Here is a 72,089-nt window from a genome sequence, read left to right as displayed (position 1 = left end):
TTGCAGTGGAAACTTGACTGTGTGATTCTTATTGCACAAGAAAAAAAGAGACAGCAAAAAAACTGTGTATGTTGTTTGTGAGGGAGGTACGAGCATACATGCTGCAGGTTGTCTTTGAGTGAAGGGTGTAGAGGGTGTTTTTGTTCCAATCAACTCTAATGGAATGTCTTTTTGTGGAGTGAGGATCAAAAGGTTCAGGGTTATAATGCATGAACCAACACATGTGTCACTGATGCTCAGTGACAGCTATCCCTGCAGAATTGGAAATTGCTGCATTTCTTGTGACATTTTCTTCATAATTCTGTGAAAATAATCACTGAGAGATATCAGCTGGTTGTTATCCCTGCACCTCACATTCCCAGGTTTATTTGGAATGATGCCACATGTTCCATAGAGCCAAACCCAGAGCTCCAGAGAACAGTGTTTGAGGGAAAAGTGAAATGCAGGGACAGGTATTTGTGAAAAATGAAGAAATAATACCTGGTGAGAGATCAGAAGCCCCCTACTTTGCTTTGGAAGAATGATGGTAGTCATAAAAAAGACAAAGAAATTCATGGAAAAAATGTGTTTTAAGTTGACACAATGTGCATGGTGATTTGTACAATTTGACAGAGTCACTACAACAATCAGGGAGCTTTGAAGTACAGGTGCAGCATCTATAACTACGAGAATCATCCCTTATATAGAGGGAAAAACATGGCAGAAACATGTAGCTCCTCCTGCATTCAGCTACACACGTGGTATCACTCTAGTCAATGTACTTGAATATCTTTATATGTAGGTGCATTAGAGAACCCTAAAAACTTCAGAATTGGCTTTACACCTAACAATATGCACAAAAATGCAGTTTGTACATTCTTTAAATGAGGTTGTTTATATAGTTGTAAGTTTTTGAACCATGCCAAAAATATCTTACCTACTGCAGCTTTGGCAGCAGTTTTAACATGATCACTGCTCACGATTCCCAGCTTGGCATTTTGTCTTCTTTTAATCAAGCTATTTCCATGGACCGGCTTATAGTGAAAGGCTCGCTGATGCAGTGTTTGTTTCTTATGGCTCTGGTGCTAGCTCTGCTGTCTGCCTGCTGCTGAAGGAGCTAGTCATTAGCAAGGGAGCTAATATTTCAGCCCATTTACCACTGTGTACCTTGGTGGTCCCCCTTTGGCTCCGGATCTAGGCCTCTTTGGAATCACAGCTTTTGACCCACTCCCTATGGTGAGTTTATTTTGGGGATGTGGGTCACTGCATCTCTCAATCTAACATATGGATCCAAAATTTCCAAAGGTGAGGTGGAGAATTTCTCTTCCCATCAAGAAACTTTTTGACACAGGATACTCACTGTGTCTCCAAGTAAAGAGTGCTGCATCCACTCCCATATAACTCTTGTTTTTATTTGACTTCAATGGTCTGACATTTAGTAGTACTCATAAATTTTTGCAGAGGAACCCTGCCTTTTGGGGTGGAGACTTATTTGTAAACCTTCACAGTATTTCACTTTATATTCAGATTGATAGACCTCCTGTGGCTTATCCTGTGGGTCTCTGTTTTTCCTCATTGGTACTTTGAGTAATACCTTGGCAAAGAGTCATCTTTTTACATGTGTATGGAGCCTGTGTTTGGACTGCACTGGGTCCAGTGCAGTGTGAACCGAACTAGTAGATCCAGTATACCAGTTTATGTTTTTCTTGTCCTGTTAAATAAACTACACCTATCCAGAAAAGTGCCACTATAGTGCAAACAAATATTTATATGTATATATTTTTTCTGATTTTCTTTCTCATTGTTACTGTTTTGAGAATGAATACCTGAGGAATATGAGTGCAATATCAGTGCTTTTGTAGTAACTGCAGACCTTTTTAAAGCTATTATTGATAGTAAATGAAACGCTGTTATATACTTGCTTAAGGATCACTTTAAAAAATGTTCTTAACACCTGAGAATTCTGCTCATTCTGTAGTCAAGAAGAAATACAGGGAGAGAGTAAAACATTAAAAAAAAGCCAACTTGACTTTCCTTGCCTGGGGAATGAAATGCTATAGCTGATTACTACAGCTAACTATGACGGGAGGACCACCAAGGTAGCGACAACTGATGTAGCTGCCTGCAGGGTTAGACAAAGGTTTACATATTACACAAGCAATTTAGATGTTTTCTAAACATGTTGCCAAGACAGTGGGAGTTGGCAGCTCTTTCCTTGTTTAGGTTGTCTTTTTTTCCTTTTTTACTCTACTCTAGCCCTACCGCCCCCCCCCCCCCCCCCCCCCCCCCCCACCACCACCACCACCACCACCACCTTCCAAGCCTCGTATTTTGCATGGATTTTGTGTAAATCAGTGAAGAGTGAGGGGATGGGGAGCGAAAAGCAGGGACTGAAGCACTCTGCACTTTTGTGCTCTCTATGAACTGTGAGTGAGCTAATAAATTCTTTCAGCCACTCAGCATAGCATTCACAGATATCCCCCAAAGATTACACACACAAATCACCGCACAATAGAGGCCACCGGGAGGGTCTGGGCGTCACTGGGGCCCCCGACCCTGGGGACAGGCGCACATAAACAGGCTGCAGAAGACCTGGCAAAGTCTATGATTTGCAGAGGAGATGCTGCTAAACCCTGAGTCAAATGCTTCCTAATGATTGGTAAAAGTATATGTTTTAAAGGTGTGTAGTGAAATAGAAGCAAGAGTGAGAGAAAAGCAAAGAAGTGAAAGGGAAGATGAACGTCAAATTTAAAAAAAAAAAAAAGGGGGGGGGGACAGTGGGAGAACTAAAACAGGCAGGGGGTTATGGATGTATAGAGGCTGTGTGTTGGGGATGATGAAGATGACCAAGGGGGGTGATTCCAACCCCACACAGCCAAGCACAAGCCAAGCAGGGACATAATTAACTCCTGGATCTTTTGTGTTTATCATCTGACTGCAGGGCGGAGATGAAAGGGGCCTGCTAAGCTTGGCATTCCACCCCAATTATAAGAAGAATGGCAAGCTCTACGTCTCCTACACCACCAACCAAGAGCGCTGGGCCATCGGACCACACGACCACATTCTCCGTGTAGTTGAATACACCGTTTCGAGGTAATGGGAGAAGTAGTGCACCAAACCACTGCCTGAAATGACACCATAAGGGTACATAAAAGGTCGAGGTTAATAGAGACTGGATATGCAAACTTATTTTAAGACATCTTTAGCACATGAATGCAAAACAGTTTTCATTTTAGACAACTGTGATTTGTAGTACTGTACCTATGAAATGTGGTGAACATTCCCATTTCCCATTGTTTTTAATTTTATTTAAATTCTAAACACTATCCGGTTGTTCAGTGATGACACGACGAATCCTACTTCCGGGCCTAAAGTAGTCTGCGTTTAATATGGCTTTTGTGTTGTTAACATGTTTAATGTTATGTATTTTCTTCTATTTGATCTCAAAAAGCTCCTAAAACAGTCAGTGATCACCGTTGACCTCCCTCGGCTTTTATTACCGCTAATCATTTATTTAAACTCAGTTTTTAAAACCTTAGAATGTAACTACAGCCCAGCCCATGCAGCAGTATATGAATGACTAACCTCGTATTATGGATGGATTATCTCAGTTGTTCTCCTGGCTGAAGTTTGGTCCTTTTACAGCATCCTGCCATGCGATTACATTTGTTCCTGACCACCGAGAACACTCACGTTAACTTTTATCGAGTGGAAAAAAAGTTAGCTTGTTTATATTATGCTAACATAGCTGTGTCGCTAGCGGTCACGTAGCACATCATTATATACCAGCTAGCCCAACTTCAGTAACCCTACAAACGTCACTGCTTTTTAGTTTTCTGTCTTCATTTATGCTGGAAGTGATAACAGAGCTGCACGTTTTAATTTGTTTCCAAAACCCCGCAGTCAGGACATGCTATATTGTATTTAGATAGCAGGGAGTTAGCTCGTTAGCTCGCTAGCTTCTAACTTCTAACTCCGTTAAATGTCATAAATTCCGTTTTCATGGATGCCTGGATGTTAAACTCAATAGTTACACCTGGTAGAGCAGAACGCTGATCATTTTTATTAAAGATGAAAGACTTTAGACAGTTTTTCAACTCTCAGTAATGCCATAGTGATCGTTTGATATATGGACCTGCAGCGGAGTTTAGGTCCAGACACGGCTAGTGACGTCAGACTGAACAACCGGATAAAAAGGACAAACTTTTCTCATATGGAAGTTTCTGATTACTGAATTGTGGATCTTTTGATTATACCACTAATAAATCCAACCTGCTAACCTCAATTTCTGCAAGAAACCATGGTAACAAAACCTTCAAAGGCACACTGAGGATTCTTCTAGACATGCAAAGAAATCAAAACAGATAATTTTTGTCTTTTGAGGATTTAGAAAGTAGGTCAAATTGCCAAGAAAAGTGTTTTGATAAGATGTGCAACGCTCTCATTATCATAACAGTGTTTTGCCTTTTCCTGTGTCTGTACCTTACACTCCCTTCACAATGACCTGTGATTAAGAAAACAATCTTTTCTCACGAACATGTTTAAGTGTTACATTTTCATTTTCATAATCACAGTTGTATGTTTGACTTAATGATCTAATCTTAATTATAATCTTGGCATGCAGTCTTGGTAACTGCAGCACATAGTCCTTAATTTGAGGGTCCAATAGAGAAATGGTAGTTAAAGTACTTAATGGTAGCTTAAAATACTTTTTTTTTTTTTTTTAACTTTAGGCTTTTTAAAAATTGCACGACTACCCAAAACAACGCAACTTGCCATATTAGTTGCTGATACTGTGAAACTAAATTCTCATTTTGCACTTCACTTGAAATTGTGCAACATTTTGCACCCTGTCTTTACATCTCCACCCACTGTCTTTGGCGATACATTAGATTAAGACTAAATGTCTGCAGAAAACAAAGTATTTAAAGTAATTTAATGTTGGATTTTGTTCCGCGTGTCATGTCAGCATATCTTATCCATGCCTTGGTGTCATTGTACCCATTAACAGAGTCATTATTTGAAGCAAACAGACAATCCATGGTGATAGTGCATGTATAACATGCACTATCACCATGAGCTTTTCACATGTGAAAACATGAACGCTGAATTGAATGGCCTTTAACCTGCCAGCTCCCCATTAACAGTCTGTGTGATATAAAGTTGCACCAAATTAGTGAAGAAAAAAGCAGATAACAGTTCAGAAAATTCATTTACAAAAAGCATTATCTTTTATTGTATATTTTAAAACACTATATGACCATATGTCTGTGGCTTTTACATCAGTCAGAATGACCTTTTTGGCCATTTGTCCACTTTCAGATATCATACATTTGAACCCAGACCCCTTTAAAAATAAGGGAGCAGACAAAAGTCCCCTTATTTATTTATAAGACAGCGTAAAAGCATCAAGGTATAGAAATGTTGTGGGTACTCCTTATAAATGCCGTTTAGCAAACATATTTTTTGCATTTGCAATTTTTTATGATTTTCTCAGGAAAAACCCAAACCAGGTAGACACAAGGACAGTCCGAGTACTAATGGAAGTGGCGGAGCTGCATAGGAAGCACCTTGGGGGCCAACTTCTTTTTAGTCCTGATGGTCTGTTGCACATCATCCTGGGAGATGGCATGATCACTTTGGATGATATGGAAGAAATGGATGGACTGAGGTAAGATCAAAAGTCCAAGGGTCATTTTATTGATGTTTATATACTGCTTTGTGCTCCATGTTTCAATCGTGACCTACCGTGTACAATTTTGAATGCGTGTTCTTGTTTTTGCTTGCAGTGATTTCACGGGGTCTGTGCTAAGGGTCGACATAGACACAGATAGTTGTGCTTCTCCATATTCCATACCACGGAGCAATCCTTACTTCAACAGCACCAACCAGCCACCTGAAATCTTTGCACATGGATTACATGATCCAGGCAGGTAAGTGAAACACTGCACTCTTTAAAGATTCTTGCTATGACTGATTTGCAATTTTCAAATGTAGAAATTCTGCTCATACTATAGGGTATTTTCATTACTGCTCTTGTAGAAAATATGAACTTAGCACAAACAGTAAGGCATTTTGTGTTGGGTCGATTGTTTCTCTGTTGTTAACAATGCTTCCCGGCAATAAATCTTATGCAGTTGGAAAGCCTGTTTATTTCCTCTTATATGGTGACACAAGTAAAATCCATTTACAGGTTGAACAACAGAGTTTGATATATGATCTGCACCCATGAAAACTTCTTCCTTTTTAAAACAGTGTTTTTCCTTCCCACTGTTCCCAAGAGCTTGATCAAAAGGTCTCATTTGATTGGTGGGATTTTCTCTGTATTATTGTAGGGTCTCTACCTTAGTATATAGTATGTCAGTATAAAGTATGTTGAGGTGACTGCTGTTGTCATTTGATGCTATATAGAACTATACACAGCCACAACAGCTGGTCACCAGCTTGGTCACACTCCTGTGTGATGGCATCAACCTGGACTTACTGCTAAATGTCACGTTCCTCCACATGTTCAGGTTCCTGTGCACATGTTGCTGATGCCAGCAGTGGAAGGCAGTCATGGCAGCCCTGTGAGACTGGAGACTAGCTGTATGCAGACTGTTCAGGGTTGTCTTGGTAGAAAGCTGTTGGCCGTGTCATCTTGCAAACCTTGACTGTAGTTTTGTAGAAGACTGCCTATGATTCACCAGTGCTGAGAGTGAGGAAACAACCTGACGGAGACGCCTACCTTGTAGCCTGTCTCTGGCATTGCCCAATTTATGGAACTTCACTTTGGAGGTGGCAGTAGGCCTCCCTCCAAATAATGCAGCAGCTTGGTTTTTGCTTAACATCAGCTGGAAGTAGCCCTATGGGACAGCCCTATAAAGATCAGTCAAACATGGCCTGGGGCATACACCAACTGACCGGTGTACCACGGTCCGTGCTCATCTCAAGATGCTGCTAAACACTAGCCAGTCAGGCACCTGATTGTCAGCAACTAGGCTACTAGAAGTTCGAAACAAAACTCAATAGCAGAACAAGCTGTTCAGCACATGCTCAACTCTGGTGCTCAAATGTAGCACTAGCTTTAATGGGAAATAAACACGCTTTCCAACGGTATAAAAGTTCTTACCAAGATGCATCGTTACAATAAAGAAATAGTCAACTGCATGCAAATTACCTTTTTGTGCTTGTGTTGTATTGCCACCTTTTATTTGTTTGGTGTTTGGATATTACTTCTAGTTATGTTATATTCATTCCTGGCACGCTGTGCTCTGTAGGTGTGCAGTAGATCGACTTCAGTCAGACAATGGGAGTCTTGTAATCCTCTGTACAGATGCCAGTGGCAGAAACACAACAGCAGGAAGAATACTGGAAATTACTAAGGGGGGCGATTATGGTGAGTTACAATTTCCATGAGAATTTCCAAAAATGTTCACAATATTTACCTTTTTCGCATGTTTGGAAGGAGTTTTAATATACCCAGTTGTGCACAGTCTTTGCTGGAGTTTTGTTTGATTGCATTACATCCTGAGAAAGAAGTGAAAATACATTAACATCCTGGATAACCTTTCACATTTATTTCCCTGAAAGTGACATGTGTTTTTATGAATGTCTTTCATTTTGTAAGAACAGTGTTTTGGCAACAGATTCAGAAACACACCAGGTTGAGTGCAGAAACAGTGAAGGTTAAATGTAAAAATGATGTGATCCAGAAATATTCCCCATTTGTGGTGTGTAGATTTGCCAGTGGAATGTAAGATGGTGTCCACAAGTAAGATTTAAAGCTGTCAACAATAATAACTGTCTAGATGATGGTTTGGCGCTGTTGAAAACACAGCTGAGAGGAATCTAGCTCTTCTCACATTTAGAAAATAATCAATAACAGCAGCACTTTACACTGCTTATCCTTCCTTTTTCCACAAAAAGAAAATTACAGCTCTTTGTTCCAAAATATATGAGGCAGGTTATCCTTGCGCTAAGTTAATCCTTAACTTTGATCTCTCACTCCATTTGAAAATGTCACTTCTTGCCACAGACCACCTCTCTCTTGGCCTGATGCCCGATTTAGCCAGTTACCCAAACTCCAAAGTGATTACGGTTGGGAAATGAGCACACCCCGTCTTGGATCATAAATTTTTAAGGGCGGCAAACCTCCATTCATATTTTTCCTTGCCAAGAAATCGTAATCCAGTAAATGTGCCACATTGCCTCACCATCACGCTTTTGAATAAAAGATCAATACATTCTTTTCCAGTTTTGATAAAACACGTCCGATTTAAATCTAGAATTCCCTCTTTCCTCCTTTTTTGTGTCTCATATAAACAACACAGCAATTATGTCTGATGAACGTGGTCTATGTTTTTGATTCCAAAACAAACAAAACAACACCAGTGCATGAATCAAGAAAAGCAGTTAAGTAGATTACAATCCCTGCAACATCAGTGAGACAGAAGAGATTGTCTCTGGGATAAAACATGCATGCAGACAGTTTGTGATGGTGTTACAGATGAATGGCAGTAGGTCTATGAGTCTATTGGAAGTGCCTAAATAAGACCTATGTCTCCTTGTCCCAATAGAAAATGAGCCCTCTGCCTATGACCTGCATTCCAGTGGTGGAGCACCACCTGTGGGGGGTTTCATCTACAGGGGCTGTCAGTCTAGGAGACTTTATGGCAGTTATGTCTTTGGAGATAAAAATGGGTAAGTACAATAAAGAAATGACTGATTAATATATTTAAACAGACTATTTAAGTAGCTGTATGTTTTTAAGAATTAACTGTGTTTACATGATGACAAAAATCTATATTTCAAAGTCATTCTAACATCTTTATCCTCCCAGAGTTGATTTATGACTTAGTAAGATCAACATGCCTTTTCTTCTAATATTAAAAACTATTTCCTTTGCATTAGCATGTGCCAGTGTAAACACCAAGTTCATCCACATGGGAGGAAAACATAGACTCCCATGTCACCATGACAGCGCGGACCATTGAGTGTCAGTGGAGATTACACATTGTTCTCTGTGCTGTTCACACTTTTCTCTGGTTTCTCTGGTTTTCTCTGTTTTGCTGATGTCAAACACTGACAGTTGAGTAAACAAAGGGGGTAAAGTGTGTCCCCTCCCCAATCCGTCCAATTATCGCAAGCTGGCACCGTGTTTAAAACAATGTGTGATCAGTTAATTCTGTGCCTTATTACAATTTGGGAGCATTTTGTTGTGGCAAAGTGAAGGCTCCGGCATGATGTTTGTTTTGAAACTAAAGGCTGACTTCCTAACTAACACCATGTGGGACATGGTGTAGAAAAAGAATATGGGTCATGAACCATGCTGTACCATGCTACTACAGTTGATTTCTTTTGCTTTCTCCCCTGTGCACAAATGTAGTACTAAACCTTTTACAGTATCATCCAGTCTGCAGTCACTTACCATGAGTATTTTTACTTTTCACTTTAGTAACCTTCGCATCCTTCAGAAGTCTACATCTTCCACATCAGCGAGTGGTGAAGAGTGGCAGGAAAAAGCTCTGTGCCTGGGCTCAGCTGACTCCTGTGGCACTATGCTTGTTGGACACATCTTGGGTTTTGGAGAGGATGAACTGGGTTAGTATGGCAATTAATAAAAAAGCTAAAAATGTAATTGCTTCTGAGATCTTTTATCTTTGTTTCTTTTCTCTCTTGCACTGATCTTTCTTTAGATTTACACCTGACCTATGTTATGACATATTTTCTGAAGCAAGGGTTTTAATCCATGACTCCTTGAAGGCTTGTTGACTCTGTGTGTGTATGTCTGTGTGTACAGCACATACATACATAACACACATAACCACAGCATAAAACACCACTGAAAATCTGAAAACAGGCAGCATGGTGGCGTGATGGTTAGCACTGTTGCCTCACAACACCACTGTCTGGCCAAGGCCTTTCTGTGTGGAGTGTGCATGTGTTAGCCCTGCATCAGACTGGTGACCTGTCAAGGGTGTACCCTGCCTCTCGCCCTATGTTAGCTGAGATAGGCCCCCCACAACCCTGATAAAGATGCGACTGGATGGATGGATGATAAAGCCAACACGCCTCTCATTAAGTAGTCCAAACATCTTAGTTAGTTGTCATTTTTGTAGGATAGTCATAATCTTCCAAACCTCCTTAATTCACTGTGCCACCATGACATGTGTTAAGTGTTTCTCTGGGCAAGTTAAAGATTAAGTTAATATATGCAGAGTAACCTGAAATGAACTGACACAAGACAGTTTTATAAGTTGGATCCCCACCACACACTCGAAGAATTGTAAACCGTGAGCTCTGATGTTTCTGATTAAAATGAACACATGATGTAAATTGTTCGCCCAGCCATCAGAAATCTTTGATCACAGTTGTTGCCAGGTCTTGGAGTTATTGTTTGACGAGATATTTAAAGATTTCTGTATTCGATCAGGATTTGCAAGTGGTGCAAGAATTGCAGCGGGGGCCAGGCCTATGTCCCAAAAAAGAGGCCCCACAGACAGATGTTTACAATTTGTCCCCCTATGGAATTTTCTTGCAGGCTTGTTCCTCATTAAATCATCTGCCTGGTTCCCAGTCATGAGTATCCAATTGTCTCATTAAACTCTTTTTTTAAAATCCATTGGCAAGTGCAGAAATGCAGAAGCCTGTGATACACTCATTTTCCTAAACCCCTCATGTCCTCCCCTTTCATTTTCTTGTGTTTCCTTGTCTTGTCTTGTCTCTTCTTTAGTTAGGCACTGGGATCTGCTGAATAGTTGTTCGGACATTGGAAGTATTTCATGCAGATGATGCTGATGGGATTCCCACTTAACTGTTCTTCTTTTGCAGGTGAAGTCTACATACTTGCAAGTAGTAAAAGCATGGTGCAGTCACACAGTGGGAAACTCTACAAGCTGGTGGACCCGAAAAGGTAAAAGCAGGAAGTCCCTTGGTAATTTGTGCTGGTATGTAGTTAGTTGTTCGGTGATTAAGTGATTCCTTCTTAGTGGGGAGGACATTCAGCTATTCATTAAAAAATCCTGCATTACGTCCACAAGAGGGCAAACCAAGACAATGAGAGACAAAACTACTGGTAAATCGCTCTCTCTTGAGGTGAGTTTAGTTATAAACTCATTCCCCAAAGGTTGTAATTGAGTTATTCGTTCGAGTTAGTCTGAACAACATTTTCAGTAGCTTTAAGTGTTGATTGTGATTCCTGTCAACAACAACACAGATTATTTTCAGTATATTCAAGCAGGACAGCCGTTCCCAAGTATTGGAGAATTTGGGATTTTTTTTAGACAGCAATTATAATTGTTACCTTAGCATGTTATTAGCCTATTAGCCAATTCTTACCGTTAACTGTTTTAGGCATATTAACGCAGCTTTAAAAAGTTAAGGAGGTTAAAAAAATTAAAAAATACAAGCAAATAATTCAACAGTGTGAAGTTGTTTAACCGATATCATGAATTCATAATCACAGCTAAAGTTTGGAAAAATAATTCAGGAGGATGATATCTGAAAGGTGAAGCAGCAAACGCTGTACGTACTAAGGTTGTCACGATACTTGATTTTCCTTATACCCAGGAAAATATTCTAAATACTAGATACAATTTTTGAATTTTTGATTTTGATAAAAATTACACTTCCTCTTAGAACAATAAAACGAATAACATCAATGATGACAGCATTTTTAGGTTGCCAGACATAAAGAAAATACAGTAAGGTAAACATGTAAGGTTGGCTGAGGTCGCACTGCACTTTTCGTGACTTGGCACCATATTTTTTATTTTTGATCAAAAACAAAAGAAACACAATACTTTCTAGATACAAATATTTGTGATATCATGGTAAATGAACTCATTGTATTAGGATTACAGACAGGCAGGAGGTTTTCTCAAGCATTAAGGTTATCATTTTTTTTATATTAGCCATAGCTGCTAGCCTCTTTCTTAATGATAATAGACAGCTAGTGTGGCTATAAGGTAACTGTTAATACTTACCGGTAGATGGATAATGCTTGTAGACAACAGCTAGGTTCTGTGCAGTTATCTATGGTGTGTGTGTGTGTGTGTGTGTGTGTGTGTGTGTGTGTGTGTGTGTGTGTGTGGGTGCGTGTGTGTGTGTGTGTGTGTGTGTGTGTGTGCTGATATCAATACTATTGCTAAAGATGATCTAATCAGTATTAATTTTGTATTGTCAGTTAGTTTCTTAGTATTGAGATATATGTATATGTATGTATGTATGTATGTATGTGTATATATACACATATATATATATATATATATATACACATATTTTTTACAATATGTGTTAATGTGTGAATAAGTGTTAATGCAGGTGAATACTTCACTGTTAGCAAAGTCATATCCGTTAACACCCCTAATCAGGACTGCCTATTACAGATGGAAGAACTACAGTAAACCACCAGCTTTATTTTCATGCTGTGATTGTTTTGTTGTGAAATTTAGATGAGCCTAACAGCATATTATGAGATCTTAGTTACTCACAGATCATCACATTGAAGAACAGTGTCATCCTCACTGCTTACACACATTCCTGCAAGTAGAATTGTTTATGCACATTACAGCTTCCCAGAATGGATGCTGAGTGGTTACTGGAGAAAAAAAAATAGCCTTTCAAATTGTTTGCTTAGAAAAACACTGCTAGCAGCACTGATTCTATTGCTTTATTCAACTTTTGTCTACTGGTTAGATGCTAAATATGCAACAGTGATATTTTGGTAAGTGTGAGGGAAAAGACAAAGACACCTGTTGTCAAGTAGCGACATTTCAACATATTAACCACTAACAGGGTGATATGGACAAACTCTGTATAGCCAAAATATCCATGTAGATACACTATCCATTCATTTTCTTCCACTTATTGAATTCAGGGTCACAGAGGGATTAGAGTCTATCTTGGCTGTCATAGGGGAAGAGGTGGGGTACACTTTGGACAGGTCGCCAGTCTATTGTAGGACTAACACAGAGAGACAGACAGCCATTCACACCTACATCCAGTCTAGAAGCACTAATTAACCTAACATGCGTATCTTTGGACTGTGGGAGGAAGCTCAAACACGCAGGCAGAGAAGGCCACAGCTGGGTGGTGGATTCGAACCCTCCAGCACACGTCTACTTCCCTTTGGGAGGTGAAATCCATTTCTTTTCCAGTTTAATGCTTAATTAGCTTTGGAGGGAACATGTGCACAAGTGCAGCTTCATCATTTATATGTCAGTACATGTCACCATATCATAATCCTTACCATATGCATCGCAGTATTAGAAATCATTCTGATAGTGATAGATCTATAAACTCTGCTTGGAGAGCCAAGTACATGTGAAAAACATTTGTCACTCAAGATGAGGAAATATGAAAACGGAATGAATTCGACCCACAAAAATACAAGAGGGATGTATAAAAAGTTTGATCCGTAATATTTGCAGTACAGAAATCACTTCAAACATAAGAAGACTTTGTAATTCAAACCAACTGCATATACAGTCTCAAGCCAAACCCACTCAGTGATTGTGCTTTATCTTTTTAATCAGTGCTTTTGCAGGGAGATGAGAGCATAAGATCCTGTAGGCCTACCGGTTCAAGTGAATGAGTGGCTTGTGATTAAGAGAAGTAAATAAAGTAGCATAAGCATACTGAGGAGAAAGAACACAATAGAAACATATTCACATCTTATTATTCCTGGGTGACGGCAGTGCCACCCAGGCATTAGCACAGTTAATTACAGCACAGATGTTTCAAAGGGGGCCCTGATGGCTTGCTTCGTATTTATGTTTTCTGGCATGGCTGCTGGACGCATTTCTCCCAGAGAACAGTTCTTTCCACCATCAACTGGACTTGTTTAGTTTGTGTGGACCCTGTGGTGTTAGAGTCCTGACTCCTAATACACTCTGGCTTCGTTATTAGGATTTTGTTACAGGGAGGATGGAGAGAGGGGGCAAAGGGGGGGAAATGAATAGGGTAGCTAACGTGTCTGACGCCAGCACGTTATCAAGTCTGGTGGTCCTCCCTTCTTTTCTCTTCCCTACTGCAGGGACATCTGGACTCTGAAGCCCATTCAGACAGAGGTTTGTTTTAGAGTGTGGTGGTTTTTGTGGCCCGGTATAGCATCTCACGCTGTGTTTTAATCAACTCTGTGTTTGGGAACATAGAGTGGGAAAAAGAGGAACCGTTAGGGGAGCGGTAAAGGCTTACAAGGAAACATCAACCATAAAATCCCTCAGCAGTGTTTGTGTAAACACGTCCTGGCCAAATGACTTCATTTTTAGGTATTTGTTTGTCAGTTGGAGTACCCCTCCAATAATAAATAGGCCACCATGCATTTTGAAACATGCCGAATGGGTGTGGTGTGACTGAGGTTGTACGCGAGAGAAAGCAAGAATGTAGAAAGGCGCGGCTTGTTTTTGGTGTTGCAGTGGGATAGAAATATGCATTAATATTTATCATTAATATCTTTACTGACCGTATCTCAGTGTGGTGACTGTAAGATGTGGTTGTGGTTTAACGATCAATGAGAGGACCTTAGAGTTTAGAAGATAAGAATAGGTATCTGTGGAAGCATGTTTAATGTTTCACCTTTCCACAGCAAAGTGATTAAATGTAATTTCTACCCTTTGTTGCTTGTCTTTAACATACATCAGTAACCCTGGTTCTGCACTCCTGAGTGTGCCTCGAACATACTGCAGGTATTCAGGGCCTGGGTTTTGCTTCTTTTCTGTCCCACTGAGTCTGCATTTAATAACAATTATTTGTACAGTGAAAGCATTATATTTGTGCCAGGAACAAACCTGTTTTATGTCCTTTTACCTGTTCTGAGGGTCATACAGTAAAGTTACGTGTTTATCACATCATAATTCAGAATCCCCACGTTGCACCCCCACCTTGCTCCTATGGTCAGTCCTTGGCAGGAGCTTAATTAACATATAGAGCCAGATCTCCTGCTGCTTTCTGGTACAAAATGCAATTTGCCATTCTTCATGTTGCAGCTCGTCACAGGGAAAGCAGTATTGAGAAGGACTTTTCACACGTTCGGGTTTTGTCAGCTGCAAGCTAGACTGATTGAATTACAGTGAGCAGAGCCCTTAAAAAGACACAGTGAACTTCAAATAGGGCCCTGGGACCTCCTTTATGAACTGCATTAGACATGGAAGTCACAAATCACTAGATGTGCTGAGGAAGGAGACCACGGGTGCTCCTTCGTGGATATATTTATCTATATGTGTGCTTTTCTGTGTGTTGTGTGCATAGATGTAAACCATGTGGGTGGTGGGTACACACACACATGCGAGCTTGTGTGCGTGTGTGGTACGCCAGCTCCCAGCACGCTACAGGAAAAAAAAAGTCTTTTCTTTATTTTCCTATCCCTCCTAAATCTTCCTACATCTCCGCTGTGGTCCTCCCCTTGACAAAGCTGCTTGCTAGTCCCACTGAATAGCCCTGGCTCCTACAATACACAGTAAATTTCTTACACAATTAAAACAAGGAAAGAAGCTACAAAAGGAGCCCCCAAACAATGGAGTTGGATGACAAAACAGCAAAAGAGACCACACTGGGCCGTTTGATTAGGCCATTGTTAGAGTGCACAGTGTACACCACTCCATAGCCCTTTTCTCACATACACCTCGTGTCAATCAAACAGACCCTGCGAGCTAACAAGCTAAACACAGATACACACTGATAACAAGTTTGAGGCAGAGCATTCGCACTCCTTCGACATGGAAGATTTGAAGGATGGTCACTGTTAATGTTTAACTGACGTAAGGGAAGAAGAGAGGACACAAAGAAAGAACCTGATCCTGCATTCATCTGCCCTGTTCTGTATGTTATCTTTGCAGCTGTGCTTGCGTGCTTTGTCACTTTTTGCTCTGTTTTATGTTCAGTTATGGCATGATCAGTGTCTCATACCACTCTCTGACTTTAGTTGTTCTCTTTCTGTCTCTCCACTTGTAACTCTTGTGGAAGCACTATCGCCTTCTCCCACTCCCTTACTCTCACACATACGCCACCCCTCCCAAAGTTGATAAATTCCCACAGTGGCTGTTGACCCAGCTGCCTTTGTCAAGTGGTGCTACCAGCAGGTGCTGTTTTCACAGCCACCCTGGCAGTCGTACAGGCTGTTTAGTAGCACTGCTGACCCCTGCCTGCTATTAACAGTGTTAGCTACAGACCAGCCCCCCCAATTCTCTAGGGACTCTTACTCTTTCTCCCTCTCCTTCTCTTTCTGTTTTCTCCCCTCTTTTGCTCTTTTTTTTTTTTTAACTACATGCAGCCTGCAGCAACAAAAGCCAGCAGAGATGGAGTATGGAGTTGGGTGCTGATGGGAGCATGGGAATCAACCCCCACCGACACTCCATCCTCAAAATTTAAAGCAACTTTAACACATACACACAGGCAGTGTGTCTGTCAGAACACCTGCAGCACACTTTTCAAATCAGGAAATCAGCATTTAAGATTTTCTTTATTTAACATATATTTGTGAAATTCTTCAAATATATAATTAGTATGCACAAAATCAAGTGTATTTATCCCCCAGTTGTTAGTATTTTTTGTAATAAAACTGCATCTTTCATTTAAATCTGTACAGCAAGTAAAATGAAAATAATTTATACCGAAGTACCGACTGCTGGAACAGGTGATCAGCACCTCACCAAAGCAGAATAGAATGAGTATCTAGTGGTGCTTCCACAACAAACACAAAGTAAACACTTTGAGGAGCTTCATTACTCACAGAACCTGCTCAGTGGGGCTACTACATGCAAATCCAGGTTGGCATTTACACCGCATTACCAAAACCTGTCAGAGCAACTCTTATGACACCTCCGACACTCAGAAATGGAGGAAAAGCTTATTGATGCCATTTGCGGGCAGCCTTCGCTCTTAGAGACAGGTAAAACAGGAAAGAACACAATCGTAAGACTCTGATAAGTTCTGAGATGTTATTGTAACGTAAAACGTGACTACCATAGGAACAGCTACCCAGATGGAAGTAATATGTATTCTAAAAATAGCTGATTTGAGCTTTAATATACAAATTGCTGGTTGTATGTCTTCAATCTAGTTTTGGCTTCTCCTGCTGATTGACTATTTGCTCCCCTGCCATGATTGATGAGGCCCGTCCTATCGTGGAGTGAGAATTACATACATACACATTCAGTGACCTCACTGCTCACGCCTCTCATACCAGCACCGGTCCACAAGAGTCCAGTTACCCTGCCTGTGTGTCAGACATATGCGCACACGCCTTAATGTCCAACAATGTTTTGTAGCAGAATGTTTACACATCTATTTTTCTTCCTCTCTCTCCTTTTCACAAATGTACACACTAGCAAGTGTGTGTGTGTGTGTGTGTGTGTGTGTGTGTGTGTGTGTGGGCACCAACAGACGCTTCACATTCGAACTTGATTACGCACTCACTGTATTATTTCCAGATTTGTGGAGCGTGATATGAAATAATTGTGTTTCAGCCCATTTGCTGATGTGCGTGTCTGGATGTTTGTCTTAATATGGAATAATATGCTTCTCTGGTGTTCAAACTTGGCACATATGGTGTGGAGATGTTTCTGTTTGTGTCTGTGTGCATTTTCCAAACCGTGTTCATATCTGTGGGAGCCATGCTTTAACCCCGTATGTCGTTTCGTTCTTCGAATAAGAATTCAAAATAAAAACAACCACACATGAAGCGGCTCATGTCCCAACTACACGCTTAAATATTAACTTGCTATTAATTGGTAATACGTAGAAAAAGAGCCGCCGTCACTTTAACAGCATGTCACTGGAAAAAGAAACACACGCCTCCTTCAGGAGCAAATACATAAATTTTTAACTTGGCAAGTTAAAAGTTTACATCTTAAAGTCCCTCACTTCAAAAGTGCTTTCCCACTTAAGTTACATATCAACAAAACCTGATAGGCTCGAAAATCTGAGATCACGGACGCAGCGTGCGATGGCAGATTTGTCTTGTTGTACCATTCAAAAATAGCTTTGCGGTAAATAAATAGCTACCACAATACATCACAGTCAAGTGTTAGATGCTTAAATAGAACACATTTCCTACAGTCCCATCCTAAATCATGGTATAGTGTTACTGTGTAGCTCAGCCAGTGTGAGTTGGATGAGTGTTTTGTTTTTGTTTAGTCTCAGCTTTTTGTTTAACAGGACTTTTTTTTTTAAAGGTTGCGTGAAACTTTGTAGAAACTGTTGTGATCTGGCAACTAAATGTGTTTGTGGGCGAGGCTCAAACCTCTAAACAGACTTGTGTAAGCCCAATTAAACGACCCGTGGACGCTGAATGACTGATTTCTGTTTTGGACACAACAGCAGTTCATTCATTTGAGGCAGATGCTGATTAATAGGTAGAATTTAAACAACATATAGCACATCTCTTGACATGCAGTCATCCAAACAGTGAATTATACCAAAGCTACATGCCTTTAAACCACATTTTCCCTTCATAAATCAACACAATTCTGATTCTGTGTTATTATTATTATTAAGAGTTGAAATATGTTCTCCGGTTATTAACTTGAAATGTCTTGTATTATTTATTTGGTTATAATAAATTGTCGCTGTGTCGCTGTGGCTTAATCACCATATTGAGAGGCTTCTGTCTGCTGAATACTTACTTTGTCTTCTTCTGTTTTTTTAACAATTGCTGCAGGCCTTACACCCCTAAGGAGTGCCAGCATCAGGTGGAGCCACCGGAGCTGCTGATGACAGCTTGTTCCAGACACTGTAAGAACGGCCGCTGTACTCCCACCGGCAAATGCTGCTGCAACCCCAGCTGGGAAGGACAATTTTGCCGAGTCGGTAAGAGTGCATCTGTCGCCCTCAGCGTATAACATGGACCAACATCGACGTGTTCTTTCACTTCAGATGTGGAAAAGATGTTCAGTAATATCTGCCATAGTTTCCCTAATCAGAAATCAGAGTACGTCTGAATAAAACAAAGTTTAAAGTGTTTTCACTCTCTCATACCCTGTGACTGTAGCCAAATGTGAACCAGCCTGCCGCAATGGAGGAGTCTGCGTGGAGCCCAACAAGTGCCTGTGTAAGAGTGGCTACTCCGGAAACCAGTGTGAGAAGAGCGAGCGGGGTATGCCCAACGACCAGGAGAATGGCGGGATAGTGGACCACATCATCGACATGACCTCGTACCTCTTAGACCTGACCAAGTACGTCGTATAGTGGTGTGCGGAGGGGGCCACTCCCCATCATCCATCCTCAAGTCTACACACATCTACCTTTCGCCCTCAAAAGACTCTTAAAGAGGTTTGCTAAATGTGGCCCCTTAATTTCCCCTCACATTCTCACGGGCAAGCACACACACACACACACACACACACACACACACAGGACCCCATCAGACTGCTTTTAAACCACATCACCATACCAAGCTTTTCCTCTCCTTACCTATAAGCTACTTGTTCCTGAACACCAGGCCTGGCATCCAAGCCGTGTTCACATTTCAGAGAGCCCTGCAGACAGCTGATTGATGAGTTCCACTAAGACATTTCCTCTGCTGCTCTAAAAACGCCTTCACTGGCTCCACAGGAACAGGAACTCTGCCGGAGCGGACTGTTAAAACCCCGAGACTTTTATGCTGCCTTACGAAAAATGGAGTTTGAGGCATTTCAGTGGAGACAGTTGATTATTCAGGAGTTCATTAAGGATTCAGAATTGGGTGGCTCAAGATGCAGTTTGTGTTCACGGTCCGTTGAAAACCTAGCAAAGAAATAAATGTCTACGCACTCAGACTGTGAGCACGAGGCATGCGTCTCATAGAGCCTGCAGTGCTTTTTGCTTTACTATTCCAAAAGCACTAACAAGAGGAAGGCTGTGTTGACTCATTTATGTTGTGTTCAGTTTGTGGGTACATAGTCATAAACAGCAATTTACAGTATAAAGAACGTATCACTCATTTGCTATCAGTGTACAGAGAGGATCTACACACAGACGTAGGAATGAGCGAGTTGAGAACATTGTACTTTGTCAGCGCCAGTTTCATGCAATTTGAACGGAGTGTTCGAATCCCATGCACTGTATCGTTTTCCTTTCATTCACTTTTTTATTCAAAATTAATTTCAACATTTATTAAAAGCGCAATGAGAGTAGTTTCAGCTCCACACGTTCACACAGCACACTGTCACAGGTATGGTTTAACAAACTCTTTTCATTGCGTCACACACTGAAGCAGAAAGCTGAAGTCAAAACTATAAAGGGAAGGGATGAAACGCGCTGATGTATATTTCCAATAGAGCTTACCTACTTAGTAATACAAGAAAAAATCTACAAAAAAATCTATAGCATTACTATTGTTATCATAGAGGAGGGTTTATTTTTTTAAGCGTAATAATATATGGGAGAATATGGTGTTTATAGAAAGCAATTTTACACTAAGCTCGTCAGTTCATGTCATTTCATGTTGTACTTATACATATGCAGCTTTTATAAAAGACACGCGAGGATGTTTTCTTTTTTTGCCCAGAGTACAAGTAACGCATGTCTGTGCCTGCAAATAGTCATTCGGAGGAGTTGGTGAAGCTCATCTAAAACCCACCCACCCCCACCCCCACAGCAAGACCGTCAGAATTGTGCTTCTGTAGTAAGATGATCAAAGATCTCGACAGGCCACCAAGTCAGTGTGGAAGGAGCTCAGAGACAGGGCTGGCATTAACCTGAGGAAGAAAGTGCAAATTCTCTTGTGAGCATTTCCAGAGTAAGGCAAGAAATTTTAAGAATGTGTTTGTTATTATAGATGCATATAGATGCATTCTTTCAAACCGGAGACTCATCCTAATAAGAACATTTAATTTTTTTACTTTTCTTCTTCACTACCCGTAAAGCCAGTCTTCCCAGAACTGACAGCTGTTGTTTTAAGTTTTTAAGGAAAATATTTATCCTTGTACTTTATCCACAGCTTTTATTTTGAAAATCTAGTTTCAATAACTTGATTTTCAATTAAAGTTTAGTCAATTGAAGTTTAGTGGCCATAAATGATGTGCTTATTGTTCATCTCCTGCTTTCCTTGTGTTTGCTGAAATAAAACAACTGTACCTGGTCTTAAAACATCAAAAAGGAATTCATGCTGTAAAATGGAAAATTATAATTTTTTAGCACTTAATGTGAAAGTTGCATTGTAGCTGCTGAGACGGCGTGGTGTGAATAGAATAACCATTTTCATTATTTAAGTAGTTACACAAATAAAATAATTATTTAAATTCTCTATGTTGTTTTTACCATTGTACTGTATGTGACAATTTTGTATTCCTGTATTGTAAATAAAAGTAGGGATAACTTGGTTTCTCTTCAGAAATATCAATATGTCTATTAAAATGTATAGCATGTCTGAAATATTTGTCTCTCTTGTTTAAGATGTTTTTAAAAAAGTATCTATTTTTAAAATGATTTTCTTATATAAATTTTCTAATCAGTTCATAGTGTGTACTATAACATAAAAAAATTTTAACAGTTAAAATTGACCAACTTGGAGCAACATAACTATAAATGTAACTATTAGGAGTGAAAACATTTCATGAATGACTTATGAAGGAGTGGTACAGCCATTAAAGGGTTCCCTATTCAATCAGAGCTTGGTGAAAAAGGAGCAACCTTCACAGATGACTAGGGATGGGTACCGGTATCGGTTCTGATATAAAATGGTAGTAACCAGACCGAAAAGCAGCGCACATTTTGGTGCTTTATTTCTGTGCTTTTTTTTCCTGAGATGTCATACACTTTAGATTCTAGCCAATCATTTTACGTTTCCAAGGATAGTAGGCGGGCCCAGGTACGTACGTTCTTTTAGAGCAGAGCTACAGATTAAAAACGCCCAAGGCGAGGCGGTCAAACTCTGGCTGTACTTCACAGCAAAAGATGCAAACTCAGCAGCCTGCAACAAGTGCTATAAGGTGATACTGTGCAAAGAAGGTAACTCGACGAACCTGGCGACGTATAGCATTTTGTTAAAAGCCGAGAAATGTGCCGTATTTGATAGCTTGCTGCGAGACCTCACACCGGGCACATCTACTGCGGGTGTGGTGCCCGTTATCGGACCTGGAGTTAGCAACATCCCCCAAAAACCCGAAGAGTAGAGTCCTGGCCCCTAGCCCTGCCAGTGTAGCAGAAATGATTGTTGTATTGCTGATAATGTTTGCACTCCGTGCTTACTGTCCCTTGTGGTCCACCGTAGTGGCAACGGGGAGTGTTTGCTGTCACGAAAGTGGGTGTGTTTGATGTTGAAATGGACGAGCGGCAATAAAGATAATGGTGGCTCACGAAGCAGATTATGAACACGTTATTCATAAGTTTGAGACAGAATATTACATGGTGTCAGAGTAAATCGAACTAAACGCCCACCGACAGAGCGAAATGGATTCGTCGGGAGTTCCTGCACCACGGATGGACTGGGATTCAGCCAATCTTCCCGATGCCTGGCGGAGGTTCGTGCAACATGTGAAGCTAATGTTTAGCGGCCCGCTAAGCGGCAAGCCCGAGGAGACCCAGTGCAGCTATCTTCTTCTGTGGGTAGGAGAAAGAGGCAGGGACATTTATAACACATGGCAGCTGTCTGATGAAGAAGCTAAAAAGCTGACCACATATCTCGACAGGTTTGAACAGTACCTCATGCCGAAAACGAACACCATTTTCGCCAGATACAAGTTTAATGAAAGACTCCAAGGTGAAGGGGAGTCATTTGAACACTTTGTGACCGAGTTAAAGTTACTCGTCAAGCAGTGTGGCTACGTTAACAGTGATGAAATGGTCCGAGACAGGATTGTCTTTGCAACCAGTTTACCACAAGTCAGAGAAAAGCTGCTGAGCCAAGGGTCAGATTTGACTCTAGAAAAAGCCATAGACATTGCACGCTCCTATGAGATCGCACGAGAGCAATTGAAAGCCATGGTTGACCCACACACGAGCCTGCAGGGAGCAGCGCCTGCGCATGCAGTATCCGCTAAGCGCCAGAGTACGCAGCAAAAAGATAGGAGGGCACCTCATTATAATAAGATGGGAAAAGTATGTGGAAGATGTGCACGAGCACACAGCCAGAAGCAGGAGTGTCCTGCAAAAGGGAAGAGGTGCAAAAAGTGCAATAAAATGAACCACTTTGCCAAAGCATGCCGTTCACAAGCACCACACCAACCCAACCCAGTGTACTCTATTAACCCTGACACTCCAAGCGATGAAGCGGAGCTATTCATAGATTCCATAACAAAGTGCAACGAAGGGGAGGCCGATGAACAGGCTTACGCCGACGTAGAAGTAGGCTCACTGCATCACACCGTGAGTTTTAAGCTTGACACAGGAGCCACTGCTAACGTCATCCCTGCCCGATTGTTTAAGAAGTGTTTTAAGCAGGTTAGCTTGGCACCGCCCACACGCACACTATCTGGCTATGGAGGAGAAAAACTCAACATCAAGGGCACATGCCAGTTGAAGTGCAGGTGGAAAGGCATTCACAAGATGCTGACATTTGACATAGTAGACACTGCAGCACCCCCCATCCTAGGGTTGAGAGCATGCCTGGATCTAAACCTAGTCAAGCTGGTCATGTCAGTACAGATCACAAATGTCATGGAGGAGTTTGCCGATGTGTTCGAGGGCATAGGGAAATTCCCAGGAGAATGCGACTTACACATTGACCCAGACGCCATGCCCGTTGTGTGCCCCCCCCGGAGGATCCCTTTCACACTGCGGGAACGACTGAAACGGGAGTTGGATGACATGGAGAAAAACGGCATAATCATCAAAGTAAAAGAACCCACAGAATGGGTAAACGGACTGGTGGTCGCAGAGAAGCGTACTGGGAAGCTCAGAGTATGCCTCGATCCTCGCGAATTAAACAAAGCCATCAAAAGACCTCATTACCCGCTTCCAACATTGGATGACATCACACCAAAGCTGGCAGGAGCACAGTACTTCAGTGTCATGGATGCTCGCTCAGGCTATTGGGCCATCCAACTAACCACCAAGTCATCGCTCCTCACCACCTTCAACACGACCTTTGGCAGGTACCGTTTTCTGCGCCTTCCTTTTGGGATAATATCAGCACAGGACATTTTCCAAAGGAAAATCGATGAGACGTATGAAGGGCTCAATGGAGTGGCAGCCATCGTGGATGACATCCTCGTGTTTGGCAGGACAAAGGAGGAACACGACGAGAACCTCCGTGCCATGCTTGAGCGCACACGGGAGCGAGGAGTACGTCTCAATCCAGAGAAATGTGTCATAGGCGCCACAGAAGTGAGCTACTTTGGACACAAACTCACCCGGGAGGGCATCCAGCCAGACCCAAAGAAACTGCAGGCCATAAAGGACATGCCACCTCCTGAGAATAAGAATGAGCTTGAGACAATCCTTGGAATGGCGAACTACCTGTCCAGATTCGCACCACGACTATCAGAGGTGAACGCACCGCTGCGTCAGCTGCTCAAACAAGACTCAGAGTTCATCTGGGATCAGACCCACGACAGAGTCTTCCAGCAAATGAAAGATCTCATAACCAGAGAACCAGGCCCCATACTGGCATACTACGACACGACCAAGGAGCTACGGCTACAGGTAGATGCATCAAAGTATGGTTTGGGAGCTGTGTTAATGCAGGACGGACATCCAATAGCATATGCTTCAAAGACACTGACCCTAACAGAAGTCAACTATGCACAGATCGAAAAGAGCTCTTTGCAGTGCTGTTTGGATGCAAGCGTTTCCACACGTACATATACGGCAGGAGAGTCATCGTAGAGTCGGACCACAAGCCGTTGGAGCACATACTGAAGAAACCAATCTCTGTAGCCCCTGCTCGTCTGCAGCGCATGCTGTTACAGCTGCAGAGATACGACATAGAGATCGTGCACCGGCCCGGAAAAGACATACCTGTGGCCGACACACTGTCCAGGAAACCATTGCCCGACCAAGACAGCACGCTGAGTGAAGGCATGGAGGACCAGATCCACTCGGTGATAAACAGCCTCCCAGTAAGTGACAAAAAACTCTCAGAGATACAGGCTGCAACAGGATGCGACCCGCAGCTCACCCTGCTGAAGCAAACTGTGCAGGATGGCTGGCCTGAGGACAGAAAAAAATGCCCCAAAACCCTTTTGGACTTCTGGACTTTCAGAGATGAAATTTCACACTCCCATGGCATCATCTTCAAAGGTGACAAAATTATAGTGCCAACAGCCCTAAGAAACAACATGCTGGAGAGAATCCACACTGGGCACATGGGGATTGAGAGGAGTAAGCAGAGAGCAAGGGACGCCCTCTTCTGGCCAGGCATGGGCAAGGACATAGCTGCCACGGTGGAAAACTGTTCCATATGTCAGGAGAGGCGCGCGGCGAATCCCAAAGAACCTCTCATCCCACACCAGATCCCTGAGAGGCCATGGCAGGCAGTGGCCTCAGATCTCTTCACATGGCGTGGACGGGACTACTTGGTAGTTGTGGACTACTACAGCCGCTACTTTGAGGTCGAAAGGCTATTCTCTACCACTGCAGGGTCCGTCATCAAAAAGCTCAAGGCCATATTCGCCAGACATGGTATACCAGAGACGCTTATCTCAGATAACGGCCCACAATACAGCTCTCGAGAGTTCAAGGATTTTGCAGTCACATGGGACTTTGTCCACACGACCTCAAGTCCTTTGTACCCGCAAAGCAACGGCCTTGCCGAAAGAACAGTCAAGACGGCCAAATCAGTTCTGGATAAAGCTCATGCTCAGGGAGTAGATCCCTACCTGTCCCTATTGGAGCAAAGGAACACGCCAGTCGACAGCTTCAGGTCACCCGCGCAGCTCCTCATGAGTCGACGTCTACGCTCAGTGCTTCCTGTTACCGGATGCCACCTGGTACCTCGCATCATAAGCCCGACGGTTGTGCAAAAAACACGGATGGAAAGACAAGAGCATCAGAGGCGTTACTACAATCGCAGCGCCACACCACTACCGAGGCTGCAGCAGGGGGACCACATTCGCTTTCAGCACGAGTCCGGAGCCTGGAAACCGGCTGTCATCATCCGACCTGCAGAGACTGCCCGCTCTTTCGTGATCCGCACTGGCGAGGGACAGACTATACGGCGTAACCGACGGCACCTGAGAGGCGCCAAGGCGTCACCGGCACCTTCAGCACCAACATCCGATCTGGTAACCCAGCCAGATAGTGCGGCTCAACAACAAGCAGAGCCCCTGTCACTATCTAGAGACACTACAACACCAACCATGGACACTAGCCCTGCACTGACCACCAGATCAGGACGAGTGGTCAAACCGAGGGTTATTCTTGACCTGTGATGTAAAGGTTGTAGGCGGATCGCTGCCCTAACAAAAAACAAAAAGGAAACATGTCAAATGTCCATGTACTAATGAGTGCATATCCCACATCGCATTGTTGTTGTTAGTTTAGGCCGCAGTAATTTTACACATGGCAATGTTGAAAAACTGTTCCTTATCCTCAGGTTCGGGATGTTCTATTTTGAAATGTATACCAGCTGTGTCACTGGTGGGCATCTAAAAAAAAAGGGAGATGTTGTATTGCTGATAATGTTTGCACTCCGTGCTTACTGTCCCTTGTGGTCCACCGTAGTGGCAACGGGGAGTGTTTGCTGTCACGAAAGTGGGTGTGTTTGATGTTGAAATGGACGAGCGGCAATAAAGATAATGGTGGCTCACGAAGCAGATTATGAACACGTTATTCATAAGTTTGAGACAGAATATTACAATGATGACGGATGATGATGGCAGCAGCAGCCGTGCTTCTCTGCGTGAGTAGCTTAATGTTGTTCGTGTGTAATTTACGTTGAGTAGGCTAATCACGTTATTACATTAATGCATGTAAGGTGAACTAGCAAACATCATCATAGCTACATGCGGCTGTCTTCTTGTTTGATGGCAGATACTTCCTTCACCCTGGCCAAAAAGGCTAAAATGACCAAAGAAAAAGTGGAAAACAGTTAAACATGAGAGGTTTTTGGACAAAGTTTGTGTTTTTTCCATTGTTTAAGCACTGCTTCCATCCAAGAGTGATACCATATATGCCCCATAGCTGCAGAAAAGGCTAACATTGTTATCTTTTTATCTTATCTTATCTTATCATTTTATCACTTATCATTTATCATTATTTCATTTTATCTTTTTTATCTTTTTGTTATCTTTTTTTATTATTATTTTTTATCTTTTTACAAAAAAACCCAGCTCAACATGAGAGGTTTTTGGACCAATTTTGTGTTCTCCATTCTTTAAGCACCGGTTCAAGCACCGGTTCAAGCACTGTTTAAGCACCGGCACCGTTTCAAAAGTACTGGTTTGGTACTGGTATCGAATAAAACCTAAACGATACCCATCCCTACAGATGACAAATGAAGCCAATGCGGGGATAACGGAGACTACAGCTCTGTGGGTGCCACTTCAGGCTGGGTCCTAAAGGGAGTCAGTCCCCACAGACTCCCATGTTAAACTCAAACTCAAGTTAAAGTATCGAGAAGTGTAAAAAGTAATATTGGCCTGTGTGGATAGTGTGTTCCACAAAACAAGTCTTGAATGTGATGATTTATATTTAAACTCGTCCAGCTGGATAACTGAGTTAAGGGCATGGTATTTCTGATTGACAGGTGTCCTTACACAGGTGAGTTTAGGTGATTAGCACCCATCTTTTACACTGTGTGGTACCAACTATTACATACTAACTGTTAAAGTAAAATAACAACAATCCCATTAATTATCCACATCCATTCACCACAGTCATTTGGGTGACTTCAGCTGATGGAGGAATCCAAACACTGTGTTGATTCAAGCTGGAAGTCCCTTGGCGAGTAATTTGGTAGCACTCCAACAGGAAGCAGTTCAATAATCAGACCACAAAATCATCCTTTCACAGTAGCATGTGATTATATCGCTTTTCAATCACAGCTAGGGCAATCTCTCCATGTTTCTTCATGCAGCTCAGGTTAACGTCACTGTACACTGGGAAAGTCCTGTTCCCACTACTTGTCTCCTGGATCTCCACTGTGTCAAAACAAAAAACAAAAACAGGGACATACTGAGTTCCATTTGAAGTAGGAAGTTAAAATTTCCATTTCCCAGACTTAACTTTTTTCATCTGGAACGCTCAAGTCCGATTTCCAGCTCAAAAGATCGAAGCAGTCCCACCAACCCTCAGTTAGCAATCCAAGATGGCGGTTGCAAACATAAAAACACATGCTCTACCTCGCTAAGAGGCAAAACAAATCCTGTTTTTCTTGGTTTTCTGACTCTATTACTGGAACATTCGCATGCAGAGAGTGATGTCAAATCCAATATCCAACTTCTGAGGTAAATAGAACACGGCATCATTTTGGGTAAAACACAGAGGAGCATAGAGCTTAGCTAAACCACTCCTTTTCAAAGCACTGTATCCTGGTACATAATGGCAAATAGTATGACCTCAGTTTAGTAATTTGGGATAAATATTTCAACCAGTAACTCGCAGCACGAATATCACACTGAAAGTCTGATGCTATGGGGTGCATGACCCCGTGGGTGTCGAATGTTGCACTCCTGACCTGAGGCATGGACTGTTAGCATGGCCGCTGTGGGATCTTCCACTGAGAACTGCTGTTTTGACGCTGAGTTGTAGCCAAAGACCCAGCTCCCATCACCAGTAAAGATCATTGACATGAACGTCAGGTCATTTCACAGAGAGTGATGATTGAGCCACAAGTGCAAGAACCACAGAGCGATCTAAAAGTAGCAGGAGCACTGGAAGCTATCCAGATGTGCAAGAGGACACGATCTCGAAAGGGGAAAAAGCCCAAATTAAAACCAGGATTTTTGTTTTTTTATGGCTCGAGGCATTGAACTTTATAATTGTATTTCCTTTCATGTCACTTTCTCCTGTAATTTGCACCAAATTTTATGCTAAATTGCTGAACGATTCTTGGAACTTATTGGAAAGTTAACATATTTCCTGTCTCGCCTTCAGCATGTTTCCTGTCAGTGTCTATTTCCTCAGTATAGTTACTAAATGCAGGCTTTCATAAAATGAAGTGTTAGCGAAGATTTTGGATAAATCTGTCAAAACGGGATGGTAATCAAAGAAAAAAAAGCACGTCCTTTGGCCGCATATTGTGAGTTTCTGGTAACTCAGCTGCAACATTTCCACTGTCAGTTTTACCTCCGGCCAGGTAAGAAGAGTAAAAAAGAGGATGCTGAGAAAATATTTTAAGTTAAACCGGAGACAGCGCGCCTACAAACCGCAGATTTTCCCTTCATTCTCGCTTCAAATGGAAAAGCTGCCTTCAGAGCTGTCAGTGAGGAGCAAGCCCAGTGATGGCTGCAATGTCGTCATGCAGCGTCATGCCATCGCTCAAAGTTCAGGCTGGGAAAATTCCACATCTGAAGTGGAAATTCTCCACTCCGTTTTTCGGAAGTACACAAACAGGTCCGAGCATGGAGGCACACACGCAAGAGCCGCTGCTGATGGCAATATTAATTTTCTTCTCAAAATACCAATGAGGCTTTTGTGTTGTGTAATGATAAGTGAGCGGAGACCACCCACCTCACTCTGGTCTCACTCACTCACACACACACACCAAAGAGCCCGCACTGCCATATTTAGAGTAATGCGATACTAAGTTGTCTATGCAATGTTCAGATCCAATCAAAATTGCATAAAGTGGAACTGTCCAATAGTGCTGCGAGGTCCAACATATATTTTAGTTTATACACTATCAGCGGCATGAATCATTTCTTTTCATTTGGAATAGTTTTCTTTTTCCTTCCCAACGGGCCCTTGTCTGGCTATCTTTCCCAAACAGTGTAACCCAGTACTTTGAATAAACACGAGGAGCCTGTATACCAAATATTTGCAGGACTGAGATGGCTGGAAGTGCATGCTATAATACTGTATACATGACTGCAAGAGTCAGCGCAAGCAATACTTATAGGGTAACAGAAGGAGACCCACAGAGCAGCAGAACAATAGCCCCGTGATTAAAACGAGACACGTCATTCCTTTTCTCCTCAGCCAGAACAAAGCAAATAATTCATTAAGCTCTATCTACTTGTGTTTCTATTTCGTAGTAGGTCGCCAGTTACTCTCGGGACTGCAAATGATTATTAATACCTCTATAAATAATGAATAGATGCGCACAAGGAGTAAATTAGACTTACTGTGCAAGACATTAACAGATGAGACTGATTAAACTGTTGTACTAATAAATTTACTGCGACAGTCCCTGTTCAGGCTGCCAGTGTGTGTGTGTGTCTAGGGTGTATCTGTATGTGTTGCTATTAAGGTGCAAGAGTCTGATTGCCTAAACAGTCTGGAGCATCTAGACGCAGTTCTCCTGTAGGGTGTGGAAACCTCAGCACAAGCACCACACAATATTTAGTTAGTTAACTAAAACACATTTATTTTGTAAGCTACTAATAATTTTATTTTGATGGTGCTGGTGAGCCATTTCTCACTGCTGTCACAGCTTGTTGGTTTGCACTAGCCTTTCACTGCAGTGCATAAAATATATGGCTAAAAAGTATTTGCCTCCTTCCTGATTTATAACTGTTTAAAGGCACTATTCTCTCTATGTGTCTAATTTTAATATTAGACAAAGATAACCAGAGTAAATAAGAAAAGCAATTTTTAAACAAGGGTTTTAATAATAATAGGAAAAACTGTGACCGATGGGCACCAATTTCTAGCCATGCATGACTGGAGCTTTAGTAATCACTTTTATAGTGATTTTTCCTTAGCAACCGGTGGTGGCCAGGCCTGTCACCTACCAGTCTCCAGCCCTGTGTTACTCAGTGTTAGCCCTTTGATAGACGGGCGACCTACACCACCTCTCCCTCTATGACAGCTGAATCCCCCCCCCCCCCCCCCCCCCTGTAAAAAAAACTTGAAAACATTATTTGAAAACTCTTTCTCTCTCTCTGTAAATTTCAGAGCACAACACATGAAGAAAGGGAACTTAGTAAAGATAAACCATAAAAAAAAGTTTGGTCCCTTATACCCAATTTATGCTTCAGCAGGAAATCAAACCCCTCTGAACCCTACACCATAACCCAGTATGTAACCTGACGTGCACCTCCCTAAGTCTGATATAGACTTCTGTGGGAAATCTACGCCCTAACTTACAATGTAAGAGGAAACTATAACCCTAAGCTGCAACTTTCTATACCAATCAAGTCATTGTCAGTCACGCAGGTTACGTCGTAGGCACTACAAAAGTCAAAATCAGGATATAGACTTCAGCTTTATAACAAAAACTACAGCAGAAATGTGCAAGTTCAGGAACATGTGGCCATTTCTGCATTGGATAAACTATATATAATTTTCTATTTATAATTTGAGTCTGTTTAAAATGGGCGAAGGCCTAATTTCTCAACAGTCTTTTTGTGGTTTTGAGTGTAGTATGAGGATGAGGAATATGCTGCACATATATGATTTGCCGCTTAAAGCTGGTAGATCCATTTTTTAGACCACCCTGGGTGATGTTTCCTTTAACTATTCCCCAGAAAAACGAGACGTCTCGAGGGTTTTTCCTTGTCGGGCGCTTCCTTTCCTTCACAAAGCCAATTTATACTGTGTTATTTCAAATGACAACTCAGACGATTGCGTTTTCGTGGCACCACCCGTGACCTCACATGTGACATGTCAACTTTCTGAAAACATCTCCTGATGTTCATTAGGATTGTGACATTCCTTCATATCTTGTCTGACTTTCCCTGCAGCGCTGTCTTCACCACAATAGCGCAAAAATCACAGTTAAATTTAGAGTGTGTTTGTACATTTAGCTGAGTTTGTGGTGACAGGTTAACTTTTTAAATCATGGTGTCTTGTCAAGGAAGGAGCTTGGGAGCAACAGTGATGTTTCTTCTGCATTCACACAGAAAGCCAAAGAAAAAAAGGTTTCTTGTGATTTAAAATAGATGAATAAGCTAAAACTGATTTATGTGATAATTTTGGATGTGGAGTGTGTGAAGGTTCCTTCTGAGCTTGCATGTCTGCAACTGCATGTGCTAATTGAAGTTTTCCAGTTGTATATCAGGTTTTGTCACAATGCTAATTGTAGTGTATTCCTTGACCTCATGTGTTTACTCCTGGCGGCCTCGCTGAGTACTGCTGCTGAAATCTTACCTCCCCCTGTCCCCCGATCTCTTACTAATGAGGACACGCTTTCCAACCAGGCTGCTGCTGCGCCTTCCCTCCTCCCTCACCAAGCTCTCCATTCATCACATAACAAAACAAACCACACGCGCCGACCACCTTGGAGGAGGTTTGGGTGGATATCAGCTGTTGACTTTGTCTCTTTTTTAAATTATTATTATTATCTTAGAGATTTCTTTTTCACTGCTGTCAACCCTGCACTTCTTTATACTTCTGCTCTCTCGTGTTTCCCCCAGTTTAACTCAAATTTCCCATTCTCAAGCACTTCCTCAGCACTTGTATTTATCCTCTTCATCCCCATCTCCATCATTTCTTCATTCCTTCACTCCCCCACCCCCCTCCTCCTCCTCCTCCTTCCTTTCGGCTCCTGGATTCGGAGCTTGTTTACTCTCCCGGACCACAGCACTGACTCGCATCCATGAAATGATGCAATTAAGGTTCCAACTGGGGCTCAATCTGTCATGTTAACACATGCTAAACCCCCACAGAGAGCCCAGAGCAGCACTGAGCGTTGGCCGACAGGTAAGAGTGACGGGGGTGAGGGATGGAGGTTGAAAAAAAAGGGAGAAAGGGGGGGGGGGGGGGGCAGGAGTTTCATGTCCTGAACTGCAGAAGAAACAAAATGTTCCAGACAGGATTCGACTGATCTGTGATGTCAAAGACGAATGACGAGGGGATCCTGTCAAAATTTACATTTAGTATCTCCTGATGGGAAAAAAGAATAGCTTGACAGACCTGATGATGTGCGTCTAGATGGAGTCGAAATGTTGGACGGCAGGTTCTGTTGAGCAGAGACTCTTTTTATACAAGCAAGATGATTGGTGCCAAAGTCCGATTCTTTACAAGTAAACACTATGCGCTCTATGTGTTCATGTGTAGCGCAGTGATAAATGAAGCCAAGCAACATTCAAGCAACTGCAGTTCCTCAAATGGCTAACTATACCTCAAACTGGGTTATCAACAACATGGTGGCTGCCAAGAGGTTCTCAAGGGTTCGTTCCATCTGTCAGAGAACCGCTGACCCAGGGCGAAATCCTCCACTGGCATTTTGTTCACAAACATCTCAATTAAGCTGGTTATCGGTCTTTGAGAGAACTGTAAAGGTTCATAAATATGTATAAATTTGCATGCATCACATATTTGTCTGTGTGTAAGATCCAGTCTACGTGAGCGTTTGCGTGGCTGTCAAAGATAACACGGCGCTCTTTGCCTGCTTTCCCTCTACGATCCTCGGGCAGGCTAGGTAAACAGCTGATGCCGGCTGGAATGGACCACCTAAGTATAAGTTTCCACGTGGGGGTATATTCTCAAAGCAAAGCGAGGAAATTTTCCAAAACACATTAAAAGGAGTTATGCAAATGGTTTACGGCAGTGCTCGTGTGGCTGTATTGTTAAATTAATCTGTATACACTGCGGCTCATCTTGGCAGGACCTTTTGTTTGTCTTTACTCTTAATCTGCAGGGCTCATCTCAAGCTTACATCACTAAGAGTCAACAGAGGGATATCCGCCGCAGTCTTACCGCTAACACTTGAGCTAACACTGGGGTCAAATAGTGTGTGTGTGTGTAGGAAACCAGCCATGTTCACAGGCACCTGACCACTGCAGCAGTGCAAACGTCCCCGGTTTTGCTGCTCTTCTGTTTGGTTTCTCCCAATTAGAAATGGCTAAAAACAATTTTCTAGATCTGTGTAACCAGCAAGCACTTCGTGATGACGACGCCTTTGTACATATTTACTCTTCAAACACTCGCTCCCCAACAAGAAATAGAGGAAGAAAAAGAAAGTGAAGCACAATTGGTTTCTCGGTGCTTGCAAAGATGTGGTTTCCTCCAGGAGAAGTGAGCCGTTGCTTGCATCAGCCTGTCCATGTTTCTGTGTCCAGGCCAGTGAACTCTGCCAGATGCCTGCCACCTTCTTATCTGTACCAGCATGGTCTGTTCTCCTGTGTTTATCACACACCACTGGCAAATAGGCTGGGGTCTTGCACAAGTGATAGCGCAACACACAGACTCACAAAACGCATTTATATGCATCCTTGGAACAAATGTAGACCTCTTCATGTAATCGTTTTATACTCAGGACTCTCAATCAGTCTTGCCTAGGCAAGGCAAAAGTCAAAACCTGATTACATCAGTTTAAATGGCTAAAATTAAGCACAGATGCAGTTAGATGAAACTGCATCTGAAAGTCAGATGTGGATGGCTAACTGGAAGCAGAGAGTCAGAGTGGGCGTTGTTTTCCCTAAATTCCAAAAGATATGCAAATAATGGAAGTGCAGTTCCTCAAATGGTTAATTCTACTTTTGATGTTTCCAAGAAAACTGATCTAAAACAATGTGACTGATGCTTTTAACCTACTGAAGGAGAAAAGAGGTGCAAAGGTTCTCCTCAATTTACTCGATATTATTTTCAAAAGTTATTTATGATGAACCGATAAAATAAAACGTGACAATTCTTAGGTCAGCTTACCTTCACACCAATGACTGTGGTTCAAACCCACAAGATGCACCAACAGGGCTGACATCTTGTTTGCGTCCAGTACATTCCCAGGTTCCTTTATAGCCACTAGGTGCCTGCCGTGTTAATTCACTCGATTTCAACTCTAGGCTGTGACTATGGTGTTGGTGCCTTTTAAAGTTTATTTAATTATCCAACAAATCAATGCATTCAGGCATGTAGAAATGGTCAAGATTAGCCTGCATCAGAAGGAGGAAGAAAGGTGATTTCAGTGTCATGGTTGTTGGTGCCAGACAGGCTGGCCTGAGTGTTTCTAAAACTGCTGATCTGCTGGGATTTTCCCCACACAACCATATGCAGGGTTTTACAGAGAACGGTGTGAGAAAGAGAAAAACATTCAGTGAGTTCTCGGAAATGCCGTCAGAGGTCAGAGGAGAACGGTCAGACAGCTTTGAGCTGATTGGAAGGCAGCAGTAATTCAACCAAAGTATGCAGAAGAGCATCTCAAAACACTCAACATGTTGAACCTTGAAGCAGATAGGTTACAGCAGCAGAAGTCACTGCTGAGATTTGCACGGGCTCACCAAACATTGGAAAAACGTTGCCTGGCTTGATGAGTCTTGATTCCTCCTGTGACATTGATGGACACGTCAGAATTTGACCACCAGACCCTATCTGAGTATTGTTGCTGATCATGTCCACGCCTTTCTGACCACAGTGTACTCATCTTCTGATGCTTCCTATAGGATAACACACCATGTCACAAAAGTCTTCATTTCAAATAGTTTTTTTGGACATGGTAAATGGTAAATGGCCTGCATTTGTATAGCGCTTTACTAGTCCCTAAGGACCCCAAAGCGCTTTCAGTCATCCACCCATTCACACACACATTCACACACTGGTGATGGCAAGCTACATTGTAGCCACAGCCACCCTGGGACGCACTGACAGAGGCGAGGCTGCCGAACACTGGCGCCACCGGGCCCTCTGACCTGACATGACGATGAATTCACCCTACTCAAATGACCTCGACTGTCACTAGGCCTCAGTCCAATAGAGCATCTTTGGGATTCACATCATGAATGCACAGCTGGAAGGTCTGCAGCAACTGTGCGATGCTCTCATGCCAAAGTTTTCAGCTCTTTTTTGAATCTCTGCCATGAAGAATTATAGAAGTTCTGAAGGCAAAAGGAGGTCTGAGCCGGTACCAACAAGGTGGATATGATAAAGTGTCTAGTACGTGTATGGACTAGTCGCACCTTGCTACTGAAGTTGGTTTGTGGTATCTGTCAAACACCAACGTGTTTTTGTGAGCATGTGTTACTACGATGGCAGGAGTGTTTTTACACACACCGCTCTAAGTTCTCCTAATCTGCTTTCAGTTTCATACCTACTGTACAAACAATAAACTGCTGAGTAACAAGCTGCGAGAAATTAAATAAACTCTATTTCCTAAAATGATTAACTATTCCTTTGAGGTCAACATTAAAGAAAGGGAAAAACCTCTTAACTTGACTAATAAATCAACACTGACTGTGTAACAAAGAGGCAACGAAAGCCTCGATAAACAGAAATCTGATTGTTTATGGTCCTGCCAGCACAACAAATTGCAACCGTACACGGCCTCTCAGTTAAACCCACACACAATCACCCAAATGCACCCCTATAATTCGAACTGCAGTGACAGAATGCACTCTACAAAATGAATCATAAATAACTCAAGTTGTTTTTATCCAGAAATGGAAGGTTACAGACTTTTCTCTGTGAAATATTGCACTGAAAAAGAAATATGGCCCATTTCTTCTTAGGAAAGAAGCAATTCATTCTCATTGGTGCCACATAAGAGGAAAAACACATTTGGTGTATAAATTTTCTTAACAATTTCCTGATAGCTTTTTTTTGCATGTATAAGAGTTATTCTTTGGTGCTGCCTCACCATTGCCAAATCTTTAATCCTCGTTTTGGTACACAGACTGCCTGTGGTGGTGGTGGTGTACTGTGTGCATCCTAATCTCTCCAAAGCTCTGTGTCTAATGGCTGCACTGCCTCTCTGTACACTGTGTACTCCCACTTTAGCTACAGCCTAACAGCCATGACAAAGTGGTGACAGGAGGAAAAGACTGCGAGGGAAGAAAGCTAAAACTTTTCAGCCACGGTGACTGTAGGCATATTCAAGTTAGACTTTGACGTTTGAAGTGGAAAAAAACTCAGATACCTGCAGGATCTAGGTACAGATTGATCTTCTTTTATTGTTCTTTTGATTGATTCAATACTTCAGTTGCTGTACCTTTAAAGAGTACCATCATTTCCTCTCCAGTGTCAGTGTCTCAATGTAATGCAGGTTTACCTTCCCCACAAGGACCCAACCTCACCTGTTTCTGACGACTCTCTGGCAGACAAGCCAGTCTTCCATCACCTCGCCCTCCACCTGTGTATTCAAGGACCAGTTTAACCATCCACTCGTCACTAGTGCTGGGCGATACTGCAAAGTTTGGTATCGATGCCAAAGTTAGTATAGGAGGAGTATTGCCGATTCCAATACCGATATGACTGAAGAAGTCACTTGGATGAGTGAGGAAACGTTTCTCCCACTGAAAACACTACGTCCAGATGAACAGAATCAACCTTCTAGGATTTACTTACCTGGATGATGGAGCATGCATCAAGACGATATGCATAACCGACAGCTTATGTAGGGGGGAGTTGTGTGTCATGAATCATGAGAGAAATTGTCAATAATTTTCAAATTCTGAATACATTTTATTGACCACTAAATCACTATGATTTTTACTTTCCATTATAATGAGTTAACACAATAAAACCCAACTTTCAGCTTTTCATATATTTTAAAACTGGGGCTTTTTGGAGACCTGAATGTAAATCTGCCTGTCTCTAAAGCACTTTGGGTAAGCTTCTGTTGTTTATATGTGCTATTAATTTTGCATTATTATTTTTGACATTATTTATTTTTTATTTATATTATGTGCACTTTTTTATTACTATTTTATTATATTTTTAAAAAATGATTGAACTCGCTTCAATGAACGTAGAGGATAGAACATTTATTTTTGCCTTTTTGTGCATTTTCTTTTATTTCTGCAAGGTTCAAAACTAACCTGTCTGCATACTATGACTCTGTGCTACTCCCATCACAAGTCCATATAATTCTAATGTAGTAAATACCTTTACATTTACATTTGAGTCTGTTATTCCTGTTTCTTCACTGTTGTGCGGAAGCAGTTTGCCTGCATAGTTTGGTCATCTGTAGCCCACGATGCTGTTTGCAGCTTAGTTCGGGCTCAGGTTCCAGTTCTATCACAGCAACGTTAATTTGAAGTGATCTACTCTGAATCCTCTGCAGCTGAACGCTGCCCTCACACAGCGCTCTGGGTTTAGGGCTGCATTATTTTCAGCAACATTTGCGGCAACAAGCACTTTTCATGTACACAGTTTGACAGTTATTGTATTTCATGTCATTCAGCATGAAAATATGCCAGTCCACATGAATGGGATGAAGTCATGCAGTTGAAATGAAGAAGTTAAAAGATGAAGACGTGTTTTCATGAGTCATGTTCATTTATTTATGCTTGAACAGCCCAGTGTTAAATACTTTGTCAGGACTCCTGGTGTTTCAGTGATGTGTACACACTGTCCTTTGGTATCGGTGCCATATCACGGTCTGAGAGCAAACAGTCCATTTTTAAAAAAGCAACAAAGTTTACATGAGGAGGATGGACAGGCAACAGTGACAAGAATCAAAAGACTAACAATCAGGGGGACTGTGGTCGGGGTACAGTTTTTTTCACTTAGTTCGGTTACGCTCTTAGTTTCAGACACCAAAAGTTCTTGGTAAGATTAAGATAGTGATTCTAGTTTTCAATAAAATATGCCGATGTACACCAGCAACCTTGCATTTTGTCATATGAAGCCAAGAGAAGAATGAGAAGAGCAAAATAGAAGAATGCTTTCTGTACAATACTTAAATATTCAGGGTCTGGTGCTGTAATGTGGTTATGGCAGAGAGGCCAGAACACTGCTTTATTTGTATAGCTGAGCACACCTACAGCCAGCTTTGGACTTTGCCTCTAAGGAATAACCTTCTGAATAAAGCATAAATCAGATAACGTAGTAGGTGCGTTTGTTGCAATCTCTAGACAATCAGTGCTGAAGCTAAGCTAGCTTGGAGCACATTTACTGCATGAATATGCATCCATGTCGGTGGCATTGCATCCTGTTCCATACTTTGCACAACTTCAACAATGGGGGAATTTTGGTAGTTTGATCTGATCAAGGGTGCAGGCCTATCCCAGCTACCGCTGGGCAAGAGGGTACACAAGGATACACCCTGGACAGGTTGACAATCTGATGCAGGGCTGACACAGACAGATGGACAACCATCCACACTCACATTCACACAGACGTGGACAATTTAGAATCACCAATTAACCTAACCCCAATATTTACATGTATTTGGATGGCGGGAGGAAGCCGGAGTATCCAGAAAGAAACCAAGAAAACATGGGGGGCCTTTCTCTACACAGACACCTGGATGGATGGTGGAGGCGAACTTGGGACCTTCCCAAAGTCTTAGAAAGGGCTTTGTGACTTTGTTTCTTCTCTGTTGTTAAATGATCTGAAACGTGTGAAAAATTTGCGGGAAAAAAAAGAAATTGGGAATGAGGCAAATGCTTTGAAGCACTGTAAATGCACATACCAGACCAGAAATATAAAGAAGATTTAAAGTTGGTAATGATGGCCCGAGAAGCCTAATTTTTCCCCCTCCAGACTGTTGCACTGTCTTCCTTTTTTTTTTTTTTTTTTTTTTGCCTGTCCCGTTTGGCTCTTATGCCATCAGAATTATTGTCTAAAGGCGAAGAAAGATTTACTTTACCAAATTGACCATCCCAGCCTTGCCATAATGGTCCATTTGATTCCACCTTTTATTGTTTATTTTATTTTCACTTGCTGAATACGGGACAGACTTGACTGGGGGAAACAAGGAGAGAAAGAAAGAGGGAAAGAAAAACCGCTGAGAAGAGGGACGGGGGAGAAGGGCAAAAAACAAACAAACAACAGAATAAGCAGACAAAAAAAAAATGCATATATCGATCACCTGGATCACCTGTTGAGAAAGAAAAAAGAAAATAAGCAGAAGAAAATGAGAGTAATATAATAAACAACATCACAATGATATATGGGAATATGACAGTAAATACTAAATGTTAAACATTATTGTGCAGCACGTAAGATCAACAGAACACAGTGTGCTTTGAGGTAGGAGCCAAAAAGGGTGTAGTTTGTGGGTGTGATCACCCGTGTGTACACCTGTGAGCATGGACGCGCTTGTATTTAAAAGGTTCCTTCATGTAATGATCTGCTAGAGGGTGTGGGGGGCCACAGCCCCGTCCACCAAGGCATGAAGCAGGTATGGAGGAGATCAAGACTCCAGACATCCAGAGGCCCCCAGAACACAAGAGACCAAGGAAGACCAACAGAGGGGCAGCTTGCACTGTCTTCCTGCCAGAGCCACCACTATGGTTCTCATCGGGCCCTCACAGGTGTCCTCTCTGGTGACCTCATCTCTGACCTTCAACCTTTAACCCCTCGTCCCTGATTGATTCCTTTGCATACTCTCTGTGAACTCTGACCCCAGACTGTTTATCATCCTGGGTTCACCTGTTAAAACCATCAACCAAAAAGTATACTAGTTAGGCAGTGATGAAGTCTCAGCAGAGCTCCTCATAGACCAGAGAAACTCCCTCAAAACATCCACACATCCTAACATTTTTTGCTCTGTCCTATTTTCTCGCATTGAGGCCTAATTCCTAAAACAATTTCAAGAGTTGTTATTTGCATGTACAATACAGCAAATCATGTACGTCTCTTTATGTTGTGATAACAGTTTCTTTTTGTTCAAGTATAGAAAGAGAAACTCATAAAGTGTTAAAGGAATGTCTGTTCCTTTCATATCATGTGAAGAACATAAACATGCATAAACACACTCATGGACGTTTACACATGCTGATATTCAGATATTCATACGTGGATTAGAACCAGACGTACGCTTGTTTCTGCACATTAATAAAACAAGAGGAAGCAGTGTGCACATGTAGTATGTTTATCATACATGCAGTTAGAAACTTGGTTCAGATACATTATATGTTTGATTTGATTACTGATTCATCCTGTAGAATAGTTAATTTACCACAGACACAGACTTTTCAGTGGGGACTGGATGTAGACTGTAAATAAAAGATGGCTAATGAAGTCATGAAGTGCTTTAAATCTGCATTCTTCCTCATGGTCAGCAGGGGGTAAATCCTCTGGTCTGTTCCCAGATATTAATCTTAATACATGTTCTGGTGTTTAGTGGCTATATCCTGCATTACGTTAATTCAATTCAATTCAATTTTATTTATATAGCGCCAAATCACAACAACAGTCGCCTCAAGGCGCTTTATATTGTACAGTAGATCGTACAATAATAGATACAGAGACAATCAAATGACCCCCTATGAGCAAGCACTTTGGCGACAGTGGAAAGGAAAAACTCCCTTTTAACAGGAAGAAACTCAATGCATCATGGGAATTCCCCGGAAGCCTATGTCTATTGCAGCATAACTAAGGGAGGATTCAAGGTCACCTGGTCAAGTCCTAACTAGAGATGGCACAATACCACTTTTTTATGTCCGATACCGATATCATAAATTTGGATATATGCCGATACCGATATGAATCCGATATAGTGTGTTTTTAATCAATAAAACAGTTTTTTTTAATATCTTGCTGCTTTTTGTATAAGTTCATACTCAAGTTAAAAACAACAAACACTAAGACTGCAACTCTGCTTCCTGGTCCCAACTCTGGATAGTCATATTTTGGGGGGTTTAATAAATTTGTCCATATTTCTAGAAATGACAGCTGCTCCATCCAAAGTGGGATGGATGCTGTCTCTCCTAACAAGACCAGGTTCCCTCCAGAAGGTTTGCCAATTATCTGTGAAGCCCACATCGTTTTTTGGACACCGCTCAGTAGGGATGGGTACCGGTGTCCGGTGCCATGATGGCACCGGTTCTGACATAAACGGTAGTAACCAGACCGAAAAGCAGCGCACATTTCGGTGCTTTATTTCGGTGCTTTTTTTTCCTGAGCTGTGATACACTTTAGATTCTAGCCAATCATTTTACGTTTCCGAGGATAGTAGGCGGGCCCAGGTACGTACGTTCTTTTATGCAGAGCTACAGATTAAAAATGTCCAAGGCGAAGCGGTCAAAAGTCTGGCTGTACTTCACAGCAAAATATGCAAACTCAGCAGCCTGCAACAAGTGCTTTAAGCTGATACTGTGATACTGTCAAAGGAGGTAACTCCTCAAATCCGATGAAACACCTGGCGACGCATAGCGTTTTTTTTTAAAGCCCAGAAATGCGCCGTATTTGATAGCTTGCTGCGAGACCTCACACCGAGCGCATCTACTACCCCCAAAAACACGAAGAGGAGAGTCCTGGGCCCTAGCCCTGCCAGTGTAGCAGAAATGATGACGGATGATGATGGCAGCAGCAGCCGTTCTTCTCTGCGTGAGTAGCTTAATGTGGTTCGTGTGTAATTTACGTTGAGTAGGCTAACCACGTTATTACATTAATGCATGTAAGGTGAACTAGCAAACATCATCATAGCTACATGCGGCTGTCTTCTTGTTTGATGGCAGATGCTCCCTTCACCCTGGCCAAAAAGGCTAAAATGACCAAAGAAAAAGTGGAAAACAGTTAAACATGAGAGGTTTTTGGACAAAGTTTGTGTTTTTTCCATTGTTTAAGCACTGCTTCCAGCCAAGAGTGATACCATATATGCCCCATAGCTGCAGAAAAGGCTAACATTGTTATCTTTTTACAAAAAACAGCTGAACATGAGAGGTTTTTGGACCAATTTTGTGTTCTCCATTCTTTAAGCACCGTTTGAGCACCGGCACCATTTCAAAAGTACCGATTTGGCACCGGTATCGGATAAAACCTAAACGATACCCATCCCTACCGCTCAGACAGCCAGCAATTTAAGGAGAACATGCGACTAAACATGCCAGATGTTAACACATCAATTTATTCCCGCTGGAGAATATCTACCCGTGTCATCAGTCTCTATAGAAAATCGGTGTCGTTGAGAAAAGCGCAAGTCCAAAGTGCTCTATCAATAAGGACTCAGCCCTGATGAAACTTAAAGAGACACTAATGGATGGATGTGTACACATGCACGTCCATAACAGAAACTATACAAATGTTGAAAGCAGGTGTTTTAGTGTCCCCTCAGGTGCAGTCAATTGAATGCCTTTTCCCCCTATCAGCTGTTTACTCTGATCTCTGCTGGGCAGCTACTGCGCTAAGAACACCAGCCCACAAGTCTATATGTTTTGTGTCAGTACTGATAACAGATTGATAGAAATGTGCCCAGAGCTGCAGCGCTGGAAGTTCATTTTTAAGAGGATTCAAAGAGAAAGTGGCAGATAACGAGGACTTCGTGATCTCAGTGTTCTGGATTTAAACCTCTGGGTGCTCTGAGGCATTTCTGTGTGGAGTTTGAATGTTCCTACTATGCCGGAGAACACACTTGTTCGGTTGACTGACAAATCTAAATGGGACTGTAGTTACTAGAGGGTTTTTTTCTCAGTTCTAGACATGAGGGCTAGCGACCTGTCCCGGGTGTCCTGACAGCTGGAATAGTTTCCAGCACCCTGCAAGTTAAGAAGCAGTTAAGAAAATCCATGAACTATGTCAAAAATCGATGTCGTTCAAAGAGAAATGATTCCATGACTTTCTTACACACGTTTTTATAATTTTATTTAACAAAACTGCAATTTATTCTCAAGTAAATCCTCTACACATTTAATATTCCAGAAACTCCAACTAATGAAAAAAATTTGCAGAAGAAGCCTGGACAAGGTAGTCTAAATTAATCCATTAGTGACAACGTTCAACTCCAAAATGATTACCAGCAGCTGTAAAATTTGGTTTAATTCGACTTTCCGTGCTTTTAACTTTAAATACCCCTCAAAAAAATGTGAGAATGCATCTGAATTGTCACTTAGAGCACCCGCATGTCACTATCACATATGACTAAGTGCAATTTAATAAGAGCAGAAGGGCTCACTGTATGTTCTGTGCGATTAACCACCAAAACTGTTCCAGGAATCGTATTTTCACTTCACAGCGATTCACTCAACTTTATCATTTATGACGGACACACTGTACTTTGGAGCGAGCTGGGGTTGCGAAGGAGCTCCGAATGATATCTGATCTCTTTGTGGGGGCATCCTTTTTCAAGCTGAGGAATCAAAGACCACCAATGTGTTACAGCTCTAATGTGGTCAGAGGCAGTGGAAGGCGGTGGGGGGAGAATCTGCAGATTGGCTCAGAGGCACACTTGAAATCTTGATCCTCTCCCACTGCGTCCATGCTGGCAGATGGGAGAGAGCAGAGCTCAACTCCCCCGATCGACTCCTGCACTTGCCACACACTGAGCTAACACCGACAGCGTTTATCACTCTCTCTTCGCTGTCGATGGCCACTTTCCGCTTTCCCCCGTTCCCCCTCGCCGCGTTCCCCTTTTTGGCAGGCGGGATTACGTTTAATGGTATTGTGTGTGACAGATACGGAGTGAGGTTTGGCACTAATTTGAGGCAGACCACGCACAACCATTTTATGGTTTCTTTCCAACTCGCTCTGTGACATGTGGTGGTGACACGTTTGACAAAAACCATCCAAGGTGAAGGGCTGGGTGGGGCCCTCTGTGCGTGTGGGTTGAAAGTGAACTCACCCTGAACGGCAACTTCTTTCGTCCCACCCAGCACCACAAATAATCCAGTTTCTCTACAAGCATCATTGGCTGATTTTAAAAACTGTGTGGTTTGCAGTCTGAGGGTGTTTATGCTGGTTTTATGGTCTCCTCTGCAGCGGTGACACCCCGGGGCCACCTACTTGCAGTAATCTCATAATTAGCTGAATGGTTTTGAAGGAACATGCCAAATATGTGTTACTTGTTGCTTTGAGGCCAGACAAACAGAGGTGTCGGCTGCGAGCAGAAAAGGTCCATTTTACTGAAAACTGGATGAATGAGCTGAATAATGCTTGAGCGTGGTGGGTAGATGCATAATCAGTTTGGTGTGCTGTAGGGAGGCTAACTCATGACATAAACTTATTTTAAAAAGAAAGAAAAGACTTTTTACCAGCTCATGCTCATCCATCAGACAGATGCAGCCTTAAAGCAGGATTTGTGTGTGTGAGTGTGAGTGTGTGTCTAGCCTAGTGAGCAGACCACCAGGCCTCTAGACACGGACCCCGTCTTTGAGCTTAATACAACTGATTGCACTCTGATCAGTCCTGGTAATAGTTAAGGCTTCAAAGACACAGCCTCTGAGGCTGCCAGCAGTTATTTCCAACCCTGAGATCTCAGTCCCAACCCTCGGTACTGTAAGCAACAACCAACACTAAAAGGGGAAAAAAGTGCTAAGCTTTGGTTGGTAGCTACTCTTTCTCGCATTTCTCGTGTACTTTCATTTGCTTTAACCCCAGTGTTACATGTCTCGGTGTCGGTTATTTGTCTTTTGGTTGTTCCCTCGTTTTCTTTGATAGATAATTTTCTGTTGATTGTCCCGTTTTTGTTTTCCCTTCCTGTCTTTGTCTCGTGCCTTTGTCGCTCTGATTGTCTCCACTTGTGTCTGATTACTGTCACCTGTGCCTCATTCCCCACCTGTTTCTCATCCCCAATCAGTCCACTGTTTTCATGTTTTGTTTTGGTTTTTTGGATCGTCTGCTGTGCTGCCCTTGTGGTCTCGTGGGGCCTTTACTCCAAAGAAAAGTTCAACATACCCAGGATATCGTTCCCTTATCTGGATTTTCTTTTCCTCATTGGCAGTGAGGCTAAACGGTCACACAAAGCTTGATAAATCAACCCGGAGTACAGTCTGAAAACAATCCAGCTGCCTCAGACCAATCAGCAGCGTGTGTGGCATGTGCTCTGTGAATATGTATGCGCTTTAAGTGCTTTGTTCTGTAAGACTGGAAAAGAGCTACTGTATTAAAGTTTAGCCTATTTAAAGCCCAAAACTTTCTTCAGGGTCTCAGTGGGGCGTTTTCATTGGGTTATAAGTGTGGACTGCAGATAGGCACTCAAACACTTTGACTTTGGAGGCACTGTTAGAACAATGACAGCAGCACAAACTACATCTGCTGTTGAAGGCAGTGTGATATGGATTGGAACAAGTCAGTAAATGACCCAGACCAGTGATCTGATTTTTTTAGCTTCTTTGCAATCTCACACCTCCTTCCCTCTTTTATTTCTCTCTTTCGTCCCTGCGCCTCTCTTTGTGTCCCACTCTATATTTTGCGTCTCTTACACAGGTGAGCTGTCACACCTCTTGCTCTCAGCACCTTGCAATTACTCCCTCCGCTCTTCAACACTCACACATACACCTAAATGCCCCTTGGCATGCAAGATAGAAGATAACGCTGCTTTTCGAGCACACAGACACTGAAAAACGAGAACGTCCGAGGATAGCAGAAGCTAATATGTAGTTCAGAGGTTAAAATAGAAACTGTGGTGGAACAAAATGACCAAACTAAGTCAGCAAGTCTTTGTGGTGATGGCACATTTTGTTTTCTTTTCTCTGGCTGATCATCGGGATGGGTAAGAGTTTTCTGAAAGTATTTCTATTTGAAGGAAATTTGAATTTGTTAAATTTTCTTAAAAAACATGCAGATTTTTTTTCCAGTTTTCCCTAAAGCTGGTAAAAGTGAACGTAATACCATAAGAATATTGTAAAAGCCTTTTTAAAAAAGTAATGGTTGTGACTCTTTCTTCCTGTACAGTGTGAACATCTTAAATTAATCCACTTGCTTTGTATTAGATCATTTAATAGCCTGTTAACATGGAGATTTAAGAGCAGCTACAAATGCAGCTCACATGGTGATCCTGCAGGCAATTGAGTTTTAATACACATTTGCTGATGAAAGCAAATAATAAGGGAGAAATTGTGATTGTATAGAATAGAAAGACTTTTTTTGTTAAAGACTCGGGATGAGGAAAGTGTTTCATAAGTAGTTACAGTGTACAGATGCTTTAAATAGGCAGCAGTATGCTTGACAGATCCAATAAAAAATGAACAGATGGGCATGGTTGAAGTAATATAGAATCAAAGATGTAGAAAAAACAAAGCCACGTGATTAAAAAGAATTAAGCTTTTCTTTTGCTAATAGTATGAGTCTGGGTGTATATGGAACTGTAGAAAGGTCTGACAAGAGTTACAACCAAAGTTCCCTCTAATTTTTCATGTGTCTGAGTGAACACACCAACTCCCTGAGCGGTCCCTTGGACCACTGTGAGCAACAGCAGACGTGTGCACTGTGGTCACGCCAGCATCGAATCCACCCAAGTTACATGGTTTATTAAAAGAATCAAATTACAGCATTTACATTTATGTTAGACTACTTTTAATTAACTGCTTTAGCCCACTTACAATGAAAATTTAAAAAAGAATCTAGTCATTGGCCTGTGTAGTATGTTAACACTATTGGACGTAAAAGTAACTTGAACTCCAATTTTGAAAACACAACTTTATTTATTTATTCATTTATTTATTTGCTCTGACTTGCATTATGAGTATGAGTCTGTGGTCTGGGAGAGAGTCCTGTAACTCTCTGTCTGCAAAATACAGTATATAATGACCAACGTTGGGCAATTCATTATGCAAACAACAAAGTTTTTTGCAGCTGTTTACCTAAAAATGCAGCCAAGGGCGATTGTTTAAATAAACATTTCAAAACTATTTACAGAACAATCAGGTGTTCTTCATCAAATTTGATGCCGCACAAATTATTTGTGCCACTCCAAAAAATAATTTCTGTCCACTATGAGATAAAGGAGAACAACAGCCTGATACCTGCAGGCCTGACAACAGGAGATGTATCACTGCTGTAACACCTTAACATTCAGCAGTCGCCTCATTGTTCTGACACACACAACAAAACTATTGACTACACAACATGCTAACTACACAAGATTTGCGCTAAACGTCGCAAATCTCTCACATCTCAAAACACCCTGTCACTCCTAACACTCCCCCCCCCTTCCTAAACAACTAAATGCCATGTTGCTATATCATTTTTTTATTGGTCCACAGAGTACATTTTTCCACCAATAGGAAAGGGTGGAGGGGTGTGTGTGTTTTTGCTCACAGGCGGAGAGTGCTTTCGAGGTTTTCCTTATAAAACGCTGTTTTTACGGTTTCTTCCGTAAAAACAGCAGTAAATATAAACAACAATAGTATTCAGGAAAAAAAACAAACATTGCATAAATTTTTATCATAACTCTGGTTTTACGTGGCCCATCAACACAATTTAAAAACTGGTATAGTTTTTAAATTGTGGCATAGTCCACACTTTTTCCGTCAGTTGTTCCGTCTGTCCTGCTCACATCTCCAATGGTTGTACACGTTGTCATGAACGTGGCTTCACTCCACATCAGCCACGCCGCTTTGCTAGCTAAAACACCGGTGTCAGCACATAAGGACGCTGTCATAGCCTGTCAATGACGTTGATTAGCTGCGTATATACGAATGTGAATCACATCAGCGGCTGGACTATGGGATAAGGTGGCATCGTCTAATCCCATACTGGAGCAGCCAGTCACTTACTGACTAACACTGGAAAACAGAATTGTTAACTTATTTATTTTAATTTCAATTCAGGTTAGATTTTTTTTCTATGTGCGCAACACAGATTTTCTGTGCACAGAGACCATGCCAACACTGCGCAATTGAGCATGCACGCAGCTTAGAGCGAACATTGGTTACAACTGATTTAAAGTGTGGGGGATTCATATATAGAAGAGTAGAAAAATCCAAATACAAGTAAAAGATATCATGAATATTTTGAGACAACATAGACTTTTTAAATTTAGTTTTGACTGAGTGAAGAAGTTGTTAAAGTAAAAGCTAAACTAACCTTTGGTTAATGCTGAATATTCTGTTGTTATGGCAACCTTTTTGTTCACCATTTTGCATGCTAACCTAGCTAGCAACCTACCTAGCTAGCTAGCCCTTATTTAAAACTGACCTTCTAGAAAGTGTTACTGCTCCGCAGACTTCTTGGTGACACCTCCAGGAAGTAACTTTGGGTTAATGAGACACTTCTAAATCTGTCTGAAGATATGGAGGTTTTGCACACACGTGTCCATCTGATGCTAACTGCTCTGCCAATTTGAAGGTCTGTCAATTATCATGATATGTACAGTCAAGTGATTAAGAATGTGCTGACTTCTTTACAAACACTTGCAAACTATTCTCTGAGGATACTAAAACTGTGAGACCCTTGGCCTTCAAAATAAAAGTTGCACTATTTGAAACACTATTTGAGGCACAACGTTTAGTTTGAAGGTGAGCAGTCTCCCATTTCCATTGCACTTTTTCAAGTTTTACTCAAACTTGGTTAGTAGAGAAGTTAGAGTAGATCTTAGGTAGATAGTAAGTGCATCTAATTAATCTAATTTTGAATCTTATTAAGAATTTTGGTGATTTTAGCCCTAAAGAGTTTTTTTTAACCCTTAAGGTTATATTTCTGGTCAAGTGCAAAGTAATTAATTTTTTTAGTTTAATTTTAGTTTTAGTTATACAGCGCCAAATCACAGTTTCCTTGAGGCACTTTATACTGTAAGGTAAAGACCCTAAAATAATGCAGAGGAAACAAGGGAACCCCCAACAATCAGGTGACCCCATATGAGCAAGCACTTTGGCGACTGTGGGAAGAAAAAACTCCCTTTTAACAGGAAGAAATCTCCAGCAGAATAAGGCTCAGGGCGTGAACAGTTTGGGGTGAAAGAAGGAAGATGGGACATAAAATACACTGTGAAGGAGAGCCACAGATTAATAATAACAAATGATTAAGTGAGTCAAAAAGGTGAGTGAAGAAGAAAAAAGTAACAAAACAATGAAAATGTTTCTTGCTCTTTGTACTAAAACACTTATAAATATAATAAATATAACACATGCTACTGTAACCCAAAACAGCAGTAAGCACACTTATACTGCAACCTTAGTATTATTATACACTACACAGGTCCTGTAGTTGTAATGTCGATGGACAACTCAAATGATGCCTAAATTAATCAAATTATTAATTTAGCAGATGAACCAATAATATTGTCTTGCTTTTGTTTTGGCTTTGTGTTGTTCACTACATATGCACACTGAGACGTGCTCTGCAGTACCATCAGTGAACACTGGGAAACATCTGTATTAAGACTAAACTCTGTTTCCAGCTTGCTGTGATTTATGTTCATCCCTGCTTGTGATGTGATCTCATCTACTAACTAATCTGGAATTTATTTATTTCTGTTACTTCCCTTCTTCCGTCTTCTCTTTTTCTTCTTGTCTCTGGGTGTTTATGAAACAGATTTCCCAAGAGCATTTCTGTTTTTATTGTTTGCAAAAGTGAAGACATTTTCAGCTTAAGCGGTTACTTCTTTGTCCTTGTATGTCCTATCTGAGAAAGAGACGATCTCATGTCCAAAATCACACCCTATTTATTATACAGTGCATTATTTCTACCTTACACTGATTTCAGCATAAGTAGGATAATCTATCTTACTTCATCTCTTTCACATTTAAATATCATTTTTTGTGTGTGGTTGGTCTAATATTATTGGCTCTGTCTCACAACTGCTTCTGGGAAAACCATCAAATGGCAAATAGCTGTAAAACTTTATTGGTGATTAATTGCACTGCCTACCTCCCAGGCATAAGAGGGGCTTTGTGCTAAAGCCCTGGAGGTCTGGTGATGATTAATAATCAGATAACCTCTTGTCCCAGCCTCCACAGGCCAGTGGAGGATGAACCGGAGCAAAGTCGGGGTCTCTGCAGCTATGGTCAGACGACTTCCTGTTGTTTTGGATGGAAGAATGTTAACAGCATTTGTGAGCGTAAGTCATTCTGCAGTTCAGTAATACAACAGCCCCAATTATCCAGCTCCTGAGGTCACTTATGAGCTCAGGAGAGAAAGAAATGTGAGATATTATGACACGTACTTTATAATAAGCTGTAACAACCTGAAAGACAGTATTGCTCTTGAGACATTTTTCTGATATTAATTAAATGTGTATATTTTGTATATTTACATTTAAAGCTGTATGCAAAATGTAAAATGTATGCTGAGAGTTAACTATTCCCCTTGGTTTTATGAGGTGCTTCAGTTTCTTTCAGCACATAATTTATGGCTCAATTAGTCTAGTATTATTAGCTCTGTTTCAAGATGCAGGAAAAAACACCTCACAATTCATTCCGATAATTTTATCAGCAGTCACATCACCAATAAACACTAGTGACTCGCCTCCACTGGCAGTCATACATGCCTATGCTGATGATGATGTTATATGCTTTGGCATGATTGAGTTTCTCTCTTCGTGTCATTCTGGTACAAGTTAAGCTTGAATTGTAGAGATTTTCTTCCCCCAGAACTTTGCAGGCTCTTTTAGACGTTTCGTGGGAAACTCTAATCTGGCCTTATTCTTCTAGAGTGTAACCAGTGGTTTGCACCTTGTTGTGTATGCACATTGATGAAGGCGCCTTTTGATTGAAGAACTCCTCGATGCCATTCTTGACTTGGTTAAATGTCATGACATTGTTTTACTTAACCATGGAAATAATTCTGCAATCAATCACATTCGTGTTCCTCTTTGATGTTTCGGGCCTTTTATTGTTGCTGAGCTGGTCAGTGCTTTCAATGTTTGTAAAAATGGACCAGATTATTGATTGTGCCACTTTAATACGTTGATTTTGTTTTTTCTAATCATGACCTACCTCTCTTGTACTGACATGTCTTTTGAGCTCATGTTGACATTTCCACTTGGAAGCAGCCAAAGATCTTTTATCTGCTTAATTTGTAATTAAATAATGAGAGCCCCTGGCTATGAAACTTCTTGTTAGTCATTTGTCTTAACACTTTTGAGCCTCTAAAAATGGCGGACTGTGCATACAAATGTCTGTAATTCCTAAATAGTTAATGCAATGTGTTTTGTGAAATCCCTTGAAAGTCGCCACTTCAACCAAATCTTGATTGTTTGATTTAAAATTGTCAGACTACTGTTTGGCAATATTTCTATGAGAACTAACTTTATTAACTGTCCTAATATATAAAAAATAATGATAGAATTGTATTATTTCTTCTTAAGTTGTCTCTTAGTACAGTTAACCACAGTGTAAGCCATACTATGTCAGATAATTGCATCAAAAATGACCCAGAATGCACCGCTATGAGACAAAGCTTCATTCAGTGAGTGTAACCAGCTGAGCTGGAGGTCCTCACCCATAGACACCTGTTTAAACACCTGTTTTAGCACACATTATTGTCATCAGGTTTAATCATTAATGCAGTTTAAACTATTCAGTTATATAAACATTTAGCTTGCTAACATAGCTCACATTAGGTTTTTCTCCATTATCCTGTGCACGCTTTACATGCTGCTTTATGTAGCTCATACCAGTGTGCAGAAGTTACATTGTGTCTGTTGTTGTCCGCAGCGGTGTGCAAGAGATCCTGCATAAATGGGAAATGTGTGGGACCGGACAAGTGTTCATGCTCCATGGGTTATAAAGGACCGCAGTGCAATGAAGGTGGAGTATCATTTACAAAATCGTTGTCTGTCTTATGTTTTTGATTTCTTAACCATTACCTGCGTCATTCTGCATCATTTACCACAAGGATTTCTATCTGCCGCTTGAATAATGTTTCATATTGACTCCAGATGTGAATGAGTGCGGTTTGCCGGAGAGGCCGTGTTCCCAGCGCTGCATGAATACGCACGGTAGCTATCGCTGTTACTGTGAACCTGGATACACACTCAGTGCAGATGGATACACCTGCACCAGTGAGTAATTTTCTGTGGAGGGGAATGCTTAAAATCCACATTAAGAAAAGCCTGCGTGCTGGCAGATTATATTTCTCTCCGATCAGTTTTCTACAAAAAGCTTTCCACCGTCTTCATACCATAATAGGAGGTTAAAGTGTCCGAGGACTCAGCTTACACATCCTTTTAGCCTCGCATAAATGTTTATGGCTGAAATTTACAGTTTATATTATGGAAAGTGATATCATAACAAACCTTGGCGGTGACAGGGTCAAGAGCAAAGAGCATAAATTAGTGATTCATGTAAGATTTTAGTTTTTAAGGAGCATTCAGTTATCGTTTCTGTTTACAGCTTCATTACTGGTCTGAGTGTTGCAGAGCATGCGCTCGTGTACTGTGTGGTGGCATGACAGTGTGTGTGACCCTCTGACCGATCCTCAGCCAGTGTTTCCCTGTCTGTCTTCCAGGAGAGGCCGCATGTTCCTCCCTGCACTGCCAGTTTGGTTGCCAGATGGAGAGAGGGGGAGCGCCGCGCTGTCTGTGTCCCCCCGGCCTCCACCTGGCTGCTGACAACAAGACCTGTGAAGGTAGTGCCTCCTTAGAAACACCCTCAGTATGTCACCCCGTTTAGATTCTAACTTTTCACAGTTTTTATTCACCCGATAATCAGACCGGTAACTGTTCAAATCTGTATTTTTTTTTAAATTTACCCATGCAGTAAATATCATTAACAGGTCTTTACAGAATGTCTCTTAATCACACTGCTACTCTAGAAAAATATGTTTGATTCATTAACAATTATACACCTACTTCTAATCGTTCTTTCCTCAGCAAAATATCAGAACTTTTTCGCTTTTTCACCTTTGATACTGTTGGTCATGACATTTTAATTTAATTTTAATTTAAGGCTTAGGTTTGGTTTAGGTCAGGTTCTTGATAATCCTACTTAAAGAATAGAGGTTGTTGTTTTTTTTAGTTCCAGTAACTAATTTTAGATCTGCACATATAAAAATTTAATCAGGTGTTCCTCAAGGGTCTGTTCTTGGTCCATTACTCTTTAACCTTTACCTTTGACCTCTACATGCTCCCACCTGGTACTTTTATAAAAAAAAAAATCACATATTCTACCATTCTTATGCAGATGATACACAAATGCACGTATTGTTTTCCTCTGATGATCTAACCCGTTTTCAAAAATAATAAGCTGCACATTAAATAGTATTTTATTTCTTTATTTTGTTGTTTTTATTGCCTTTAACCCACAAAGGTGTCATGTTTTATCGTTTATGTTGAGCACATTGAGTTTATGTATAATCTAACGTGCTATATAAATAAAATTGCCGTTGCTGTTGCTGTTAGTTGTCAATGTGACATTATTCTCGTATATGGGAGAGAGTGGGTTTTTATTTTCCAACTGATGTCTGTCTAAAGAGCTAAAGAGCTTTGATTTATAATCATCAACTTACTGTCAGGTCTGAATAAATGCTTAATTAGAACTCATAGATGAATCTATTAGGAAATGTTTGCTCAAAGCTTAAAAATAAAAATAAAGCCTCCACACTCAGTTGAGTGTGATGAAAGCATGCACATTATGTCAACTACCTGCAGCTAAGTTACCAGACATCCACTGATCTGTCCACCCAGTGGTAAAAATAGCCTTTAATAACCTAAAATGAAGGGAATTACCTAAAATGCTGGAGTCCCTCTCGATAACTCCTGGCGACTCCTGTCCTGTAATGAAGCGAACCTCGCAGCTGTTAAGGCGCATTCACACACTCTTTGTGGGAGCTAGTCAACTTCAAAGGCAGTGGGAAGTCACTGTTTTTTGTTTTTCTCTCACTGAAATACTGCTCTATTTAAATGACACTGGGACAAATGACAAATAATAATTAAAAAATCTGCAGGTGTTCCTCCTCTTCCTTAAAGTAAGTATATTACCTAGGAAAGAAATATTTGGTTGTCAGCTTATTAGGTACAGAGACATTTAAAATAATTCAAATATAACACACAAAAAAATCCTTTATCGCTCAGGGTTAGTGCAAAATATTAGAAATTCCTTTTAGTACTTCTCAAATAATTTTCTGAAGATGCTCTGTTTTTTTCAGTAGGATCTTATATGCATCAATGAAGCCCTCAGTAAAGATAATTTATAAGTTCAGCTTGTAAGTGGCAAAAACTGCAGTTCCTTTAGTGGCCACTTGAGGCTGGCTCCAGAAATGAGTTAATCCCTATAAACTCCCATGATAAAATGCCCAATTTTTCAACACTGAAAAGCATATTTACAACCTGGTAGAGGGGGCAAAAATCATTTTGGCCTTTGTGGATGGTTTCCCTTCTTCTTTTTACAACTCATCTACCTTGATAATTGAGTTAGGGGTGTGGTTGTGTTGATTGAGAGGTGTCCCATCTAGAATCTGCGAGGCACTCTACCCTCGCATCCATATAAGGTAGCTTCTCCAAAATACTAAACATTAATGATGAAGATTTGAAACTGGTAATCTAAAACCAAACTTGTGACGTAATGTTGGTGATGTCCAGGTTTTATTCAATCTATACCCCGCTTAAAGTGTCATAAACAGGTCGGCTTTAAAAACTAGTTTAGCTCCATAGATCTGTGGTCTTGGTTCACAAACTTTATGATTTTATATTTTCATGAGTGACTTGCAGGGTGTGCCAAAAACCCATACACAGCTTCATGGTCCACACCTGAATTTGTATGCGTTTGGGTCATTCCTTGTCTTTTAACAGCGCACCTTTCAAAGCAATGACGTGAGGTCCAGGTACTCATTTGTGTGTTTTAGAAGGTAATTGCTGTTTTGAGCGAAGACAAGAAAGCACCTTGTCCTGGAAAGACATGCGTGTGTGTGTGTGTGTGTGTGTGTGTGTGTGTGTGTGTGTGTGTGTGTGTGTGTGTGTGGTCCAGGTGTGGACTCATGGTTTGGACTCTGTTCACAGAGTCACAATATGTGGTCATGTCTTCTTCATGGGGAAAAAATAAGGCGTCATCATCAAACATTAAGGTGAACACATGGTTTAGGCTTAGGGTGAGATTAGATTTAGAGTTTGGTGTAAATCTCCAGGAAATGAATGTAAGTCAGTGTAAGGTCTTCTGAAGTGATGTATACTGAGCTGTTGTATCCCCCAAAATAACAAAAACTTCAGTGATGTGCAAGTCAAACATTTATTTGCGGTGTGTTCCAGATGTAAACGAGTGTCAGCAGGATGTGTGTCCACCACGGCGGACGTGCAAGAACACTTTTGGCAGCTTCGTTTGTGTGTGCAAAGACGGTTTTGTGATGGGGGCGCTGGAGGGCTCCGTTAAATGCCGAGGTAAAAAGCAATGTTGTTGAGCAGACTGTCACGTGTGTATGTGTGCATGTGTGTGTGTGCGTGTGTGTGTGTGTGTGTGTATTTTGTGTTTTTTTTTTCTAATTCATAGAATTTTGTTGTCTTCTTGGACTTGAATGGTTGAGAAAATCTGAAATACAGCGAGAGAGCAAAGAAGATATAACATTTCCCACCAAAGTGAAGCCAGAAATGATATGAATTTTTGAAAATCTCTTTCAAATTGGTTCCATGTCAGCCCCGTAAATGACTAAATGGATCACAGCACCATCCCCACATGTTCTCCTCATCTGCGCTAATTGGCAGAGGAGAGGGATCATGTGAAGATGTGCTTTGGCAGCAGAGAATCCAGAGACCATGTTTATTTGATGAGCACTCGTAGCTCACCCACTCAGCTGTGGGCTCACCCGCAAGCTGTTTTTTTTGTTTTCATCTGTGTGATGAACACTGCAAAATTATCTATTAGGCAGGTTTCGAGGAGTCAGTCCCAAAACCTTTTCGCTCTCTTCCCGCTGATCGATAAAACAACTGTAAAGCAGGTCTAGCATACTCGCATGCTGTGAGGCCATCAAACTATTATTTCCTTCTCTTCTTCTCCAAAGATGAGGATGAATGTTTAACCGGGGCTCACCGGTGCAGCCGCCATGCTCGTTGCTTCAACACCGATGGTTCCTACACCTGTCTGTGTTTGGAGGGATTCTTCGGCAACGGACGCACCTGCCAACCCAGGAGAGCCCCGCAGTCCAAGGCTCTCATGTACTTCAACTACAAACTCAGCAAAAGGACCAGACTCCTGCCACCTGCATCTTAGCTCAACTTCCTGCAAACTACATGGGTCAAATAAAAAAGGGCATGCAACATTAAGGAATGATTTAATAAGCAAAAACAACAACATCACCAACAAAAAAACCACACGCACAACTGTAAAAATAGGCGGGAACACTTTGAGCCGACTTGTTTGTTTTTGTTAAGAATTTTCAGCTCAGCTGGAAACTTTTTTTGCATTTTCTTTTTTTTTTTTTTTTTGAAAATATTCACAGCACCATCGGCTGCCTGTGTAGTATCAAGTAGACAAACCCTTCATTTAACAAGTGCACTGCAAAAGGACTGCAATGTGTATACTTTAATAGTATGTTTGAGCCCAAATAACCAGCTGGAGGCTTTAGTGCCGTGACTCATCTCAGAACCTCAGACACACGCCCCTGTTTGTACAACACAGCAAAGCAAAATCATTCATATATCGGGTCTGCATCACTAGTAATTTATAGATTTTTACCCCCTTTTAATGTAAATTTTCTCATGAAAAAAAGCGGTTTTGTGAGGCTTCAGATTTTGCTAATAAAAGGCTGACCTCTGGTGGATAGATAAGGGAAGATGCTGGATTTGTCCTACCTTCACTGTGAACTCTGAAGAATGCCAGTGAAACAAAATGCTACCAAAGGATGTGTACTTTGTAAGTCTACCATGTGATTATGGATTAATGCGATGTTATTTTTTTTTCTTAATTTCTAATTTAAAAAAAAAAACCTGTCCAAACAGATGGTATATAAACGTGATGGACTCGCTTTGGAAGCAGCTAAAGCACAGACTGATGTTTTCCTACCTCACTGTTTATCTTCTGCCCCTCTCCCTCTGTTATGCCACAGGGAATGTTTTTCAGACCCACTAAGTCACACGTGGGGCAGACTACCACACAGCAAGAGAGCACAGACAGGTCAGACCAACCAAATACCAGGAATCCTTGTCTGTCAGCAGCTGTCTGGAAACCTCTTCCTGCTTTCAGAGAGCGCACGAATGGAAATTGAAGTTTGCTTTTTGATGTTTTTCTCAGGTCAATTTCAAGTTTCCTTCCGAATGATTAAGATCGTGACCCTGGGAGAGGGGGTGGGCGGGAGGATTGCAATAGTTGAGGATAATAACTGTAATGATAGGAGATGGTGGTAGAGGGCACTGTGTGTTGTGTCAGGGCCCTCGGTTGTAGTCCCCGAGGCTTTGATGCTCACGGGGAGTCGGGTTTGTAGTGAGAACAAGCAGCTGCTGCCTGCTGAAGGGCCCTGCCACTGACCCTATTCATCCCAACAGCAGGTGTCACGTCGAGTCCCCGCCTCAGCCTCGCGCGCACACATTCACACATGTGCCTCCCCTGCGCACACGCGTACGCCCATGTGCAAAATCACAGAGCTTTGTGCGCATTTACGCACACACAGACGAGTGTGTGTGTGTGAGAGAGAGAGAGAGTGAGGGGGGGCCTGGAACTACTTACAGAGAACAAAGAGGGAAATCAGGAAAAAATGCAGCCTCTTAGAATAAATCTCACCACAATGCTGAGAAAAATCCCCAACCTCACCCCCAGAAACGCAAGAAAAACCTGGTTTCTCTCTTTCAAAGCACTCAAAAGTGTCTTACAAAAGCAGAAATAGAAAACATTTTAGATAAAAGGATCCAGGCCCCTTTTACTGAAAAGGACCTCACACCAAGTTGTGTGTAATTCCTACCAGAAACTGGTTTATTTACCAAAAAAATAATAAGATTTAATGCCAAGGCACTTAGGCTACAAATAAAGGACAACAAGTAGTGGGTACACTGAAAGGGGAGGGAGGGGAGGGAGGTGAGGGGACGCCGGGGTGGAAATTTTCCTTTTTTCTTGTGCTTGTTATTTTCTGGTCCTCTGTTTACACGACACACAAGATTTCTCATGGAGGGGCAGCAAAAAAAGGGGGGGTGGGGGGGGGTGAGCCGTGCAGTATGACCTCGGTGAAATAAAAGGCAACAATAAACACGTCAGAGGAATTTGGACGTGTCTGCGGTGACACAAGCTCTCACAAAACGAGCCCGATTTCACGTACGACTCTGAGGAGCTGCTGCTTGCTGCCTGGCCTCGCCTTATATAAAGCAAAATCAACATTGTTGTCCCGAGAAAGTGAGCAATGATGCTGACAAGTGCACGGAGCCAATGACAATACATTAACGGAGATGCTAGGAACAACCGTGCCACCCAAGTTGCTGAAAGGCCTTTCAAACAGCACCACTGAAGTGTAAAACCACTAAAAACCCCTGTCCTTCCCCTTACTGTCCTTTTCACTTTCGTTTGGAACGAGCCAGTGTTTTCTTATTTTTTTTCTCCACAGCTAAAACTCGCATTGTGTTCCGATTGGACCCATCTCCTCTTACACACACTCGCTGTGAGGAAGAACATAAGGTGGCGTTTCCATGAATGAATTAAAGAACGAAATGCTGACCAATCCCACTCGGGGGTAGAACAAGCCAAAAAGCTTGAACCCTTGGCGTAAAATTATAAATCTTGTTAGGAAGACTTTTCTCGTTTCTTGCCTCTGCCTACAGAAATCCACCCCGGAGTGGAGAAAGTGTGACGGCTCACTGCCTGTGGTAACCTCCCCGGGTTTCTTTCTTTCTTTCTTTTTATGAATTTGACTGAAATGAGCTGAATATATATTGAGAAAAACGAACGGCTCATTTGTTTCAGTCACATCACAGCAGCCTAACTAACCCATTTAGCCCAGTTTTGACATGGTGATAATTAAAGCTTCCTGTTATCTTAAAGGCAGCAGTGTCCTCTCAGTCACTTTTAAATCACATTATGTGGAGTAAATACTTTCCACTGTGTGACCCCCAGAAGGGCTTTCTTGTCATTCCCATTCATACTAACACAGTCCTGATGAATGTTTTGCTATGTGGTGGGTAATGTGTGTGTGTCTGTGTGTGTGTGTGCATGTGAGGCTGAAGGAAAACCTGATGTGGAAATATCCCCAAGACCTCAAACGTCTTTAAAGTTAACTCCCAGGCACCCTTCATTCTGCACACACCCACACTTCCTCTTTTCTTTGAAATGGATGGAGCTGTAGTGTAACAGTGACCCTAATTCATGTTACAAATCCACATGATGACTTTGAACTCCGTTTTCCTCTCCTTTCTTCTGTCAGCTCCCATTCTCTCCACAGAGTATGTAGGAGAACTGAAACAGCCACATCATAACATGAAAGCAGTCTCAACCTGACCGGAATTCGCTGTGCCTAAATCATTCTTAATATGCGAGCCGAGCAGCCTTGTTCGGAGGATTATCCTCAGTAGAACAGGAAAGATTTCCAGCTAATCTATATTGGAATGCCCACTCTGGAGAAGGTGAGGGGAAGTGGCTGGGACCAGAGGTTTCTTGGAAGCCAACACACTGGGTAGCGAGTAGGGCCCAGCCGCTAAGGAAAGCAGTGTACTTCTGTTCAGCTGCAGCCTGCGTGTCCTCCAGCAGGAGGGAAGCGTTTGTTTTGTTCTGCTGCAGAAGTGATTTGCTCTAATTAATTTAATTATCAACAATTCTGACCATCGTTTAATTCTGTGTTATTCATCAAGCAAACATTGGCCGCTTCCAGCTGCTCATGTGGTATGATCCATTGCTCAACTCTCTTTTGCATCATTGCGATGGTCTGGGGAAAAAAATGTGAGGGTTTGTTTTTATCATTTTATCACAGTTTGTTGGCTATGCTAGCTGTGTTAGCTCTTGACAACAAATATGTACAGATTAATCAGTCACAAAAATAATACTTTATTTTGTTTCACGTTTTCATTTCAATGAAAGCGCTCTGGTTTTAAAAGGTGGACCTAGTAACCACAGCGTTATCCATGTCATTCACTGGTTTGTGAACTAGCTTTGTCTTTAACAATGTGGTCATCACCATCTTGCTTTTAAAGCCAGAAGTAACCATATTGTGTTTTAACAAATATTTGGGGGGCCTTTATAATGAGCCTGTTGCTGTGTAGGGGAGCACAGAGCCACAGGCTCAAATCTCGACTGTTCCAATAGCCTTGTGGCACAAAGGGTCACCAGTTCAACCTGTACCCGAGTTGGACTTCTATAGATCAGCAAAGCTAGCTAGCTTGGTTAGCAGATGTGGTTAGCAGATAACTATATGAGTGGATCATGCACACACCTGATAAAAAACTGGAGCATAGTGTTTTTAAACATGCTGTCAGAGCAATTGACTACACGACAAGCTATTTTTAATTGCCATATATTTAAATTAAAGATGCCGCTAAAGCAGCAATTCCTAAAGTCAAGAGTGCTGCGGTCCGCTTAACAACCAATCCCAATGGGGCCCACACAATTGTAAATTTTCACTCTAATAAAAATACAAAAGAATGTGACATAACAAACCTTGATATTTTTATTCAAAAAGCATAAACAGCACAGGCTGTTGGCTGTAAATTGCTAATGCTACCCAATCATACGCTAAGTGTTAAGCCAAATGTGTGACCCGAAGACCATTGGGACACAAACTTCAATACAAGAGTGGTAAATTTAAGTCAAAGTAAAGCGTAATATATGTATAAGCTAACCACCTCTTGTTTCCAGATTTAATTCACTTCTTATGTAAATAAATAGATGCATATAAATGTGTAACTTTAGAGTAATTTCAAACTCAATTTCTGTTATTACTGCAGCCCTCCTGCAGTACCTTTGCAGCACACAAGGGGGCCCCCTGCCAACAGTTGGGAAATCACCGACCTAAAGGAAGCGATATCACAGTTGAGAAAATCCAGTTCTGCGATACATTTTGATCCAGAACTAATGATATTTGATGCAAATATGGCTAATCCAAATATTTAATAATGTGGGTGCGGTCACAAAAAGGGTGTCTTCTTTCTTTTATATACAGTCTATCTTTTAACCTGGGGAACCAAAGGGATTAACTCATTTTGGGAGCAAGGAATGAAGAATTTTTCATCACTATTTTGTTTTTTTTATAACAGGCAAGTCTGACGAAACAGATACATAACTAACAATGACAGGAGGGAAAAACAGTGAAAGAAAAGTAGGAAGGATGACAAGTCACAATCGCATTAGACAAGTTTGATCCAGTACTGCAATACTCCTAATTTTTTAATCTTCTTCACGCTTTTTGTTTACCTTTTATATCCCACATCTTCCAGGCATGCTTTACTCTCAACTACAAACTTGAAACAAACTGGTAATATGCTGTGAGGGGGCAAAGACTGTGTAGATTTGGGGATGCCATATGAGTCTGAGAGAGCATTTTTCTGATTGCATGTGCCCTAAATGTATGTGTAAAAAGAAAGTTCTGGCAAGCGGAGGGATGGGCACAGTTTTAATTAGTGCTGTGCTGGAAGGCTGAACAGTGGAATCGTTGTGAGAAAGGCCACAACAGCTGCAGTGGCTGTTTGCTGGCTATTGAACCGAGCTCTCTCCCCCACCGTGCTATCCCTGTTTTCTCCCCTGTTTTCCCCCCTCTTCTCCTGTGCTAGTTCAGGTGTCTGGGATAGCTAAGGAAGCTCTGTGTGGCACACACCCAGACTTGCCGAGCTGGCAGCGGCCACTCTGTTGAGAAATGCATGAGAGAGTAGCTGGCAAGCTCGCTGCCTGGCAGGTTGTCCCACTGGGGAATCACTCAGTGAGAGCAGACTGCAGCCAATTCCCTGTCAGTGGTCAATGATCTCACAAGGGCAGAAGTTGGGGAGTATAGATGTAGACGCAGAGACGGGCTCTAGTCACGCTGTGTAATACCTTCCCATTCATTGTGCTCGCAGTGACCCCACCCTGCCCACGGGGACGCACTCTAAATTTTCAGAGTTGAATTGGGAAATTGAAACAGCGTGTTCTGCGAAAAACTTCAATGGATGGAAATTGTTTTATTACCGCAGTGCTCAAATTGCATGTTTATACACTTGATTTGATGTCCAAATTAGCTGTTTTGACGTGCAAAACCAGAGCACAGAACAGGGTGCTTTCTGTGTTTACACTACTTAGACACACGCAGCCCGTTTTTGATATGTTGTTAAGTGATGTCCTGTCCATCTTTTCACAATTTGAAATACCTGCATGGTGCTCAAGAAGTTCCCCCATTTCCTGCTCCATTTCTAAACCCATACAAATGAGAGCAAACCTCAATGTCCACTTAAGCTAAACTTGAGGTCGAACTGGCAAACCCCAAAAACCTCACCTCAGCCTGACCGCACTGCAACCACAGCTGGCAGTCGATCTGAGATGTTATAAACGATCGCTCGAGATATTGTTTTACTTTAGGCTTTACTCTGTCTATTTTGGCATCAAAGAAATCAACACTGGCCTCCATGCTAGCGCTATGAATTACTGGCAAACCATTTCGGTTTAAAAGGCTTCTCAAAAAAATGTAGTCTATTTTGACGGAAAAGTTTAAATAATTTGACGTGGAATGTTTCTTGAAGCCCGAGTTACAGTCTCATTTTCCATCCAAATGTTCCAGTGTTTAGCTGTGAGTCAGGTGCTGCCAAGAGACTCTCAAAGGCGCCTTTGAGGCAACACTTTGGGCCACGCTAACCATTAGTAGTACAACACTGACATCTCATGGATGACCAGAGGATGTGCATCCATAAATATCCCCATACAGACATGACACATAATGACATACACATACATATACTACATATAATTCAGGCTCTATTGTCTCTGTCTAAACAGAACAGAGGGGGGAAGAGCTATTAAAGCTAATAACTCACTGAGGGTGACTTTTGTGCTTCAGTTATTATAGCAACATACTTTATATGAAAAATAGTAAGAATAATTTAATTTACAAACTTTGATAGTACCAAACTGGACTTGCCTGGTTCACAGAATGTGTCTTTTTTTAATACATATGAATGCCTCTCTAAATCTGCTTTGAACGGTCTCTCGTGTGTTTATGGGCAGTTTACAGTTATTTGCTTTATTGTGGGTTATAATATTCATCATCATTTGATTAAGCTGTTTTAAAGAAGTGTTGATTAAACTTCATGGCCACATCTCTGTGAGGAACACAATGATTCAGCCCAGGAATCAATTATATTATTGGATATTACAATAAAAAAAATGTAAACAACTAAAAAAAATTCATTTTTTTAGGATATTGGGTTTGTTTTTAACATGATACTTGATCATTTTTATTGATACTAGTAGGTTTATAGAAGCTTTCCTAAGGTTGTCCCCTGTGTTAGTTTTACTAGTTTATTTTGAGCCTTTGGCTGTGTGTTAGAATGACTGTTAGTCCAAAACATTTCATCCAATTTTTTTCTGTAAATCTCTTTCAGCCACATACATAACCACTGAGGTGGCTTACAGAGGCAAAACTACAAAAACATCAAAAATTGTGTCATTGTCCAACAAATTACCGACCTAGCTGTATCTTCTTTTTTGAGGTGCATTCCCAGGGATCAAGGATTCTGGAGCTGGAGAGTCTGAGTTTTATCCTTCATTCCTTTTCTATTATATTCACCCCATGACATTTAGAAATGACAGGAAACCAGAAAATGTCTGTGGGTATAATAATAAACAGGCAAATGGGCCAAAACAGACACCACAACAGAAAGTAACAAACAAAGGCCAAACACATACATATGTACAGCAACTTTACACTAAGGAAAACGCTGGAGAAGGCCAGGCAATTAATACAAAAACTATATTCAAAGAACTGGAATCAGAATACTTAATAAAACACACAAAAAACAAAGGTCAGCTAAGCAATAACAGTAAAAACTAAGACCATGAAAACAACAACAACAACAAAAAAGAAGCTCTAATTAATCACAAAATCCAAAATAACCAACCAAGCAAATGCTTAAAAACCTTGAGACCACGACGCTGGGCTGTGTGCCTTTACCTCATTAGTATCACTGCTTTGTTTTTGATTGATTGATTGATTCTTTTTTTTTTTTTTGCTCTTTAAATATCCTTAAAGGATGTTTTTTTAAATTGTAAACACATTTTACGTGTTCATGTTTTTGAGCTACTCACCAAACACCTGAAAAGCTTTTTTTTTTCTTTTTTACTGACCACTCTTTACCACCAGGTGGTGCACTGAATCTACTTTTAGATGAATTGTTTGGCGTAGAGCTCTGTTTATAGGATACTTTCAAGTGAATTCTACTTATTTTATGGCTTTATTTATAAATAGAGCCATAAAATCAGGACTTTAAACCTCTTTATCTGGTCGCAGACTCACTTGCTGTGCAATTTGATGCTGGGTGAAATTTGTATTATGAAAATGTGTGTGTTGCCCCACTTTGGTTTATTTATTGGTGTATGTGGAGTATTGTGCATCTAATGATTAAAGGGGGTTTGTGTGAAAAATAAATGGGGACCTTAATAGGTGATTGAAGAAGATTGGTTTTCTATTTTTATCTGTGTAAATAAAGTAAAACTGATTTAAATTTGGCTTAGTGCTTTTGAATAAAATCATTGTTCAAATGTTAACTATTTTGTGTATCTCCTGTTTAGATCATCACGTAAGCTTCAGTCTGATTTGATAAAAACAGAAAATGACGTAAGTGACTAAGTGCGGATACCATATTAAAGATTTATTGTGGCTTCATAAAGCACAGTAGTGGTAAAAACTGTTGCACTGGTGTCCTATAGCAAAACTGTTGTAAATGCCCCCTAACCCCCAAGGGTGAGCCAAGCCTTTAAACTGATGATAGGCGATGGAGAGAGAAGCTGGGTGGTGCACTTAGCCAGCTGAACACATGACACCTCACTACAGCCTCTGTGAGTTTACTCGGGAATGAGCTAAGTGAAAGTTGAGATGGAGGTTTATGTAATAACATTGTAAAGCCATTTTTTCTAGAAAGCCCTGATTATATTATATATGATTATGTATGATTATAATTTAATTTATGAAGCTGATTTAACATGGATATCCACATCTGTCTCAGTCACATGACAGCTGCAACCACAGGGATCAATTAAAGATTGGTGACATCATCTCAGTGTCTGGGTATGGTTTCTGTCTCAGGGTGCAAATGAAGAGTGAATTCCCACGTCGCCCGTGTCTGTATTTAGTTCATTCGTGGCTCCTTCACCCACTGTAGCTTGAGCTTCCAGTGTTAAACTCCACTGACATTTTTAGTTGAAATAAAGTGTCAGGATTCAATCACTATTGCTGTGACAATGCTTAAGAAGATGAAACGACCCAGTCACTTAGACAAGCTCATTATCCTATTCTTATGCAGATATCTTCATTCAGTAGGGAACTGGTGATTACAGCTGGGGGGGTTTAATAATCACATATTTCTAAATATTTCAACAAATACACAATGTTCAAAAGCGCGACCTAAATAAGCACGACCCAGCAGATTAAGACTAAGACTAAGAGCAGCTCTGTGAGGCTGTGACACAGCTGTCTTTACCCCACAATTTGTGTGCAGTGTGTACTCAAAAATTTAGAGGAAACTGGACAAGTGTGGAAAAAGGAAGAAATGACAAGCCTAAAAAGTTGTCAGCAGCAGATGAACAGTACCTGAAAGTATGTTCTTGAGAAATGGGGGAAAAAATCAACAAAGACTTGACACAGGACGTGAGAGATGTATCTAGCCATTCAGTTGATCCATCTACTGTTTGCCAAAGATTCACTGGTAACGGTCTCGATGGAAATGTGGCTGTCACCACACAAAAAATGTACTGATAATCAGTGTCAACAGGGCTTATGGAGCCATGAATCCAAATTTGTTTTTTGCTTCAAATCATCATCAATATGTATGAAGGGCCAGGAGAGAAGTACAACAGTGAGAACCTATAGTCATCCCTAAAACATGGTCATGAATTGACCTCCCCAGAGCTCACCGTTAATGAAGCAGTGTGGGATCATCTTGACTGAGAACAGAACAAAAGGCAGCAAAAGTCCAAAGAAGAGCTTTGAATGTCCTTCAAGAAATCCAAAGAAAGTTTGACTAAAAGAGTTTAGGCTGGATTAAAGAATAAAGACAAATAATAACTTTCAAGCTCATTAGAATTGTACAAACTCTGTTGTACCTCTATTTATGTTTGAACACTGTGATTTTTGCTGAGATAGCTGACATGACTTTACCTGCTAGTTTATGACCTCACAATTAAGGTTTTGGCAACAACAATTTTGGTTTTCCTGGTGTCAGATGCCACCATACTGGGTATGATTTTAGCTAAAGACTCTAGCTAGCTTATTTAGCTTGGCAGACTAGAAGGCGCTGCAAACATGGCTGCCTGTTAATTAGCACTATCATATGAATAACTAGAATTTCCACCAAGCTACATTTATACAACTTAAAGTTGTATAAAATCAGCACAGCAAGCCAGTGCTGCTATGTACAGCAGAGACACAGACAACTGCAAAAGCTACAAAAGCCATAGCTAAAGTCCAGACTTTTCTGAACCAGTGCCTACACCACATCCTCTTAATCCAGTTATGAGAAAAATGACAAAACTAGCGACTTCAACCTTTAGCAGCAGATGAGCAACTTCTGATACAAGAATAGATCTTAAAGGTGGGGATGGCTCAAGCAGACTCTGAGAAAGATGTCAAACAACAACACAAAATTGCTGAAACCCACAAAAAAGAAGAAACGGAACGGCAGCAAAACTCCTGCCACTGTGACCTTTTGTCGCGTATGTCATAGAACTAAGACTGGAATAGAAGCAGGTGATAAAGCCACCTCATGGTGGGCAGCATTGGTGGGAAGTGGGCCTATTCTCCAGGAGGGACAAAGGGCCTTTCTAGCAAACTAACGCATAAACGTCTTGGACTGTTTGCTAGCACAATTAACTGCATAGCAAGCCATTTTTAATGGATAATTCCACTAAAAAAATGCTCCAAATGGTGGGGAAAAAACACAAACATAACTTAAATGATGCCAAGCACAAAGAAAAACATCATCTGTTGCTCGAAATGGCCACAACAGTAATCATGCATCACAGAAGTTTAAAAAAAAACCCAAAACCTATTTTTAAACATACCTGAGAAAAAATCTCAGGTATGTTTAAAATAAGTTACTCTGCGTGGATGCCTACAGCATTTGCACCGTCCTAAGGAAAACTTCCCCTCTGTTTTACTTTTGATCCACTTGGCATTAAATAGATCTAACAGAATCTCATTATCCATTTATAGCACTTTGCTTTGCTCTTTGACATTTGACCTCATATCTCTTTGTTGTTTGCCCACTAGTGTAATGATTTTCTGTGAGCATTCAGTCATGAGCTTTGTTTGAGGACCAGTCTATTTTTGCCCTGCAGATCTGTCTTCAGAGGCCAAATCAGGAGGAGGTGATGTCATGATGGCTATCGCTTACAATGCTTCAGCCATATCCAGATGTACCGACCTCCTCCTCTCCTGAGGTATGACCTCAGTGCGCGTGTTCACATGGAACATCTGCTTGATGATCTGGTTGGAAAGAATCAGGTTTGATCTGATGCAATACTTAACACTGGAGAGAAGTGTGTTGTATTACTGGAAATTACTGGATCAAATCAGTTAGGTTTGTGTGTGTCACTGTGTAATATTGTGTGCTGATGTATGACTACCCTCATATTTTTGGTGACTATTTTATCATTAGGAATATATTTTTGTTTCAGAAAATGTGGAAATTCCTTTGGCAGGAGTAAAGTTCAGGGTAAATCTAATAAATGTGTGTTGAGTTATTAAATTATTTCATCCACTTATATTTTGTCTCACTCAAAGCAGCATGTTACTCAGGTACTTCAAAGATCAATCCATCTAGTCTACATCCATTATCATTCTCTTATCTGAAGTTGGGTTGCAGGAGCAGCAGGCTAAGTGGGGAAAGTGTTCTCCCCAGTAACACTTTCAAATTTCTCCTGGGGTGTCCCAGGCATTCTGAGGCCAGATGAGACGATCTCTAAGGCAAAGCTTAGCCACCATATGAAGGAAACTCACTGCGGTCACTTGTATTCACAACCTTATCCTCGTAGATTTTACCCAGATATAATGACCAAGGGTAAGGAACTGAACATGGATCTAAAGAACCTTCATCTTTGATCTCAGCTCTCTCGTCACCATAACAACATTGCTCTGTTTTTTTTAGTAGAGAACCATGGCCGCAGACTTTGAGGTGCTGACTCTCATCACAGCTATTTCACACATAGCTGTGAATCATCCCAGTGCATGCTAAAGGTGACACCTGGCTGAAATCAGATTTTTTCTTTCTTTCTGATACATGATCAGATGTTTATAAAATGTGTAATGTGTAATTACTTATTTACTCATCAGTTGGTTGTGGCATTCCAAGTGTGCATGTTGCCAGCAGGGAAGTTGCAGGGCTAACACACAGAGACAGACAAATGCTGACACAGAAGCAGACGGAGGTTTAACAGAAAGCAAGCACTTTTGTTGAGGTTGTGAAACTGGTCCAAAACAAAGGCAAAAGTCCAAAACATAAACGGGAACTAACGAAAACCTGAACTGGGTATGACACAGAACAGGGAGATGCCAAGGTGGGCATCAGGGGACATGAACTAAACAGATAATGCATAATGGGAACATAACAGATGCTCTGACAGGGGACAGACGGAGACTCAGACAAATATACACAGGCAGGTGTTTAAAGTGGAGACACATGGGAACACAGCTGAACCGGATACGCTTAATGGAACAAGGGGAAGCAAAAAAGAACATGATGCACACAGGACAAGTGACTATCACAATACAACATGAAAAATGCAAAAAATGCAGACGGAGCCTGAGACACACAAAGTCATCCTTAGATAGTTAGATCGTTTTTTGTTAATTTATGTTGTAATTTATGTTAGGTCAGTCTGTCTTGTCTCTGCTAGCCAGCTAACTAGGCCTCTTAGTTAGCTAGTTTAGAGTTTTTCTGTTAAATTATGTTGTAAATTTATGTTGCATGTAGCACCTTGGTTCCTGGAGGAACGTTGTTTCGCCTCACTGTGTACTGTTAAACTGTATATGGTTGAAGTGACAATAAAGCCAACTTGACTTGACTTGACTTGACAAACTTTACAAGAACCAAAACCTAGAACAGAATTTTAAACTCATATTATTGACTCATAAACGCTGGGTCACAGACCCAGGACCATGACATCTGGGGCCTTGCACTTAGTGTTTCTTCTTCACTCATTATGTCTCTATACACCTCTCTGCATTTAACCATTAGTTATTATTCATCTCTGGCTCTCGTCCACAGCTTGTCTTTGTCCTGTCTTCCTCCCCTCACCCCCAACTGGTCGATGACCGCCCTTACCTGAGCCCTGTTCTGCTGGCAGGTTTAAAAGGGAGTTTCTCGATGCTGCAGCAAGAGTACTGACAGGGACTAGAAAGAGAGAATACATTTCTCCTATATTGGCTTCATTGGCTCCCTGTTAAATCCATAATCAAATTTAAAATCCTGCTCCTCACATACAAGGTTGAATAATCAGGCCCCATCTTATCTTAATGACCTTATAGTACCATATCACCCCATTAGAGCACTTCGCTCTCGGACTGCAGGCTTAGAATAGGAGGCAGAGCCTTCAGTTTTCAGGCCCCTCTTCTGTGGAACCAGCTTCCAGTTTGGATTCAGGAGACAGACACTATCTCTACCTTTAAGATCAGGCTTAAAACTTCCCTTTTTGCTAAAGCATATAGTTAGTGCTGGACCAGGTGACCTTGAATCCTTCCTTAGTTACGGTGCAATCGGTAGAAGCTGCTGGGAGATTCCCATGATGCATTTAGTGTTTCTTCTTCAGTGTTTCTCACTCACTATGTGTTTATACACCTTGTAATTTGGTATTATTAATCTCTGCCTCTCTTCCACAGCATGTCTTTGTCCTGTCTTCATCCATTAACTGCCAACTGGTCTTGGCAGATGGCCGCCCCTCCCTGAGCCTGGTTCGGCTGGCGGTTTCTTCCTGTTAAATGGAGTTTTTCCTTCCCACTGTCGCCAAAGTGCTTGCTCACATGAGGTCATATGATTTTGGGGATTTTCTCTGTTTTCTTTGTATTATTGTAGGGTCTTTACCTTATAGTATAAAACGCCTTGAGTCATCTGTTGTTGTGATGTAGCACTATATAAATAAAATTGAATTGGACTGTATGTGAATCCATTTAAATCTCAAGCAGAAGGCAATTTAGCATCTCAAACTTACCTCGACTTTTACATCTTTCCAAATAGAAAGAAAACCTGTACATTTTTCCATAAAACATACATGATTAGTGCATAAAGGACCAAACTTCTGAGCACATCAAAGTGCCCAGCCCCAGATAAACTTGTGTCAGCAGCTGGGTGAAGTTCAACATGTCACCACCCAGCACAATGTGCTGCATCTGACAACTGTGCTATCAAGGGTTAACTGTCCCAGCTAACAAGTGACCGTGACAGCTGCTGTCAGACTCTGACACTTCGACTCAATAAACCAGGGCAGACCACCCTCCACACTGAGCCCAGGGAATCTCTTTGTCGTGGGTGAACAAAATTGGATGTGTGTGTGTATGTAAGTGTGAATGGTGAGGGTTGGGGGTTGCAGGAACAGTGTCATTTTACACAGTGGGTTTAGATTAGAACTACAGCATTGTCTGATGAAAGGACCAAAGATCAAACCTCTAAAAGACCTCTGAGTGTCAGATGAGGTACGTATCTGCTGAGCATGCTCATCGAAAAACCTCAGGGCATGTTAGAGGACATCTTGACCTTAAAATGAAAAGCTAGTAGGGCTTCGGGGAGTGCCACCCTCTGATTGGTGCACCCTCTGTCTCTGTGCAGTGAAGGTAGGAGAGGTAAGCTAAGTGCCCCTGGAGACAGCATTCAAATATTACCACCCTGGACATTATTTCTAGAAGGACTTGCAAAAAAGCTGCACCAGATGAGCCACCCGTTTGAAATGTGAGCTGGCCCGATGCACTGCTGCCATGCCTTACGTTACTGCAAAAAATTTGATGGGGCCTGCCAAGAGCCCTCGGATGGCAAAATGAATTTCATGTGTGAAGGAGTGTCATCTACGCCTGTGTGTCAGTCATCATTAAGCCTTTTGACCACGCACTAATTCATGGAAGTCTGTGGAGCTAATGTTGTAATCAATCCTAACCCATGAATCCACTCTTCCTCCGCCTGGTTAGAGACAGGCAGCTCTCCAAGGTTTCTAAATGGCTCTGTGTGAACCCTGACCTAATACAGCCTACTACTAAGTGGTTTAAATGTTAATGTCCTGTCTACACATTTTAAAGGCAGCATGTTGGCCTTGTAGTTCTTGTCCTGTTTTGGCCTGAGGTAGCAGATGAGTATTTGACTATTTCGAGAGCAAGAGCTCTTCTTTTAGACCCTTGTGATTTCTGCACCGGACAATAGAACTGAGCTTCAAAAGTGACGGGTTGAGAAATTTTATTTAAATAAATGCATGTAGGAAATGAGCCTACATGCAAGGGTAGGGAAGTTAAACCTGGCTATTGTTGCAGTTATGCGCCTAAAGAAATTATGTCTAATGATCACATCTGATATTTGTCTTTTGTTTGTCTTTGTCAACATGTGGTTTTGCCATTGCATGTGCCCTCTGTTATCCCCTTTT

General features: G+C 41.4%; 2 protein-coding genes across 9 annotated transcripts in view; both read left to right on the top strand.

Annotated features, from left to right (window-relative positions):
• hhip (hedgehog interacting protein) overlaps positions 1 to 21,312 on the top strand; it is a 37,632-nt gene extending 16,320 nt beyond the window's left edge. For all 6 annotated transcript variants that reach the window (XM_086295412.1, XM_086295414.1, XM_086295415.1 and 3 more), the window contains exons 5-13: positions 2,921 to 3,072; positions 5,477 to 5,650; positions 5,769 to 5,912; positions 7,239 to 7,357; positions 8,538 to 8,661; positions 9,416 to 9,561; positions 10,792 to 10,873; positions 18,620 to 18,768; positions 18,950 to 21,312. In XM_086295412.1, the coding sequence (XP_086151538.1) occupies positions 2,921 to 3,072; positions 5,477 to 5,650; positions 5,769 to 5,912; positions 7,239 to 7,357; positions 8,538 to 8,661; positions 9,416 to 9,561; positions 10,792 to 10,873; positions 18,620 to 18,768; positions 18,950 to 19,146 (1,287 nt within the window). In that variant the 3' untranslated portion in view covers positions 19,147 to 21,312. The remainder of the gene's footprint in view (positions 1 to 2,920; positions 3,073 to 5,476; positions 5,651 to 5,768; positions 5,913 to 7,238; positions 7,358 to 8,537; positions 8,662 to 9,415; positions 9,562 to 10,791; positions 10,874 to 18,619; positions 18,769 to 18,949) is intronic.
• Positions 21,313 to 48,271: 26,959 nt separating this feature from the next.
• On the top strand, positions 48,272 to 57,299 carry LOC147327644 (nephronectin). Of its 3 annotated transcripts, none has more exons than XM_086295421.1 (7): positions 48,272 to 48,290; positions 50,409 to 50,518; positions 52,116 to 52,208; positions 52,340 to 52,462; positions 52,909 to 53,028; positions 55,643 to 55,771; positions 56,389 to 57,299. In XM_086295421.1, the coding sequence occupies exons 3-7, from the start codon at positions 52,178 to 52,180 to the stop codon at positions 56,595 to 56,597; spliced, it is 612 nt and encodes a 203-aa protein (XP_086151547.1). In that variant the 5' UTR covers positions 48,272 to 48,290; positions 50,409 to 50,518; positions 52,116 to 52,177; the 3' UTR covers positions 56,598 to 57,299. The 3 variants fall into 3 exon arrangements, with proteins under 3 accessions (XP_086151547.1, XP_086151544.1, XP_086151546.1); XM_086295418.1 differs by lacking the exon at positions 48,272 to 48,290 and adding an exon at positions 48,403 to 48,807; XM_086295420.1 differs by lacking the exon at positions 48,272 to 48,290 and adding an exon at positions 48,845 to 48,977.
• Positions 57,300 to 72,089: the final 14,790 nt, after the last annotated feature.

This window comes from Aulonocara sp. 'chitande type north' Nkhata Bay, linkage group LG6 (genome assembly GCF_057382095.1).
Source record: "Aulonocara sp. 'chitande type north' Nkhata Bay isolate Kocher_YH1m ecotype deep benthic linkage group LG6, A_spYH_male_GT1.1, whole genome shotgun sequence".
Lineage (NCBI taxonomy): Eukaryota > Metazoa > Chordata > Actinopteri > Cichliformes > Cichlidae > Aulonocara > Aulonocara sp. 'chitande type north' Nkhata Bay.
This window is presented reverse-complemented; position numbering and strand designations above follow the sequence as displayed.

Bases quoted from the DNA above. Each gene is read 5' to 3' on its own strand.
- LOC147327644 (XM_086295421.1), top strand. From the start codon at position 52,178: ATGGGTTATAAAGGACCGCAGTGCAATGAAG. The intron at 52,209-52,339 runs GTGGAGTATCAT...TATTGACTCCAG, and splicing joins AGGACCGCAGTGCAATGAAG to ATGTGAATGAGTGCGGTTTG. The intron at 52,463-52,908 runs GTGAGTAATTTT...TCTGTCTTCCAG, and splicing joins AGATGGATACACCTGCACCA to GAGAGGCCGCATGTTCCTCC.